Source organism: Condylura cristata, unplaced genomic scaffold (assembly GCF_000260355.1).
Source record: "Condylura cristata isolate star-nosed mole 26May11 unplaced genomic scaffold, ConCri1.0 scaffold00012, whole genome shotgun sequence".
NCBI lineage: Eukaryota > Metazoa > Chordata > Mammalia > Eulipotyphla > Talpidae > Condylura > Condylura cristata.
The window spans coordinates 30,178,018-30,250,106 of NW_004567113.1; the positions used below are offsets into that span (position 1 = coordinate 30,178,018).

Sequence of the window (72,089 nt, forward strand, 5' to 3'; positions counted from 1 at the left end):
ATTTATTCAGTAAAAATGTGAACTGAGTTGCAAACTAGTATCACTAAGCTGGAAGTTTACAAATCCTTCTTGTGAGTGAGGAGTGACTAATAACAACTCTCTAGGAAACAAAAGCTTATATATTTTTTGTTCTATGCATTTCTTTGAAAACTTGATAATCTTTTAAGAAGGGAGATGGTATTAATTCTCTGGAAAATGGTTACAATCTGTAAAGGCACAGACGTGAAGTTCAAGTCACACATTACTTGTATAGCACATGTACATCTTATAAGTTCTCTTTTTTCTTCATTACTCAAAATCAAAAACAAAACTCCAGACCCCACTGTTTAGTAAATTAAAAGCTCTTTCACTATGTGCCTGTGCTGGCATTATATAGTGCTATTTATACCAATAAGTTGCACTCTATAAAGATAATTGTGACAAATGACAAAGAGCCATATAATTCTGGGGGATGAATGGCCCATATTAGTTGGACCAGGATGCACTGAATTTCAGTATAGCCCTTGATAGATTTATTCACTGTATGACTATAATTTCAATGTGAATTTAAGAACCAACATGTGAAGTACATTTTAAATAGCCAATATGTAAATTTAACCCCCTGCTATCTTTGACAATAGCTCTATTTAATTAAACATAAGTCTATAAGTCTACAAATATATTGTAGTAAATAAATATCACTTGTTCATCATTACTTGCTATATTTAGCAACCACTCTGATCAACTCAACTATTTAGGTAAGATTTCACCTCTGCCTCTTCTGGGAGTGTCTCAATCGAAGAAGAAGACAGCTGAATAAAAACCTAAAACACACACACACACACCTCACCACCACCACCACCACTAACAAGAAAAATCAGACATATCACGTGGGAAGGACATTGGAGCTGGATATGGAAGGATGAATCAAAGGTCTCCAGATGACAGATGGGGAAAGATCCATGGCAGAAAAGAAATACCCTAGGTGCACAAATAAATCACTGTGTAGAGGAGCTACCAATGTGCTTTGCAGGGGAAGGTCAGTGATTCAGGAGTTAAATAGAGGGTGAAGGTCTAGCTTGGTTGGAATTCCTGGAAGGCAAGGAGAGATTTCATTGCCTGTCTTTCATTCTTCCTTGGCCACCTGTCCCACAGCAATTCTCCTGCGTCACCCTTGCTTTTATTTACTAAGGAAAGTGGAGGTGACCATCATGGAGAGGTTGACAGCCAATGGGGTCAATTCACTTGGACTCAGCATTTGAAAGAGACCAATCCTCCCAATCCTCAAGAAGAAACTGTATGTGCTGAGAGGGCGGTCTCTCTGGGTGTTTGGTACCTCTCTGTTTCTCAATATTGATTCCACCATGTATAGTTGCAAGACTTTGGAAACACTACTCAACCCTTCTAAATCTTCCCCCTCCCCCTTCTATGAGAATAACTGTAGCTTCTTCTCCGTTGAGTTACTGGGGACATGAAAATAAGATAATTTAAGGGAAATACCTGTCACCTAATAAGTACTATAAAGTACTTGCTGCTGTTTACATCATCTAATTCTTTCCAATATCTGCCTATGCTGTAACTCGGCAATGCCTGTGACAACCTTGCAAGATGCTGGCTTTCCAGCAGTCCATCTGTGCTCAGATCATGAGGCCTGAGAGATTGTTTTAAGTCTGCCTTAAAACAAAGGGCGTCTTGATCTTACATTTTTTTATTGGTGAGAAACTATAGACTAATTGTTTGCAAAAATAAAGCAACTTTTTGGCAAGAAATTTTGGAAGGCAGATCTACTTACATTTCTTGGCTTTATTCCTTTATTTCTTTTTTTCAGCCAAAAAATGCTAAAGGTGCTTGCTGCTCTCCTGAGGTGTTGTAGGATGAATGGAGGGGTAAAGGAGAATGTTCTGAGCAGTCCCTGCTCAGAGGATGTGCTCATGATGCTGGCTCCTTTCACTTTTTCACATCCCTCTTTAAATAATCTAGGTGGTTATTTCAATTTCCTGCATGCTCTCCCAATTCTAAATTGTTATATTTATCTGATGTGAGCTGTAACAAGAAACCATATGGGAGAGTTTGGGGAGGCACCTATGAGTACATATTTATAGTAACTCAGAGTTTTTGTTGTCAGGTAGCAAAAAGTACAGTTTTATTTCACAAAAAGATGATGCTGTTTGCTTTTTATTAATCAGAATGTAAGGTTTTATTCATCAATATCAAATGGCTAAAAACATCCTCTGCAAATCTGGTTTGGTGGTGACATAGCTGTTTCCCTGAACATCCCAATGTATTTTATTTTTTTTAAATTTTTTAAAATTTATTTTATTTATTTATTTTTAAATAATATCATACCAATGTATTTTAAGGTTGAGTTAAAGATACAAAAAATACACAGTTAAACAAACATGACGACATAAGGAAAGTGGGTAATGAGGGGTAAGGGTATACTCAGAATCTCTCAGGCCTCATGATCTGAGCACAGATGGACTGCTGGTGAAGCCAGCATCTTGCAAGGTTGTCACAGGCTTTGCCAAACTACAGTATAGGCAGATATTGGAAAGAATTAGATGATGTAAACACCAGCAAGTGTCATCCAAATATGTAACCAACAATATTGGAAAATGTAGCAGCCACCAGCAAAGAGAGGTGATGTTGATTTGTGTCTTTGATTTGTAAAAGAATACTTTGTCATTTTGACAAATGGTTAGGAAGATAGGAAGTAAAAAAGACACATTCCTACCCACCAGCCCAGTGCCCCAGTCACTTCCCAGAAGTAAGGTCAACTACCGGCCATGGAAAAGCCAGTCATATTGTGCTAGAATGAGCATCACTGGGACAATAGTTATTTAAAATAGAATTTTTTTTTAATCATGGAAAATTTTAAACATCCAAGAGTAGGAAGAATAATAAAATGAACCCTTGTATACTCACCAGCTTCCCAAATATGAACCTTTTGCTAGTCTTTATAATTACTTTTTAAGATAAGAAGTCCAAAGTACGGTTGGCTGTGGAACCAAAGGTGACATCAGGGAGTGTCACTGATGCAGCGTGCTTTGGCCAGGTGATAGAATGTATATTCTGTGTGCACAAAGCCTAGTGAAGAAGCTGGAAATACAAAGTAGTCTGTGATTGAGTTAACTGTGTCCCGGGGGGAGTTGTGGTGATGACTGCTCATTTATACTCCTATTACCTTTATCTTCCCCATTGCAACCCTTTTCTCTAGTACAATGCCTAGCACATAGCAGGTGCTTAAAAACTGTTGTTGAATAAACAAGCCTTCTTTATAGTTTAGATCTTGACTGCACAGAGACCTCACTTTGCAACATAACTAACCTTTGCATGATACTTTTTTTAAAGCATGACAGAATCACATTTGCATTCAGCCTCAATCTTACAACTAAGCTAAATAAATTTACAATAAATACATTTGAATAGAATCATAGTAACAGCATAAAAATACCTATCACTGTACCCTGACAATTTTAATTTTGTTGCAGTTAACTTATTTAATAAGGTAAGGAAACATTTTCATGCGCTCCTTGTAAGTTGAATAGCAAACAGGAAAAGACACCTAATCCGATATCTACTACTGAATCTCGTACACGGTGAGCTTTCCTGTATATATCAGTTCCATTTTAATGTGCCAAATTCATGTGGCAGAGAACATAACGAACACATGGAACCCTATTGAACTTGGCTCTGAAATTTCAGAGGTCCCTTTGAAACTTGGCCTCATGACTGTTAGAGGGATTATCAATATTTGAGCATGTGAGTCCCAATATTGTGCCTGCAGAATGCTTCCTAATGTGTAGCAGCTGCTTGTTCTGTGTGTGGAGTCAGAGGTTACCAGGTCCTAAATGCTTTTTTTGGGGGGGTGGGTGGGCGGGAGGGAGAGCACCAATGCAATCCCCTACTACCACAAATTATGCAGTCGAGTTTTCCACATTTGGGAAATCGCAGGGTTCAGCACATCTGGAGTACAATGGGAAAACCACCTTCGTGATCATGGTATCTCCCCTGCCAGGTAGGTATCTAAATTCTAATAGCCTTACATGCAGTAATTCATTTAATTCTTGAAAAAAAGCCTATGAAGTGATACCTTTTAGATTTCATAGCTATGTATGAGGTAGCTGATCATGGTTACTGGCACAGGAAGGGTTAGGTCTGAAGTCCAGCCCAGGCACTGTGCCCCCAGAGACCCCACAGGTAGCAGCGCTCTGCTACTTCCACCAAACCTGCTTGATTCTCACCTCTGGAACACTGCACTCATGTGGACACTGATAGGTGGTGGGCATCCCCAAAGTGCCAGATTAACTCACAAAATCACTCTTTTGCAGTGGTGCCAGATAACGGGAGGGCATTGTACATGGAACAGACTTCTTTCAAAGCAGACTTTGTCATTTTTCATGAACACAAGGCACTTCTAAGTGCTGTGTGGGAAGGAATGTGGTAGACTGATTTCATTGAGACCCTGCCAAATTCTGGTATTGTGGCTATCAAAGACATCATTTCCTCCAAGCTTTTGAGAAAGGGGGCTATTACCATGGGCCTGTAAGGTTCTGGTTTGTATTCTGAGGAGACACTATCTTCTCAAGTGAGATGGGGAAGAGGAAGTGTTGTGAATTGTAAATAACACTGGGTGAAAAGAATTGTTTGGAGATGGAGATGAAAAAAATTGCCTTCTCAGAACCAGGTTTCATCCTCCTCCCTTGAGCCCTCCCCCCAACTTTGCTAGAGCTCATCCTGTTTTATTTGCAAAATTTACTAGCAAGAAGAGAGGTGTTTCTTTAAGGTGACTGTTGTCCTTCCACCCAACAAATAAATACCTCCTGGATTAAATATTAGTAAATATACAGTGGAACACAATGCCACTGTAAAAAGAACAAGATGGAGTCTTAAAAGTTGGTGTAGAATGAGCTTCAAGTTATATTTTAAAGTGATAAAGACCTACACCTCAACAAGACTTCCCTTTATAGAAGAGAACAGTGATATACCTATGCCCATTGTGCATATGTTTGTTGGGAAAAAAAGGAAGAAAAAAAATGCATGCCTCATCAAAGGAAGGGCTTCCTATTCTAACCTTTTACATATTAAAAACGATTTAAAACGTGTTATATTTCATAAAGTATTTCAGTAGTCAATTTGGCAATGCAGGAGTAAATGGCAGGAGAAAAGCAATTTCAATTAGTTGTGTATTTCAGGAGGCGAGGTTTGGATTAAAGGCAGAAATTTTAATTCTACCTGTTCATCTCCCCGAAGGGTATTCATTTAAGTTGTCATGAAAAAAACAAAAAAACAAAAAACCCCTGGGGAGTAAGGATATCATTCAATGAAGTTGGCAGGCATTTGATGTCACTCCTCTGGTGTGGGGCGAAATGAAGAGAAAAGAAGAAGGAACAAATATGGTCGAGAAGGGAATTCGAATTCTCCAGGAAGCTCCACAAGGAGTCCACCTTGTGGAGAGAGGAATGACGTTGCACAGAGCGTGCTGGGTGCTCAGGGGCTGATCCCGAGAGCTAGTCCTGCCTTTTGCTGCTCTGAGCAGCCCCCTGCAGCGGGCCTGCTTCCCATTGGCCTGAGGGTATCTTAGCTAGAAGCTCTGCTCGGATGAGCGGCTAGTCAAAGACCCAAACTGTCCCGCTCGGAGATCCTTGTCCGGTAACAGGGTGCATAAAAACCCTTTCACAAGGAAACCCCACTCAAGGAACAGTGGCCAACGAGCCAGCCCTGGCTTCGCCACAGCCCTGCATACCACGCGCTCCCTGGTGCCCCCACCCGGGTAGATTTTGGCGGAAGCCAGGTAGTGGGTCTCAAAATTAAAAGCCTTTGGGGGCTGGGCAGGTAACTTAACAGCTGAAACGGCTAGGTGTGAGAGGAAGTAGTAAGAACTGTGGAGAATCAGGAAAGTGGGTACTCGGAATAAAGGCATCCACATTCAGATTTTTAAAACTACGACTCTGAGGGTCCTGCAAAACCACTGACTGGAGCCACTGTCAAATTGGCCATCCTGCTTTGGTCTCGGCAAAGTAACCGCCTCAATCTCGTCGCTTCAATCCGCTCCAGATCACCAGCCTGTCCCCTTCCAGGCAAGCGCGGCGCCTGAGACTTTCCCAAACTTTGGCACACCTGAAAATGGAGTTCATTTGCTGCGTGTCCAGTGATGCTCCCCGATATCTGGGGGTGACAGTGGGAGACGGTCCCCGGTTGGATCTCGGAGTAACCCGCGGCGGGCTACATTGCCTTTCCCTCCGATACACAGTCATTGAGCCTGTAACTTTCTCCGTGCGGCGACTCCGGGCTGGGCGCAGTCAGCAGCAAGTATGGAAATACTGTGGCCACCAACCCCAGGCTCCGCACCCAAGCCAGGGGTGGGCCGGCGGCGAAGGGGAGGCCCCGCCCCGGCCCGCCCGCGTGGCCCCGCCCCTGCACTCTAGACTTTCGGCCCCCACTCGCAGCGTGCACAGTCCCGGGACCCCGGGAGAGCCGGCAGTGCACGGTGTTTGCCTGCGCGGGGCGTCACTTGCGCACCACCGAAAGCCCAGAGGTCGTCGCGCAGCCGGGATATACTTTCCTTTCCGTCACCCACAGACGTCCCTGCTGCTGTGTGCAGACCCGGGGCATCTTTGCCCTGCGGGACTCGGATTCCAGCGCTGAGGCGCTACCTCCGCGCGTCCGCGGGGCGGGCGCCGGGAGAAAGAAGCGGCGCGCGAGCTCGGGGCGCAGGTTGCGGGATGGAAAGCAAGGCACTGCTGCTCACCGCTTTGTGGCTCTGCGTGGAGATCCGGGCTGACTCTCTAGGTAAGGAGCCCACTCCTGAGAAGGAAGGTGCAGAATTAAGGTGCGGGCGGGGACGGGAGGGCTGATGTGACTGGGAAATACAGAGTTGAAAGTGACTTGACACTTTTTGTTCTGAAATTCTCTGGATTACCTAGCGAGTTCGTGTTCTCCCAAGCTCTAGTTCAGTTCCTTTTGTATAGCTCAGATCTTCAACTAGGGCTCAGCTGAAGCTCGTCCCGCAGAGTCCAAACGCCCTGGGGCTCTCCGGAGGCGGAGGTAGGAAGGGGCCCGCGGCGGGCAGGCAGGAGGTGCCCGCAGGCGGTAAAAGGAGGTGAAACCTTGTCTGACAGGGCCAACACCCTAGTCCCCGCGCAGGAAAGCAAGCCTTGCGGGGTGCGCTAGCTATTTCCCGGGACCTTATGGTGCAGGGTGGAGCCCAACGGGTGTGCTTTGCCTCTTGGCTGAACCTCACCTACATACCCACTGTATGAGGTGGGGTCCACGGGTAGGGGAACTTCTTTTTCTTTTCTGAGTGCAGGACGCTGCTCTCCTCCAAGAGAGGGCGGGAGGGGGGGAAATCGGGGCTTGGGCCCAGAGTAAGTGACAACTTCCCGTAGTGTCTCCAAGTAACCTCACCTTCTCTGTGAAATAATTTACTCTCTCAACGTGTTTTGATTTTGGGATAAGCTTATGGTCAAAAGTTCTTGCTTCCAAAAACTTACTGAGGTTCCTCTTCCCGTCACCTACAAACTCAACCTCCTTCAAGGTTAAGAACACACTCCTGATGCCTCTGTCTGCCTCACTTTGCTCATCTTCAGATTTCCAATCTCTGCAGGGTCATACAGTGCAAAGGGCAGAGAAAGTGAAAAAACCTAACCATTCTGGGAAAATTTCTCCTCTATAAAAAAAAGTGAATCACATGTCTTAAAAAGGGACCCGCACTCATATACAGTAACACGGTCATCTGTCTATAGTTATTGGATTTTCTTAATAATGGCTTGGTTCATCAGGACTAGCTCTACCCTGGACACTCACTTGTCCCTGACAAAACCCTTTATGGGGAGAGAATAGGAGGTCTGGAACATGTGGTTGTTTTGTATCCCACAAAGAAGTGAGTTGCAGTTAAGCCTGGGGTGTTCCACAGTGCAGCAGTAGTAACCATACTTGGGTTGCCCTCAATATAATGATGGGGTTGCCCTTTTGGAGTGTGCGACTTGCTTAATTGGATTGAGCTGTAATTGGTGCCATCAAATTCTAGAGACAGAGGCATCGTTGTTTTTCCTGCCTATCTTTGAGCTGAAAGGGTAACAGTGCACAAATTAATTAATATTGGTTATGGGATTTGAACATAGAAGGGCTTTTTATTGAGTAGGAGCACATGTACTTCTTATAGTTATTTCTTTACAACTTTCTAGAGAGTACAATTCAGACTTGCCAATGAAAGCGAATGAAGCTTACTGGAACAGAGAAAATAGAGGGCTAGTGTATAGGTATGAATTTGCAGTTAATATTGATGGCCCAGATGAATACATTAGTTTTGTTAAACATATCTTTAGTATGGCATCATCTTGGCTTCCTGTGAGTGGGGAACATAGCTTAAATGTTATTTACTTATTTTTTTAAAGATTTATTTATTTATACAAGAACTGGGGTACAAGCTAAGGGTGTGGGGGTTGAGAGGATCACCAGAGACAGAGTAGGGAGCAGAAGAAGCAGATCTACTAGAATATACTGCTGAAGGGAGCAGTGGGCAAACCAGGAGAGGTCTGCTGTGCCATGTGGGTCACCTCCCTGGCGGTGGGTGAATCTAACTTTGGTGCTGCAGTGGATAGCTTCATAGTGCTGTGCTTTAACCTGGTGTGCCACCAGGGAGGCCTTAATGGGAAAGTGTGTCTGGAGTGTGAGATAAACTATGCCGATAATTTATGAGAGATCTTTTAAAGTTTCTTCTTTTGATGATAGGGAAGACATAGCTTACTCAGAGGCTAGTCTTAACTACATTTAAAAAAAATTACATGTGCCCAAATAATGGGTTTTTGCTTGGATCATTGTACCTGTTATATTAGGTCATTGGTTTGAACATGTTTCTTAGTTCAGTTTGATAGCTGTGCTCATCCAAATGAATTGTTTTCATTTCCCTGTTCTTAGACAAATCTCAATTATTGGAAATATTTTCATTGCTTTTAGACACTTTGCTTTATATTCCTACCATGAGGGCAGTTCTTTCTGTTGAAAACTACTGTGATAATTGACTGGACCTGACAACCAATAACAGTCTAAGAGTGGCCCCTAGATCATGTATGATGGGCACCTTCAATGCTCGTAAAAGTGTGGCTATATAAGCCTTCAAATATGTGGAGACATGCAGTACCTTACTAATTAGTTTCTGAGGTCTATTTGATATAAATTAATTTCTAAGTTTTTTCTTTTTCTTTGATGAGCAGATCATCAGTTATTTGGGTAACCTATTTTGTACATCCAGGCGAGTGTGTGAGAACATGCAAGATCAGTTGTTCATTTTGAACTGTTCACATTACACACTGAATTCACAAATTCAATGCATCGGGCATTTGCTCATGCTCTCTTATTTGCCCAGCAAGCTAAATGCCAGAGTCATTTGTTCTTAGCTGATGAGAGTTGGAAACCACATTGAAATTGGGCGCTTACATAACATCAGTCACTTTCAAAGTTGGTGTTTTAGAACTCTTCTCTAGTCACAGTCCTCACATGGTGGACATGCTTTTTCAGCACCTGGTAGCTTTGCACATTTAGTTGACAGAGAACTCAGGTTTCTTTCTGTGGAAAGAGTTGCATGCGATAAGAAATCTCTCCTGTGGTATTTTTGATAGAAAAATTTCATGTGTTCCAAGTGGTAGCATGCTGACCTTATTGCGTCAGTGAACAGTTGAGATTCCCTGTAATTCATGAACCTTGCTTTCTTAAATGTCCTTTTCTGAGAAGTATATTGATGTGCATAGTCTATGACATTGGACAATATTTTCCTCATTTTCTCTCCTCTAGTTTTCACGCTGTCTTTCAATCTTGGCTGTCCAATTTCCAGAGGAAGTGCCCTAGAACTTGATAAAGGAAAATTAGACAAGGTTCTGGATGCTCCTGTCCCCTTCAGGATACATAGATGAGCTACATAGAATCTCACTAAGTAGTATTCATTAATCAGCAATTTATTGAAAAGTGTGCATCCTATGTTTTATAAGAAATGTCAGTGGGTCCTTTCCCAAGGGAGTGAGATCATCAGATGAGGGTTCACTTGGTTTCAATGTTCCATATCCTTTTGTAAGACCTTGAAGTTGGCAATGCAGGAAAACAGGAACTCCACCCTCGCTCCACAAACTGCAGAACTGTTGTGCCGGTTTATGACCATCTGCCCATTCTTCCTGTTATTACACAGCTTGTGAACTTTTACTGGGAATGGTGAAAAGTCAATTCACTGTTTTACACCATAAATTGCTGAAGTGGCCTTTTAAAATATAGAGTGTGCACTGTTAGTGGGAAGTGTTTCCTATTGGGCTTATCTCAGTCACAGTGACATTCATTTCTTTAATTTGTTTCTAGGTTTGCCCAGTGTTTCTCTCGATCCACCCAGGCTCAGCATACAAAAAGACATACTTACAATTATGGCTAATACAACTCTTCAGATTACTTGCAGGTAAAGATTCATTTTAGATTCAGATTTCTTGTGCTAAGTAACTCATTGTTTATGGAGGGAAAGTTTAGATTTACGAACATCAGAATTAGAGTAGAGTTGCAATCATTGTTTATACATAGTGAGGTTTCTAAGAAATGATGTAACCATGAAAAAGTGAGAAAGCTCTTCTCTCCCAAGATTCTGTTCGATTGTGCTGGCACTATTTTCTCCTTCCCTCTGTCAACATCCCTCCTCCACCCCCAATAATCAGTATAACATCTGGTACATAGTTATGGTGGATACTCAGTAAGTGTGTAAGTGTTAAATGAATAAATGAAATTGAGGATGTACCCAAAGTTTTGGACCCTATTTCTCCTTGAGCCTGGCACCTTAGACCACTCGGCCATCCTGACACACTGGACCATATTTCTATATTGAACATCGGTTTGGCCCTTTTTAAGAACTTCATTTCATGATAAAATACTGGCTTTTGTAGCTTTAATACTCAGCCATTAAAACTCAGCGAGGAGCATACTCTGTGCAGGTAATGGATTTCATGCTCTGAATTGGTGTTCTGGGAGGTTCTTCTTCACATTTGCTATCAAGAAATCATGCTATTGATTTTTGTCAACTGGGGAAACAGTCCTCTTTGACAAAAAAAGGCCTTTTAATTTTTGCTTGTCAACCCTTCCCCAGGAGGAAAAGTAGAAGACCTTGGCGTTTAATATAGTGATTTGCATGGTAGACCTGGATGGCCTCAGGACAGTGTGCCCACGGTGGAGACCATGGGCAGAGACTGGCAAAAGCTATGTTGCCTCTGAGAAGAGAGCTGAGGGCATACAGATAACCGTGGACAGCTTCTGCTGGCCCTTCATGATGGGTGAATGCCAAGTGTTAAGCACAGAGACAGATCCATTTCAGGCTGTAGTTTGTTTGTAAGGTTTACACCGAGTCCCTTTATCAGGTATAGGTCACCAACATGGAACCCTTGGGAAATAGCATGAGCAGGCGCTGTGTCTGGTATTGCTATTTCCAGACACATTTCACACCCACCCTCAACAATGAAGGTTATTTAAACTCTCCAAACATACCATACTTCCTTTTTAAATGCTGCATAAACATTTCATATGTCCTGGAAAAGTCATAGACTGCGTTAAAAGTAACTTCATGAATGTTGTTAGAATTTTGTGGAAATTGCCAATTCTTTGAAAGAAGGGGCAGAGATGTTGCGTCTTTTGAGGTGAGCCACCTGCTTGGGGCAGTGTAGAGAAATATTTCAGTAAATGTAATCTCTCTATATATACATATATTTTAAAGATTTATTTATTTATTCATACGGAACTGGTATACCAGCCAGAGGTGCAGGGGTGGTGAGAGGCTTCACCAGAGACTGAGTGGGGAGCAGAACAGGCAGACTGAGGAAGTACACTAAGCAGTGGATGGCTCAGGAGAGGTCTGCTGTGCCGTGTGGGTCACCTCTGGGGCCGGGAATCGAACACGCACTGAGGCGGCTGCCGCCAGCGTGCTGCCTCCCAAGCCATTGCGCCACCAGGGATGGCCCATAATCTATGTAATAACTAGGTCTGTACAAGGTCCTGGGGGGCTCTTAGGCAGTAGTACTCCCTTCCTTCCTCACCTCACTTCTGTCCCCCTCCTGGCCCTTCACTCCAACTCCCATACCACTTCCTCCATGCTCCATATCTCCTGCCATCCAGGACCTTCCCACTTGCTGTTCCTCTGCCTAGAACACTATCCCTCCTGACAGACCTGTAGCCCACTTCATCCAACCTCTTCCACTTAGATTTCCCTCCCTTTTTGTTTTAATATTGTATTATTCCCTCATTGTAATTCTCATTACCTCTAGTACATTTTATTTAATTAAAAAAATCGCTTTTATTGAGGCTCACTTACTATATTATTGCTTGTGTCCACCAAGACTAAAGTTGCACAAAGGCATTGGTTTTTGTCTGATTTGTTCACTGCTCTGTCCCCCATGTTGGACACAGAGCTTACTTAAATATCTGTTGAGGGAATGAGAAAGTGGATTAATAGAAGGCTGAGAACACCCTGTAAGTGATCCTGAGGTGGAGTCTGTAGCTTTTTGTCTCTTGTTGATTCAACCCATTATTGTTGGTGGAAGGCTTTGAATCTGGGTGTCGAGGAATTTTCTAAGTCTGCGAACCAAATCTTTGTTTTCCTTGGAAACACCCACATAGTGTGGTGTTTCACATTAACACTTTGTGGGAATTGGTTTTCCAGTGGGCAGAGGGAGTTGGACTGGCTCTGGCCCAACAACCAGAGCGGTTCTGAGAAAAGGGTGGCAGTGACCGAGTGCAGTGACCACATCTTCTGTAAGACGCTTACAATTCCAAAAGTGATCGGAAATGATACTGGAGCCTACAAGTGCTTCTACCGGGACAGCGACAAGGCCTCAGTCATTTATGTCTACGTTCAAGGTAAGTGGTTAAATAGAATTCATTTCCCATGTTGATTTACCAGTTCCAAAACACAATAGGCACAGAGAAGAATCGAGTACAACAATGGCTCGCTCTAAGGCTAGGCTGTTTGCCAACAGGAATATACAAAATTCTTTTCTCCCAAGGCTTCCTGTCACAATCGGACTCATTGATTTGTTCTGGGGCTTGGATCTCATGATATTTCTTTTGCCCAATGACTTTGGTTCTGATCTTTGTTTCTAAGGGAAATCTCAGTTGGTCATGGAGACTTGTAAAGTCTTCTGATGTTTGAGAAAAAACTCTGAAATCTTGAAAAAAGATTCAGGGGGTGAATTATGGAAAGGTTTCTGTGGAGAGATAGGTTATCTACCGCCAGGCAGGAGATTTCCCCAAGAATGCACAGGGAATCAGCCCAGAGGCCTGGAGCTTCTTTGTTCACTGGAACTTCTCTTTTCTGTTTAATAGTTTATAAAAGACAGTTCACATGTTACCGTGCAAATAAAGACACTGCTTCAAAGGGCCTTTTGAGGACAATGTTTCTTTCCTTTGCTTGTGTGACCTGGGCTCATATCCCACCTGTTCCTAGAATTTGCAATTTGGGACTGACACCATGAAGGCTAACATAACATCCATGCAGTGTAAACACAATGTTACATGTATTTAGTATTTATATTATTAATTATTCTTTGAGTGTTTCAAAAATCTTCTACTACCTTGATTTTCCCACAGACAACCTAACCTCAGTAATGAGATACCTATAATATAATTTAGGGAATATGTGTTATGAATACTTTGTTGAGATATACTGTATATTTTTCCTTTCAGTAAAGACAAATTGTTGAGACATTTCTTACAAGTTTCTTTACCTCTTTACATCCCAGAAGGTTTGAGACGGCTGAAGATTGCTAAGACTTCCTTACCAGAAACATCTTTTACAGGACAGGGATTTCATCAGCTTTGGAATATACACTTGGGTATCTCCGTCCATTTACATTTCAGTAGTGCATATTACATTTCAACAGTGGAAAACCCATCAAAATAGAGCATGTTACATCTGGATTGTACACTATCTGAGAATTAATTTTTACCTCGGGCGAGTACAATCCAAGGTAGTATTCTGTGCTCTCCTTTTCCCCTCTACAGACTTTCAAAGAGACAATACTCAGATCTTTGAGAACTTCTGACGTCTTTTGATCTGGCAGTCTTGGGAGATCAGGCTTTCTCAGAGGATTGCAAGGATTTCCTGCTTTCAGACTGTCTGGAAATATTACAAGATGAACCTCTCCCTTAATATCTCATTATTATTTCCCTCTCCCAAAGTCAGGAAACTTTGAGACATGTGAAAATTCATTTCAGGAGTTACAGTAAATTTTTTATTTTGAGAGGATGGGAGGTTGTTTTGGTTTCTTTTGTTTATTTCCTTGTTTTCTTTCTTTAAGATACTGAAATAGAATTGATTTACTGAATAGCTTTAGTCTTGCATCAAGGGTTAATTTAACTTTTCAAGGTTTGTTCTGTAAGCAAGCCAAATACTATACCATAACATGTGGATGAAAGGTAGGTGATATGAAGAAGTAGCAATTTCTAGCACTATTTATTTGCACAATACCTGTCTTTGGGTATAACACCAAAATCTATTTCTTGTCTAAGCTTAAGTTTGTAGGAGTTGCACTGTTCAAGACCTTGTCATAACATTCAAAATGGGAAAGAAAACACTGAAGTGTTCCCTGTAGACAGCCCTTAAATGTTCCCTGTGGGCACTATCTTAGTTCCCAAGTTCTCTTAACCTGTTCCCTCCAACAAAGAGTGGACCCATGCAGTGGGTTCTGGCCACATAAAATAATGGCTCTGGTTATGGATATGGAGTGTAGAGGCTTGGATTGGCTGCTTTTTGGTGCTTTTCTAGCTGGGAAAGAGAATCAGACTTCTGCTGTTGCAAGGAAATCAGTTATCTTTTTCGCCTTGGCTTAATTAACTCTTCACATTGACCAATCATCTTGAAAAGCTCTGAAAATGTCTGATCAGGTGTGCTGGAATAGCAGCATGAGCTGTGATTATGTCTCTGAGAGCCCAAGCTTGACCTGACACCATATCATCTCTATTTCTGGGCCATAGAGTAGTTTCCCAGGAGCAGATTAACAGTGCATGAACAGCACTTGAATGACATTAAATCTGTTTTGTTTTCTTCTCATTCATTGGGATAGTGACTTTGCAAATTTTTGTCATGGAAGATATTCATAACTACTGAATCTTAGTATACTGTAATAACTACTAAAACATATTTCATAAAGAACATAGTGTATAATCTTCACAGTCTTTGCATGTCCACATAAAACTTTTCTTGTATAATTGAGCTAAAAATTGTTCATTATTTCCTGTTTATTTTAAAGATTCTTTGGGGCCCATTAATTTGTTTTTATAGCATTTACATTTATCTAACAGAGAGAAAACATGAAATTTTTAAAACATCAATAAAACATCCACAATACAGATTTAACTTTACATTTACATTAAAATTGATATATATAAAGCATATATGAAAGTGTATGTGAAAATAAAGAATTATGCTACTTCATTTTTAAAAAGTTGGAATTATATGCTCAATGCTCATCTATCTAAATTACTTAATATATTTATAGGTTAATATTTATTAATATATATTAGTGTATATTCAATAATATCTTACTATACAATAATTAATATAAATTAATATATATTAATTCTTCAATATAAAAATATATCCTACTGACTGATGATCCTTGTGTATGAATAAATCACACTTTGGGAGTTTCCTTTCAATTTCTCTCTCTCTCTGTCTCTGTCTCTGTCTCTCTCTCTCTCACACACACACACACACACACACACCTGTCCTGTAGCATGTATGGAGAATTATTTTTCTACCAGCAAACTGAACCTATGAATAACTTTTCTCAGAATGTTATTCCCAGTCATTCGACTGGTTAGAACCTGAGAGATGACCAACTTTCCTAGTAAATGTCACTAGCTAATGGAATTAAATTTTTTTCTAGACTATAGGTCTCCATTTATTGCTTCTGTTAGTGACCAACATGGCGTTGTGTACATCACTGAGAACAAAAACAAAACTGTGGTGATTCCATGTCTTGGGTCCACTTCAAACCTCAATGTGTCACTTTGCGCAGTAAGTTACAATTTCTTCAATCATCTTTTACATGTTCATCATTTTATTTTAATATAAGATGGTCAGCCTGTTTGCATATTATCAGCAGTGAATTGTAAAGCTCCTTCAGAAAGGGTCAAAATGACAATAAATAAAACTGCTTTGCATTCTTAAAATTAAAGATAAATTCTTTAATGATATTCTAACATGGTTTCATGTTTGGATTGCATTTGATTAAATATTTTCTTTTTCTTTTTTTTTTTTTTTTACTACCCAGAGGTATCCAGAAAAGAGGTTTTTTCCCGATGGTAACAGAATTTCCTGGGACAGCAAGAAAGGTTTTACTATCCCCAGCTACATGATCAGCTATGCTGGCATGGTCTTCTGTGAAGCAAAGATTAACGATGAAAGTTACCAGTCTATTATGTACATAGTTGTGGTTGTAGGTAAGAGGACAGTTTCTTTTCATATCTCTTATATCAGACAATAAATATTGGATTCCTATATGAAGATCTTGGAGATTAAATTATAGAATAAGGGACAGAGAATTTGAAAAATATATTAACTCAAGATACAGTGTTGGGCAATCCATTACTCTGTTCTATGCCGTATAACCTCTGTGCCATCAAGTTTTTCTTCTTTTCTGCCAATACAGGATGGAAAAGAATGCTATTACAGAAGTATGCTTAATGGAAAATTCAATGTTCAGAGCATTGCTTGGCATCCACTCTTTTAATTATAACTCATTTCATGCAAGTCCAGCAACTAAAGCTGGCTGCATGACTGTTGACTGCATGGCTACATTTTGAGATCCTTGCAGGTCTTTTTGTAAATCTCTACAGGCCTTTTATTTAAAAAAATTTCATTTTTATTTATGCACAAAGAACTGGGGAGTAGACCAGAGGGGCGGGAGGTGAGATGATTCACTGGAGACAGAGTGGGGAGCAGAGTCAGGAGGATCTACTGAAATACACTGCTGAGGGGAGCAGTGGGCAGTTCAGGAGACCCAGGAGAGGTCTGCAGCATCATGTGGGCCAGGCTGCTGACAACATGATAGGGCTGAGACTTTAACCCCTGCACTACCAAGGAGGCTCCTCTACAGGCCATATATTTTGGGGGGAGTGAGTTACTAAATGTTGATTAGGCCCATAGAAAAAAGTGATGTGTCACATATTAAAGATGCATTATTTTCAGAAAAAAATCTGCGCTGAGCTATGTAGAATTGTCTTTCCTCTCACATTCTGTTTTTTTTTTTTTTTCAATTTACTTGCTCCAGGATATAAAATTTATGATTTGGTTCTGAGTCCCCCTCATGGAGTTGAACTGTCTGTTGGAGAGAAACTCATCTTAAATTGCACAGCAAGGACTGAGCTGAATGTGGGGATTGACTTCCACTGGGAATACCCTTCTTTAAAGGTAACAATTTAAAGCCAGACCTCTACATATTTTGACAATAAAACCCAGTGGAGTTTGCTTGAGAGAGATAGTGGCCTTTCTGGCCAGATGATCCAGATGATCTGCAAGGGTCTTAACACACACATGCACGCGCACGCACACACACACACTTTGAAAGAATTTCAGATCACACAACATCCATAGAGAAAAAGATGCAACACCAAGATGTGTGTCCCACTCTGCTACAATCAGATTGCCAAATTACTTTTCTCTAAGTGATTGCATCTCCAGGTTGTATTATTTCTCTGTTCTCTAAAGCCCTTGATTGGCATTCCTTCTAAGAGAACTTCTCTTCAGGAGGTGGCCTGAGACACTATGGGCTTATTTACTTCTGTTTTGCAATTCATTGCTATCTCTTTATTCTCAGAGACTTTAAAAATCCTAATTTGGAAAAAAAAATCCTAATTTGGTTGCATTCACTTATTTCTTCTGAAACTTAATCTATTTGCTGCCCACATAGGTTAAATATTCTGACATTGTTATTAGCATTAAATAGTTCTCCAGTGAGCAAGACTTGCTTTGGTGGGTTTCTAGAAATTCCCGTTATGTTATGCAGGACTTTGGAAGTTTTGTAAACTCTTTTTTTCAGCATCAGCACAAGAAGTTTATAAACCGAGACCTAAAAATTCAGCCTGGAAATGACATGAAGACATTCTTGAGCTCCCTCACTATAGATGGTGTTACCCGCAGTGACCAAGGCTGGTACACTTGTGTGGCCTACAGTGGGCTGATGACCAAGAGGAACACCACCTTTGTCAGGGTCCATGGTAAGCTAAGGTCACTTCTGCACTTCCACGGTGCCTTGCAACGTGAGATCACTTAAATAAATGTAAGTCAGTTAGCGATCCCTACTTTGTCATCCAGAATACATCCTTGAGCTCTTGCTGGGCAAGACACATGAGCTAGAAGTCAAAGCATAGCTCTGGAGGCAGAGACTCACATCCCAATATTAACAATGAAATGAGCTAATATAATAATTCACTAATTATAACTTAAGATTGTTGGTGCTATTAGTATTTCAAAAACAGCATTATACTCTAAGATTTAAAATATTTTATTTTGTTGCAAGACGGAGAGGCTTTCTTGAATAAGTATAAACTTCACAACTGGGGGAAATTGGATTTGATCACTTCCTGAAAATTGGGTGGCTTAGAGCAAATCATTTTTCATTTATCCTTTTTCACTCAAATGAATGTTTCACTTTAGACATTTATGTTCTACTTACATGCCTTGGTAGGATTTTGGATGGTATAATGAGAATTCATGCAAGGATTTTGAGCAGAGAGAAACTAACTCTGGCTTAAAAAAAATAAGATTACTATGCTGGTTATGTGGAATACTTCATGTTATTAAATATAACTTGTAATTGTTGGTGCTATTACTATTACTTTAGGGTATTCCACAGTAAGGGCAGGAGTAGGGAGATAAGTTAAAAGATTGTTTACTGGGATCTGGGAGGAAGATGCTTGATGGCTTGGACAAGAGGCAGTAATAGTGGTAAGATGCTGGATGCGTATTTGAATATAGAACCAATGGAATCTTCTGAGTGGTTCAGTGGCTATGGGATACATCTGAAAAAGAATGAAAGATGACTTTTAAGTTTTTAGCATGAGCAAGCAAATGAGTTTAGGTGGTATTATTTACTGAGCTAGTGAAGATTGAGAAGGTAAGATTTGGGAAACCAGTATTGGTATGATCATTTCAAGATACCCTTAAACATCTAAGTGGTGATATTTCATATATAAATGTAGGACTCAGAGAAGTGATGGTGGGAAGTACAAACTTAGAAGTGACATTGATGATACTTTAAGCTTGAGACTAGAGGAGGGTGAGAGGAGATCAGAGGATTGCATCCTGGGACTCAGCAATTGGATAGGGTGCTGGTGCCAGAGGAGGAGAGCCCAAGCGTTCCTAAGGAACTTAGAGAGAGCTTTACAGAGGAACAGATGCTTAAACTGAGAGTTGAGCAGAAGGAAGGCTTGCAGATTACACTAGGGAGAGGGATAAGCACGTACAAAACCTAGAAATGTCACAGAAGGTGAAATGTGACCAATAGAAAGGGAATATGGGGAGCTCTGGGCTATAGCAACACAAACCCCAAAGTCTTTGTCTCTTCACTTGACATGAAAAATTAAACCAAATGACCATTAAGTTGACATTTAGAAGAATACTTGTTTCTGTGTTTTCTTTTCTTTCAGAAAAACCCTTTGTTGCTTTTGATAGTGGTATGGAATCTTTGGTGGAGGCCACAGTGGGAGACCGAGTCAGAATTCCTGTGAAATACCTTGGTTACCCTCCTCCTGAGATAAAATGGTAATTTTTGCACTAAATGTAGAGCAACTGTTTCACCGGTAAGTAGATCCTTACATTGTACTAATTATGGGGCTTTTCCCCCATAGGTATAAAAACGGAAGACCCATTGAGTCCAATCACACGATTCGAGTGGGGCACGTTCTGACTATCATGGAAGTGAGTGAGAAAGACACAGGCAATTACACAGTTGTCCTCATGAACCCCATTTCAAAGGAGAAACAGAGCCACGAGGTATCTTTGATTGTGACTGGTGAGTTCACATAGTTTTCTTTTTCTGGCCAAGATTTATTTGAAAGAGTTTCTTTATATTTTCCTAAACAGCCATCATTCATGGAATGGGAGTCTATGTATAAAAGATCCAGATCAGTGGAGTTGAAATGAGGCATCAAATAGTGTGCTCTGAATGTGTTTGCAATAGGGGCCATGTACATAGACTGTTTGGTGGTCAAACACAAGTTTAAAGTAGATGATACTCTTGAGGGCTAAATGTGGTGAAGTGAGAACGCCTGCAAGGACAGCTGTCACGCATGAGTGACAGTCTTTGCTCCTGTCTCGGGGCACTGCACACTTGACGTGCACATATATGACTCTTATTTGAATTTTGTGGGAAGCTTCTAGTATAATTTGGTAGTTGATGTATCAGTGATGCCTAGGCAGATTTCAATTCAGAAGGCTTTCACTGGTTGACACTGTAGACTTGATTGAAGATCATTTTTTTTTAAAAAAGATTTATTTATGCATACAGAACTGGGATACAGGCCAGAGGTGCAGGGGCAGTGAGAGGATTCACCAGAGACGGAGTGGGGAGCAGAACAGGCAGAACTGATAAAGTACACTGCTGAGAGGAGCAGCGGCCGGGTCAGGAGAGGGCTGCTGTGCCATGTGGGTCACCTCTGGGGCAGGAATACAAACTCATGCGGAAGTGGCTTTAGCTTCTTAGTGCTGTGCTTTAACCTGCTGCGCCATCAGGGAGGGTCCAGATCATTTATTTTTTTAAACTGGAGTTTAGGATCTGACTCTTGATGGTCACGAGAAGATAATAAATATTTGATTTAAGCATGGTTTGAACTTGTTTTCCCACATTGAAAAATATAAATAAGAGTGCCATGATCCAGTAAGTATGGGAAGTACTATTCTGATAAAACAAGTGTGTTTATTGGAGGGGCTTTAGGGACCTTTAAGATGCTGGTGTGATGCTGTCTGTTGGCCATTCTTCAGGGAGAGAGGGTTTAGTATTTTACAAATTTACTTGATCAGAATATTCCCACTCTTCCTCATCCCAGAAAATCCATGAATATAATTTCGCAAATATAGTTTGGAAACTGCTTCCTTCTTGTCATTCTTGGTTGTCCTTTCTGGTGTGACATGTTATAAAACTTCAGGACTGTCTCTTGTGACAGGAAGGTGCTTTCCTTGTGTCCTGTTACTACTGTGTATGTCTGCTGAGTTTGGCTTCATTTCTTTGCTGGGACATCAAGTTCAGGGATAACAGGTCACTGAGAAATCACTTAGGAGTAGGGTATGGAGAAGGAGAGAAGCTAGAAAGCTACTAATTAGGATGGGGAGATGGATATGAATAAGTAAAGCTGTAGAAAGGATTGTGGCTGGGCCAACTCAACTCACCGACCTTTGAAGTCATGAAGTACTTGTTTCCCCATCTTTTACTCTGTTGTGAAGTAAAGCTGAAGGTGAAGCCATGTTTGAAAGTATAATCTGAAACTTGGGTTTCACATTGACTTTGAAGACAAAAAAAGAAGAAAGATGACAAGAAGAAGGACTCAAGGAGGGGAGGAAGAGAAAGGAGAGTTGGCAGTTGCCCCTGGGCCATGACTTAACTTCTTCTATTGTTTTATTTCTCCCCTGTGTAACATGGAGAACAGGAATATGGGTTGTGAGGATTGAAGGGGTCCGTGGGTGTTAAGCACTTAAAATAATGCTCAGCACGGGGTAAATGAAATTATGATGTTATTTATAAGGACTTGCTCTCTTCCTTGCCTTTATCTTCTGAGTTTGGGAGAACAGGGAGAATTTTTCCTGTAACGTAGATCAGAAAACTGAGGCATGTGATGATGAGAATTGCAGTGTCCCCACACTTATTATTTGTTAGTATTAGCTCATCACCATTACTATGAATATCACTACAATGCTGATCTATCTCCAAAGCCAAACATCCTTCGAAAAAGCAAATGGGAGCAAAATCATGTGCTGGGAAAAGACAGGTTTTAGTTGTTAAAAACGTTTCACTTTTGCAGTCCTCAAATCTAATGGACAATTCAAAAGTCATTTTGTTCTCTCTCTAGTCCCACCTCAGATTGGTGAGAAATCTCTGATCTCTCCCGTGGACTCTTACCAGTATGGCACCACGCAAACGCTGACATGCACGGTCTATGCTGTTCCTCCCCCTCATCACATCCACTGGTATTGGCAGCTGGAGGAAGAGTGCACTTATGAGCCCACGTAAGCAGCGTCCCACCTACTCCCGCTGGCTCCCGCTGGCTCCCGCTGGCATCTTGCCTTCTCGTAGTCAAGCGATGATGAATATTGTAAGGCAACAGGCTCTCTCTAAGAAAGTTCACTCTGTAGAGGAACTCACCATCTCCTCCCGCTGTCTGAGTCTCAGGTTTTAGGGGCTAGCTCTCCTTGAGATCTCTTGCTTTGAGATCAGCCAACCCTCTCTCCAGGTTAACCCGCAGGTAGAATACTCTAAAAGCAGGCCTTTGGCTCAGTTTGCTAATTGCCAATCTTTGGTTTTTCTGCTTGTACTCATCAGCTGGTGAATACTACTTATCTGTGGGGAGTTTCATCTGAGAGGAAATGCTGATGGGTGCAAGGAGGAGATAGACCAAGCTGTCCCTTTTGGAGTCTCAGGCCCAGCTTATCAGGTTCTAACACAAGTCCAGACATCCTTAGGAAAAACAACAACAACAACCCACCCACCTCCAGTCTAAGCAGTGCACTTCCTGTTGTTGTTTTTGAAATGGTCACTACTAGTTTCTTCCTCAGATGCTGACCATTTCCTATACAAAGGCCACAGTCCCAGGGAGATTACTTTACAAATCCACTGGCTTCTTAGTTTCCTTGCCTTCCTTTGAACTAAATTAACTTGAATTGTCTTGTCGATCCAATTTATGAATGGAGATTTGTTCCCAAAATAGCTGCTTCCCTCCTGTATCCTGAGTGAATCTACCTAGAACTTTTTCCTTTATCAGCGAGGCCTATTTTTAATTGGCGCCGAGTCTTGTAACATGACAGGTCGAGTTGAACATTATTTCTAAGAACATGATCATCAAAGTCTTATTCCTTCCTGACTGTTGACTGGAATTAAAGAAAAATTTAATCATAATGTGATCTGTTATCTCTTCCTTATAGCCCAGCTGTTTTAATGACAAACCCATATACTTGCAAAGAATGGAGAAGTGTGGAGGACTTTCAGGGGGGAAACAAAATTGAAGTCAACAAAAATCAGTTTGCCTTACTTGAAGGAAAAAACAAGGTGAGTTTGAAATTCTTAAATCTGAAAATCTCTTTCTTGCTAGGAGGATACGTGGTTCAATACTATATGAATCACTGAAATTAATAATCAAATTAATTAGAAGAACAAATAATAGTGCAATAAGTTGGTTTGAAAACACTTCTGACTTTTAAAAATAACGTTGACTTAGTGAGAACTTATCAGAGAAAATGAAATACACATACCACTAAATTTACACATCTGTTGTCAAATGACTTGATTTTATAAATATGAAAGTAAGAAGATGCGTATACTGTCATGTTAAAAAACATTATTTATGGCCCTCCCTGGTGGCACAGCGGGTTAAAGCACAGCACTGAGAATCTAAAGCCGCTTCCTCATGAGTTCGATTCCCGCCTGCCCCGGAGGTGACCACATGGCGCGGCAGACCTCTCCTGACCCGCCCACTGCTCCCCTCAGCAGTGTACTTCGTTGATCTGCCTGTTCTGTTCCCCACTCTGTCTCTGGTGAATTCTCTCACCCTCCACATCTCTGGCCTGTATCCCAGTTCTGTATGCACAAATAAAATAAAACCTAAAAAAAAAAAAAAAACAAAACATTATTTATTGCATGGTTTCTAGAGCCCACACTGTCTAATGTGTGAAAGAAACCAGCATAAATATGCTTGCCGGCATTTGAGTGTGAACAGTGCAGTGGCATGTATATAGTAGGCGGGATGTATTGGTTGTGGACATTGCTGGACTTTAATCTGAACACACAAGCATAAATTCAGCCTCTGTTGTTCATGTTAGTTGTTTCTTTCTTTGCAGACTGTAAGCACCCTTGTTATCCAATCAGCAAATGTGTCTGCATTGTACAAATGTGAAGCGGTCAACAAAGCAGGAAGTGGAGAGAGGGTTATCTCTTTCCATGTGACCAGTAAGTACTGCTCTCCAGGGTGGCCCGAGGGAGGGCTGGGTCTCTTGCCAAAAGGGTGTTAAGCTGTCTGATGCTCTGTGAGGTGGGAGGTGTTGATAATTGGCCCTTTTGTTCACAGATTAAACTCCCTAGCAGCTCTTGCTTCACATGAAGTTAGTACACTGAATTCACTGCAAAGAGATTGGTTTCATGCATCCTTTTTAGCCACAATTCCTGTATCATATATGTGTCACTGTCATTCAAGTCTAGCACAGTGCCTGGCTTGAAGGGGTTTCCCCAGTAGTGACAGGCATGCTGGGCTGTGTTTTCTGGGGCATTTGTAATGACAGGAGGGTGCCCTCCCTGTACTGTTGATTTTGTTTCAGCCCAGTTTTATGGCAAAACCTTAACTGAGGACTGAATAAAAGATTTCAGTGTGGGTAAATGCATTGTTATAATACAGTATTAGTGTCATTGTGTGTTATGAGCAACTAATTAAAAAAGTCCTATGTCCTATAATAATTCACTATGCTTTTGAATTCTAGAAAATCTTAAAAAGTAGGTTTAGAGTTCAAAGTAGAAAAATAGCCATTACATTTCTAAATAACATACTTTGGAAACAGGACATACCTACATTATCTGGATTGATATCTGGGGTTGTGAAAGCTTCAGTTGTCCAGGTGCTTTTTGAAATCTGAAGGCAATAAGAAGATAATTAGTGTGCATCATCTCACCAAGAGTTTTACATTGCAGGGGGTCCCGAAATCACTTTGCAACCTGGCACCCCACCAACTGAGCAGGAGAGTGTGTCTCTGTGGTGCAGTGCAGACAGGGCTACGTTTGAGAACCTCCTGTGGTACAAGCTTGGTCCACAAGCTCTGCCGATCCATGAGGGAGAATTGCCCACGCCTGTTTGCAAGAACTTGGATGCTCTTTGGAAAATGGATGCCACCATGATCTCCAATAACACAAATGATGTTTTGATCATGGAGCTCCAGAACGTATCCTTGCAGGACCAAGGAAACTATGTCTGCTTTGCTCAGGACAGGAAGACCAAGAAAAGGCACTGCGTCGTCAGGCGGCTCACGGTTCTAGGTAGGGAGCAACTCTGGGTCATCCAGACACAGATGGGCAGGTGCCCTGTGGTGACTACAGTCCTCTAAGGGCTTATGAGTAGCTGGTAAATACTTATTCTCTGATAGCCCTTGAGGCAGAAAGAAGCGACTGATGCCGGAGTGAGGTATTAAAAAGAGAAAATAACACAGCTCTCTCCAACCTCAGTGAGGGGACAGTTCACTACTGCCTGAAGTTGATCAGCCTGAACCAGGGAACTTGCTGCCTTATTCTTGGACATTCATTTACTGTAGAACACACCTACTTGTAGCATGCGTCTTTGGAGGTAGGAGGATGCTAGAAGTTCACAGAACAGATATCCACCAGGCAATGGCAGCACAGTGAGTCCCTGTGTCCATCAAGACAGAAATTGTTTTCTGTCTTAGTTCTTGCTGAGCTGTAGTTTAGGACATGATGGCACATAATAGGGGCTCAATAAGTCATCTGTGGATTGAAGAGATGATGATGGGGCCCCTTAAGGCCATGAATGCTGATGAAAGCTTGCAGTCAATGCTTATATCTCTGGGTCATCCCATGTGGTCCAGCGTAGCGTATGGTCAGAGAGGTGACCACTTTCGACAGCAGCTAACCTTGTGACTCCCCTATGGAGCCACTCTCTTCACTTTGTCGCATCTTGTGTCTGCTACAAAAGCTACAAGGTCACAGCTCTGTCTCTGAGGAAATCAGGCAAATTTGGGGCATTTCTTCTTGTTTATCTCTCTCTATTTTCTCTTGTTCTAGTGCTTCTTCCTAGGTTTTAGAATATATGTGCTTTCTGATTTTTACTGTTAGGAAAGGAAATTGCCCAGAAAAACTCACTGATAGCAAAGTTTTAGAGGAGTGGTGTCTTCTTTAAAGACCTTGGTGTATTTCAAGAGGCATCTTCAGACAGACACAAGGAGAGAGTTTGCTAGTGTGACTCAGGTGGGAAAAGGAAAGTTGTTTTTTGAGTGAGGCATCATCCCCAGGGCTCTTCAAATTGTACCACATATATGAACCTGTTTTACTGTTCACTTGATGTATCGGCTGGTTTCAAGCTGACAGAAGAATTCAGAAAGAGATTTGGAGGATGCCGCCTAGCCCAGGAAATGTGTCACACTGAGTGGCTTTGCTTCCCTCAGAGTCCTAAGTTGCTCACCAAAAAATATTCTTAGAAATAGACTGGAATCCGGTTTATTTGTCTAAATGCCAGTGTGGTCCTCTGTAAACTGGAGTGGATTCTTAAAGCATGATTCACTTTGGGGTTCAATTGGTTTATACAAGGTGATGTCAAAGCATTCTGATGATATGTGGGAAAAGGATAAATCAAAAGTTGCACTGTATATTTAAACAACTGTCCATGGACTTTATTTTTTTCAAATCTTTGACTTTCCTTGGGGTATTGCCATTCAGGTAATGTTCTAGTGAAAATAACACTGGACTGGTCTTTTAGGCTCAACCAGTTTTTCCTCTTGGTTCAGCTTGTTTCGTTCAGGGACTTGGACAAATGGTTTAGCCCTTCTTCTAAAACTGCTGTATTTCATTGTAAAATAGAGCTTCTACTTCTGGCCTGTCAACCTCAAGGAGAGAATGAGTCGCAGAGATAGCACAAATGATTTTCGTAAACGTGCCAAATAAATATAAAACATTTCTTGGCCCTCCCTGGTGGCGCAGCGGGTTGAAGCACTGCACTGGGAAGTTGAAGCCACTTCTGCATGAGTTTGATTCCCGCCTGCCCCGGAGGTGCCCACATGGCGTGGCAGACCTCTCCTGGCCCGCCCGCAGCTTCCCTCAGCAGTATACTTCGTCGATCTGCCTGTTCTGCTCCCCACTCTGTCTCTGGTGAAGCCTTTCACCGCACCTGAGCCTCTGGCCTGTACCCCAGTTCTGTATGTACAAATAAGTAAATCTTTAAAAAAAAAATTTCTTGTTGAACTGTACTGAAAATTTTATACTTTTTGAAAGAAATATTTTCAAGTTCTAGAGTGTCACTGCCTAGAACTTTCGCAGAAAGAAAGCTGTGTATGACTGGAGGAGAAATCCATAAAGGTGGCAACCTTTATTTTCTGAATGATTTCCAATTTGAATCAGTTGTATGCATGTTCAAAAATTTCAAGTTCGGTAATCTAAGCTGCCCTGACTGACTTGCTTCATTTAACTTTATTCAATGACCAAAGGTATATTATTAAGCTGGTGTATTTTGGCTTAGTGGAGTTTACTAACACCGTCACAATTTCCTTGTTTACTGATACTACTGCAACTTCAAAAGTTGTAACTGAATGTGCCATGGCTTTCTTCTTGTGTGCACAGAGCTCCTGGCACCCGTGATCACAGGAAACTTAGAGAATCAGACAACAAGCATTGGCGAAACCATTGAGGTTTCATGCACCGCGTCGGGGAATCCCCCTCCACAGATTACGTGGTTTAAAGATAATGAGACACTTGTGGAAGATTCAGGTGAGTACAACATGTTTATCCTTCCTTGGCTGCAGAATTTTCCTGGAGATGTTATTTAAAACTCTTATTACTTCTTGGTTTGATTTTGGTAGAAAAAAAAAAAAAGCAATACTAGTGTTTCTCATCTGGCTCATTTCACAGACCCAGAGTTGGAGCTGTGTTGAGCCAGGAGTCAGATGAATCAGAGTTGATCCTCTCAGATTCTTTGAAGCTAGATAACAGTCCAAGATAAAGGCAGCACAAATATAAATATATGTATGTTTTTCTGGAACACACTACTGGACTGCATCATAAATAATGATCCTCTTTCTCTTCGCTTAGGCATAGTACTGAAAGACGGCAACCGGAACCTGACCATCCGCAGGGTGAGGAAGGAAGATGAGGGTCTCTATACCTGCCAGGCATGCAGCGTGCTTGGGTGTGCCAAAGTGGAGGCATTTTTCATAGTCGAAGGTCAGTGGGGTTTCACGGACCCATCAGGCAGTTAAAAAAATTACCCTGTGTTCATAGACCTTGGGTGGGTTATAGGTGGTTTTGATATTCATTGCACATCTTCTACTCTAAGTTGTATGTATTATTTTAACCAGAAAACATAATTAATGTTCTTTTGACTCTGCTTGTATCATATTTCCTATCCTGAATTGCTCGTTGTGGAATAATTCTTAGTTGAGAAGACTGAATATCTTTCCCTCATTCCTGGAGTGGTCAAATTAACTTTTATGGAAATAAGACCTTTGTATTGATTGAAAAAAATATTAGAATCAACGCTATCCAGAAAGTCAGAAAGGTTCAAAGTTTTCATTAGATTTAAGTAATATTTATTTGTGAACAATAGATTATTGCTTCTTTGACATGGAAAGTTTTGAGTTTTTACCTAAATGTGAAAGGAAACTTGCGTATGTCTGTAGGAATGATGGAAAATCTGGCATTTTCTCATATGGGAGGAGTAATTGTGGCAGAATATTTTATCCCCAGAAGCTTATTCCCTTCCCCCTTTTTTATAATAACTCATCAGAACAGTGAAACTGCAGTCTGGGTGATGGGATGGTATGAGGGGGAGAAAGAAGGATGGTGATGGAGGAATCGATGCCTTCCTGTGAACTCATCCTAACTTGTCTCTCAAAGTCTAGATAGCAATCTCTTTAATCTGTCAAGTTCATGTGCCAAGCATTGCATCTCAGTGCCCTGACATGCTTTCAAATCTTTAGCTATTACCATTTCATAACTGCACTTGCAAATAAAAATTTCAAGTGATGGCGATGGTTTTATTACCTCCAAAGCGCTTCGTGTTTTAGGGTAAATCGCAGGGAGACTTGCAATTCTTCCCCAGCTTGTGCTTCCCCTCTGTTAGTTGTCTGCAGCCGGTTACCCGTGCTGAACTTGGTGACGTTGGTACAGACGTTATATTTAATTCTGCCAGAAGAGAGTACAAAGAAAGAGAGAAATGGATATTAATTTTCCTACTAGGATCCCAAATGCTAATATGGGAATATGAAAGACAAACCTGTAGACAATCAAATTTTTTATTTTTTTTATTATGTAAATAGGCTTTTAAATTTCAATATATAAACGGAGTTAACTTCAGTAAGACCACCAGAGAAACAAAATCTACTTCCAAGTATACTTGGTGCTTGTCTCTCAACTTGGTGCTTAACTCTCATTTTGCTACTAATTAATTACTTGTCTTTGGACCTTCTAGAGGGCCTGCCTCGCAGCTTGTGACTGCTGCACTCAGTCGCTGGGAGACCCGAAGTGATAATTGCTTCCTTATCACCTCTTTGCTAGTCACTCTTAGTTAAAAGCCTCCTCTGGCATTTAATTCCTCCCACTCAGAACTGTCCACTGGAGCCCTGAGCTTCTGCAGCTTCCCTTGTCAACCTTCTAGCTTTCCCTTTTCTCTTTTCCTCTTATGAGTAGATTTTAATGTATAGTCTTTGGTCACGTAGGATGTTTTGTCTTGGTTTATTTGGATTCCTGTCACACGAGATCAGGGTAGTGGAAAGGTTACCTGGTGTTGGACAGACCTTATATAACTCTTAACCATTCTACCAATTTGCTGTGTGTTCTTGATGAAGTAGTTTAACATCTCTGAACTTGTTTCACCATCTGAAAACTGAGGGTTATTGACAAGATTAAGTGGGGGATGGTATTATTAACTGATGAGCTCCTCCTAGGTATCCAGAAGCTCCTTATTTCCATACATTCATTTCCCTATTTGGTTTCTGAAAATCTTTTCTCACACTCTGTACAAGCACATCAGTTATCAGTGTAAAATCAGACATTTCTTTTCTTCACATGGAATCCTTCTCTAGAGCATGATCTATTGTGTTCCTTGCATCAAAGACTGAACTTTTTCCAAACATTTTCTGCAGTTGTCATTTAAGGCACTGATAATTCTACCTCAAATTACTTTAGAATTTTATTGCTGGAAGTTTTCATGAGCAATATTTTGTAAACTTTGAATTATCCATTAAGAATTTTATAGACTCCATCCATGTAGAGGATGGTTGATAGCTTTCAAAGTTGATAGCTTGAGATCTAGCTTTAGTATTGAATGTTGTCATTTTTATAGCAAGTATAGCTGTTGATGATGATTCAATTTTATATTTCTAGGTGCTCAGGAAAAGACGAACTTGGAAGTCATTATTCTAGTGGGCACTGCAGTGATTGCCATGTTCTTCTGGCTACTCCTTGTCATTGTTCTTCGGACCGTTAAGCGGGTAAAAAGATAATTTCCCTTCTGCCCCATGCATGCTGATTCTCATGATTAATGAAAGCTGACTGGGGCTCTTTTGAGTTGTTTCTCCCATTGTTATTGGCTCACTGGGTGCAATTTTATTTTAATACAATAACATTCTTGACCATTTTCTTTTGGTTTTAATTGATAGAGGAGAAAAGTGCTTGAACTGCTTTGTGTCATTAAAATTTAAGAGCTTAATTCTGAACTCATTTGGAGAGGACACGGAAGCAGGAGTATAATAAAGCTGCTCTCAAACTCCGTGAGGTTTATTAGAAAATGAGACATCAGGAAAGGGGCTTCCATAAACAACAAAAATAAGCAAACAACAGCCACTTGGCAGGGAGTGTGTGACTGGAAGGATAATGCTTTCCAGGCCAACGAAGGAGAACTGAAGACAGGCTACTTGTCCATTGTCATGGATCCAGACGAGCTGCCCCTGGATGAACGCTGCGAGCGCCTGCCTTATGATGCCAGCAAGTGGGAGTTCCCCAGGGACCGACTGAAACTAGGTGTGTTTTCAAGTGCTGATAATTTGATGTTGGGTTCACAGGCATCTATTCTCCTATAGAATGACAAGAAATCTAGTCTATTCAAATCTGCTTTGGGTGTAGACATGGTCATTCCCTTCCCTTGAATTTGAGTAGTCATCCATTTAGTCAGTTAGAAGTGGGCTATCTGCACCGTCACCCCAAACAGAGCATTTGGAGAGTAAAGGGAGAGGCAGTAAGTAATCAAAACAGGACAAGGGAGTAAACTGGAGTGTCTCTGGAGAACTAGGATCGATGATGCCCCTTTCTAGCAAGAATCTCTGCAAGTCACTTTGGTGGTGTAATGTTCTGCGTTTGTTTCATTGTTATGGTCACTGTTGACTCTAGGTAAGCCGCTCGGCCGTGGTGCCTTTGGCCAAGTAATTGAAGCAGATGCCTTTGGAATTGACAAGACAGCAACTTGCAAGACCGTGGCCGTCAAAATGTTGAAAGGTAAAAGCAGAGTTATATGGTGATGGATCTCTGTTTCGTCTTTAAGTAAGTAAAGGCTCATGTCATGGCTCCCGGGTTAGGGTGCCCGCTGATCAGGGGTGCAACCAGCATAGAGGTGCCTTCATGCAGATGGGAACAAAACTCATCTTTTCAGGTTTGTTGTGTGGACAGCAAAGTTGAGGATGGATTTTAGCCTCTAACTTCCTCACCTTGAGTGGAGTTCTTAGAAAGGGCATAGCTTACATATACTCTGCGTTTGGTCTGGCAATAAGGAAGCAAAATATCTTGGTTATAACAAAATTGTTTCTTAATGTATCACTGTACATTAGTAAGCTAGTTAGAAGCCATCTAGAAATATGGAAAGAGATTTTATAGAACTAAAATTAGTAAAGTGCAAAAGCAACTTGTTCCCTAGAATTGGAATATGTAAATGATTTTCACTTAAGAATCTGCAAAATAAGAATGGGCCTATGAGGGAAAAAATATGAGTGAAAATTAAATGCTTAAGTGTTATAAATAAGTTGCTAATCCTAATAGTACTGCATTGCTGGTATTGCCATTTTAATTTGGCAAGATGATGTCTCTAAAGCTCTTTGCTCCAGTTGGAATGTGCTTTCGCCGATGGAGATAATGCTAGTGATTCTTTGCAAATAGGTCTTTGCACTTTGAAACCATCTCTCTCTCTTTGTCTGTCCTCCCTTATGGCTATTAACTTTGAGGATGCTCACTGGCGCCTGTGGTGTGGACCAAGTCTGGGAAGTATACCAGTCTATACCATATCAAACTCACAGTCTTAACCTCATCAATCTCCTGTGCCAAGTGGCCTTGCCAGCTGGCCCTTGTTAAGATTCCTACTAGGCACAGATTGACTAGAACTTCAGCATAGTCTCTAACACATGAGGATAGTTAATACATGGTGTTGCTTCCTTACAAGGAAGCACTGAAATAATCAGCCCCTAAGAAGCATAGTAAACCCAATGTGTGAAAATCAGATTTGGTAAAAGAAAATCCAGGCCTTATTCCATTTGCAGATGTATGTCCTACTTCGCAAAAGACTTCACAGTGGACTCAAATATCAAACCAAATTCTGTGTGCAACTAAAGTAAGAATTAGATGTTGAATTAGAAAATGTAATTTATACTTAACTTTTAGGGAAATGCACCTAGTCTATAAATTGGTTTCGTGTTTTATATATATATATATATAAAACCTGGGAAGTAAGTGGCCCAGATGTGTTCAATAAGCCACTGTCCTCCTAAGGCAGTGCCACCAAGTGTGACTTCCCTCTTTGTCCTGCATTTGTAGAAGGAGCAACACACAGCGAACACCGAGCCCTCATGTCTGAACTCAAGATCCTCATTCACATCGGCCACCATCTCAATGTGGTCAATCTTCTAGGTGCCTGTACCAAGCCTGGAGGTGAGTGACCACAGATGGCCATGATTGCCTGACTTGGGAACACATTTCTCTGATGGTGTTTAAAGGAAACCACTCTGCTCCCATGGCCTCCAGTTCCTTGACTTGGGGTGCTTTGCCGGAGTCTTAGCTCCAGATATATTTCATGGAGGTTAATGGGTGCTGTACATTATTAGGTGATTGTGTTGAAAAATATGTGGGGCCAATTTCCCCTTAAATTTTGACTGACCTTGTGGAATTGCCTTTTGGCAAAGAAATCATACACTGTCAGGGGATTAAGACCAGCAGATTTCGTTGTCTTTGTCCTCAATGAAATGTCACTTCTGTGACATTTTCTGTTTCATCAATATATTAAACACCGAGTGAGAAACATAAGTGAAAACACATTTTTCTTTCTTGACTTGCTGTGTAATCTGCAGGGCCACTTATGGTGATCGTGGAATTCTGCAAATTTGGAAACCTGTCAACTTACTTAAGGAGCAAAAGAAATGAATTTATCCCCTACAAGGTACGTCATTTTCTAACTTAACGTTACCCACATTGTAAAATGGAGGAAAACTCAAAATAGGTACAGGTTAAGATTTTAGTTGAAATTCTTGACTGTCATAGCCTTTTCTTGTACCATTTGAAAGGACATATTCTTCTCATATTTTATTTTTTGTGACTTTAATCGACTGACCCAGGAAAGGGTTGAAAAGGCGTGTGCGATTAAGGAAAAGGACAGCTGGAGGGAAGGACAGTTCTGGCTTATTTTTTCTCTCTCCTCTGGCCATATAGAGTATAAATGCCTCTATAAAGAGCACCCTAATGTTGAAAGTGTGCTTCAGTGAAACTTGAAACAAGGTATTGATCTCTTTAAGCTAAAGAAGGATCTAGGCTTTATGGAAAAAACACATTACATGGAACTTTTGTCCCAAATTTCAGCCCAGACTGTGATCCTATAAATGGAGCCCTTCTTGTCTGCTTTTTAAGAGTTACATTTGTTTCCATAGTTTACTACATTTCCCAGTCCCTCTTATATTAAAGTGTTGGTTCTTTTGCTTCTTTGTAGAGCAAAGGGGCCCGATTCCGACAAGGGAAAGAATATGTTGGAGAAATCACAATGGATCCTAAACGCCGCCTGGACAGCATCACCAGTAGCCAGAGCTCAGCTAGCTCTGGGTTTGTTGAGGAGAAATCCCTCAGTGATGTCGAAGAAGAGGAAGGTTTGTGTCATTGGTTTCAAGGCAGGGTGTTAGGAAGAATATTGTCTTGGGAAAAGTCCAGTACTAACATCCGAGAGGGACCTGAGTTTCTAGAGTACTTCCATTCAGTCTCCCCAAAAATGAAATGGGCAGAGTATAAGTTAGTAGAGGACTAGTCTGTGAGACAAAGCATGGCTTTACTTGAGAAATCTGAGTACCCTAGGAGGGCCGAGCAGTCAGCAACAAAGCAAGCTCAAGTACTGCTTGAAGAAGCCAACAACTGAAGTCATAGAAGAAACTCACTTCTCTTTCCGTTGATTTGAGGCCACAGATAGGATTTAATTAGAAGCCAAGTGAGCAGTGTCAGGCTGGGACTTAATCCCAAAGAGTGTGGGAAAGTTGCCTAAACCTCACATAATGTTCCCACCCTGGGTACCTCCTCTTTCTTTCACAAAATGGCGGCCAGTGGGTTGGAAACTCAAGGGTTTGAGACAGCAAGTTGGTATAGAAAGGGGCTCAGCCAGCAATTTTGCCTCCATTTCTTCATTTGGGAAATGAAGGGGGTTTCAGTAATTGTTCACTGAGAGTCCCTTATTCCTAAGCATAAGAAGTCATTGAGAAGAAGGCTCGTAGCCTTCTAAATGCAAGATGGCTATTAACAACTGCGTTTTCTCGGGTGTTTGTGTTCAGAAAAGAAGTCCTATCTTATCTTATCAGACCAATATTAGAGATCATTTTGAAACACCCATTAATGTCTTAGTGTTTACTTGTACCAGTTGTATGGAAGTAAATATCACCAATTGGCATAAATTCATTTTTCTCTCTATGTTCCTGTCATTTCTCATTCATATCTTTGAAGGAAAAAGCACCCTCACCGGTCAGTTTTAATATGCTTACAGTTCTTTCTCGACTTGAAAGTGAGAGAAGTAAATACATTCCTGGTATTTTTAGTTATCCGTTGTAGATTATAGTTTGACCTTTGGTCTTTGTCCCAGGACAGTGTGTAGAGAGAAAAAAGCCAATGACCCTGGATATTGTTATTTTATTTTTAGAGTTCTTGATATGAAACTATTGTTTATCCTTCTGGGTACAAACACGCATACACACACACACACACATACACCCTAGTTTAACAGTAAATTTGAAAAATGTCCTCTTCCTCTTACTGTTTGTGCCAATTTTACCTTCTGGATTTGATAGTTTGATTTAGTGAAAATGAAAAAGATATGTATGTGTGTGTGTGTATATATATATATATATATATATATATATACATATATATGTATATATATATATACGTATATATGTATATATATATGTATATATATATATATAGCCAAAGAGTATGATGAAGACTAAAAATACTGCAATTCAATAAATTTACAGAAGATAGAGTCATTTCCTCTCTGTTTTTACTTCTCAAAATTTAACTCTAAGTGTTAAAATGATCACTACTCTAACAAACTTAGAAACAAAGGGTTGGTGGGTAAAATACTGATCTCTGGCTTCCTACTTCTGACAGTTTCTGAAGACCTGTACAAGAACTTCCTGACCTTGGAACATCTCATATGTTATAGCTTCCAAGTGGCTAAGGGCATGGAATTTTTGGCCTCACGGAAGGTAAGAAGTAGATTATCTCTTCAGATCAGAGATTTGGAACTCCAGGTCCAGCACCTGCCACTGGGGCTCATTTTGAACTGTAATTCACTCGCCCTCCCACCCCAACTTGGGCTAGTAACAGCTCCCTATTAGGGGGCGCCATTTCTGCTAATACAGGGTATGTAAAAATTTCACATAATTAAGTCATCTGCTAAATAACCTCCTGAGCACCTAATATGTACAGCGGTCTTCTAAATATCAAGGCTACAACATGAACAGACAAAACTCTCCACTTTCATGGAGTTTGCATTCTAGTGGATGGAGCGAACAGTGAACAAACAAGTGAAACAATACAAACAAGTGAAATGTAGAGTGAGACCAGAGTCAGTGTTATGGGGAAAAATAAGCAAGAAATTGCCATAGTGTATCCAGGAGCACTGTGTTTGTGTGTGCATATCACTCTGTGTTTGTGAATATCCATTTTAAACAAAGGAGGCATGGAAGGCTTTGTAAGAATGCGACAGACATGGGAGCACTGACCTGGAAGAGGTGAGGGATTAAGACTTCATAAATCTTGGTGTAAGAAAGTCTATTTTGAATTTATTTTATATTCATTGCCATCCATCAAAAAGTATTTGTTAGGAGTATAAATAGAAACCAGGAAGGATAAGCTTCAGATGAGAGTGATTAAAAGAGCTAAAATTAGAAAAGTAGGCCAAACAAAGGCGGAGGCGGGGATGTGGCAAATTACAAATACTCCAGAGGTGGTAAACAGTGGCGGGAGTGAGGTTGGTTGCAGTCACTGCTCTGGAAAGGGGAAAGTGGATCCTTTCACATTAAGCAAGAAAAATTCCAATTGAGTTTCAGGAAAAACCATCAGTTGACAAAATGCATTTGTCCACAGCCTTCTGAGGGAAGACAGACTTAAATTTTCTGTTTTTTCTATAGTAGAGGGAGCTTCTTATCCCATTGCGCTTTGGAAGTTCAAAGCTTCCCACGACATCTGAGAGAGCCGTGGGGTTCAGATGTTTCTGCTTTAGAGCTCCTGTTTTCTCTCTCCCAAAGAGAAGGGAGAGAACCTGAGTCTTATAGGGCTTCCTCCCAAAGAAAATTATTATTGGAAACCAGAATCTGCTACTTACTTAGGGTTCCTGTTGCTGCCCGGCAGGTGAGTGGGGGACACTCCTACAATGTCTCTTGTATCTACCAGATGTTTTCTTGAATGTCACCTGGTTTGGGTGCTAAAAAAGGAAATGCTTTGGCTAAGGGGAAAATAGGAAGGGCTGTCTCCTGTTTGCAGTCTCCTCTTGTGCTCAGTCACACTAGATGGTGTGTTTCTGAATATGCCGCATTTAGCGGAAGTGCTCTCCAGATAGGGGATGGGGTGGTCAGCAATGCCAAGTTCACACCCCCTCACAAACCACTCCCCCCATACACTCTGACTTGACAGTTCTCATGGAGCCTTTCATTCATTTCTAAATATTTCTTATTTGCTCATAAATCTATCAAGTAGAGCTAAAGGTGCTTAATAATACAAAGTTAGATGGAATTAGAGAATATACTGAAAGAGAAACTGGGGAGCACAAAAAGAACAGAAGGAAAGACAATGAGAACTTGGTTTTTCTTTGTATGCACCAGAGAATCAGCCTGATCAATGAGAGACTGAAATTGCTTTGACAGACCTTCATGATAATCCAGTACATTGAAAGCAGGATGAGTCCCCTTGGGATGGTTTATCAGATCCAGTCCTGCTTCTGTTACGTATGGATTGGGGAAACCAGCAAAGGCCACCAACCCTCCCCCCCTCCGTTTCTGATTTATGTCTATTCATTCACAATAAATCCCATTCTGGGGCCTCTGAGAAAAATGTGTTTAACTGTGTATGGTGCCAGGTGAAAGGGATGTGTGGATGTGACCAGAAACACATTCTTAATTGTGTCCAAGAGGAATCTATTTATGACCTCATCATCATACTAAATCAGTAGCTCCAAAGTCTGGTACCCTTTATGGAATAAGCAGATGTGTGTCTCAAAAGATATTAACCCAGTCCTTATTAATCTGTTGGTTTTCTGATGTGGAATTTTTTTAAAGCATGAGGTCACAACAGATGTGGAAGAGATCAGCTGTGTCAAGACCTAATGCAAACATGATTCTTTTTGCAGTGTATCCACCGGGACCTGGCGGCACGAAATATCCTCTTGTCCGAGAAGAATGTGGTTAAAATCTGTGACTTTGGCTTGGCCCGGGATATTTACAAAGACCCAGATTATGTCAGAAAAGGAGATGTAAGTCTCAAAGATGAACCTGGTGACATTGAGTTGCAGAATTCAGGCTCCTCTTAGCAAGCTTCGGGGACCTGTGTTCAGGAACAAAGGAAGTTTTTTTCTTCAGATATCTGCTCAGCTGAGTTCTAATTCCTTGTCTGCTATCCTCTTAGGCTCGCCTGCCTTTAAAATGGATGGCCCCAGAAACCATTTTTGACAGAGTGTACACAATTCAGAGTGACGTGTGGTCTTTTGGTGTCTTGCTCTGGGAAATATTTTCCTTAGGTAAGTCATTTCTCCTTGTCTTCCCAACCAGAACCCAAATATGCCTTTCCTACTCATGTCGTCCACATTTCTTAGGTAAAACTTACTTGAAAAGTTTGGGCTGTAAAGTCCAAGAAAAAAGAGAGAGAGGTGATGAGGATGTCCAAGAATCAGATTCAGGGATTTCTAGAAAAGAAAAGAACTTTGTCCCTGCTTTATTCTAGGTGCATCTCCATATCCTGGAGTAAAGATTGATGAAGAATTTTGTAGGCGACTGAAAGAAGGAACTAGAATGAGAGCTCCTGACTATACCACACCAGAAATGTAAGACTAAACGTATCCATCTAATATCTGTCTTTGCTCACAAAAATTCTCCCCAGCCAGAAAATCTTCCATTATATCAATAGATGTCCAGTTTGTGTCTTCCGTCCCCCTTGATGTCTCCCTGGGTCACCTCACAGATTCAGTCACCTATGACAGATTAGCACAGGATCATTGCTTCTTGGAACAATAGTGCATTATATCCTAGTCTGACCAGTTAACTTTTTAAAATATGATTTGTTTATTTATATATAGCTTACATCATCGCTCATTTTTGTTCAGTGTTAGCTTTCTCCGTCCAGATGTAGTCCTCATAGAATCCCCACCACAAATTTACCTCTGCATCATTGCCATAGTTCTCTGTGCTCTTTCCTCCACTGTTCTATTCCCTCTCCCCTACAAAATGTATCTGATTTATAGTTTCCTGCCAATTTTTTTGTTATTATTTTTCCTCCTGATTCCTTATTTGGTTTCCCTGTATTTCTCCTATAAGTGAAGCTATCTGATATTTTTCTTTTTTTCTTCTAACTTATTTCACTGAGCAAAATCCCTTTTAGCTCCATCCATGTTGCTGTGAATGGCATGAGTTTATCTTTTTTGATGGCTGACTAGTATTCCATCATGCGTATATGTTACATCTTCTCGATCTGATCTAGTCATCTATTTTGGGGCATTTGAGTCGTTTCCATGCTTTACCTATTATAAATAGTGCTGCCATGAACATAGAGGTACAAGCATCTTTTTGAATTAACGTTTTTGTGTCCTTTGGGTAGATTCCGAGGAATGGAATTGCTGCAACCAGTTAGCTTTAGTCAGATGTTGATTTGGAAAGTTTTCCGTACACACTTGATCCTCCAAGTGTGGGTCCTCCATTGAATACATTTGCATTCCTCTTTTGTATCTTTGTTCCTCTTTCAGGAGCTTATTTTCAGCATCAGATCAGGAGGCCAGTTAATGATATCCGTGTTTGTGCTTCTCTAGGTACCAGACTATGCTTGACTGCTGGCATGGAGAGCCCAATCAGCGGCCCACATTTTCAGAGTTGGTGGAGCATTTGGGCAATCTGTTACAAGCTAATGCTCAGCAGGTTGGTAACCATTCATCCACAGAGTTTCTATGAAGTTCTTAGGTGATACAGGAATCGCCATTGCCTAGACCTCCTCCTGACGGCAGGCTCTCTCTACTCAGCCACTAAGAGAGAGCCATATGCTTCCAGATCTGAGCAGTCATGCTTTTCTAAGAGCTCAGCTATTGGCATCCTTTCCATACAGATGAGATCTTTCCATACAACTGGGAACAATCCTTATTGCTACCTATATTTTAGTAAGCCTTCTAATGCTCTTTTAAAATATATATAATCTAGTTAGTCCACAGAATATTAACCATGGACAATATTTCAAGGGATTTTTAATGTATTTTGCAGGCAAAAACACCTCCAAACCAGGCAAAATAGATGTTACTTTTCTGGCTACACCCTTAGGCCCCCATAACTTCCACTGGAGAATGTTAGCGTTGTAACCTTTACCCCTAGGAAGTTATTTAATCTCTAGTCAGTGCCTCTTACCACAGTGAATGGATGCCAATTTCCTCCTGCCTTTCTTCTGAACAGCTGGAGGACAATGGGTCAAATCTGTTTTTACCAATAAACCTTCCAAACATTTCAAGCTATCAAATTGCTCTTTATTTTTTTGTCTTGCTGAAATAATGTTAAATTGTGCAACCTTTTCTCAGAAGACCCATTTTCCCTGCACGTTTATTGCTTTCCTTTAGACTGTCATCGGTGTTTTCATTGCCTTGAAATGTAGAGGCTAAAATAGGATGCCATGCCCTTTAAAGGGCTTGGCTTGTGTCGACAGGGTTTTGCAAAGAAATGACTTCTCAGTTCTGCTACTACGTGGATGACGACAGGCTTTTCCTTCATTGCAGCCCGGTCCTCTGGGTCGTCCCCCCCCCACTCTCGAGTCTGGTCTTTGTTAGTGCCTTTAATATACTTTCATCCGTCTACCTCTTTCAAGACCCCTTTGTTTTTATGTTTAGTGTTGTCTTAAAGTTCCATGTTCAGATATGAAAGCAACATACCTCAGCCCCAAGCAGCTCCCCTGGTCTTTGTGAAGCCATAACAATAGCACTCTGTGTTTATTGATTCAGGATGGCAAAGACTACATTGTTCTCCCCATATCAGAGACTTTGAGCATGGAAGAGGATTCTGGACTCTCTCTGCCTACCTCACCTGTTTCCTGTATGGAGGAAGAGGAAGTGTGTGACCCCAAATTCCATTATGACAACACAGCAGGCATCAGGTAGTATATCAGGCCCCCAGCCCCTTGGGAGTGGTGCTTCAAGGTCATCTTGGGGAGGGTGGAAGGAAGACATTTTATAAAGCTCCTACATCTCGTTGTCACATAACCTTCACCCAAAGACTAATATGAAGGGAAGTGGCCAGAGGTCTGGGTAGGTGAGTTCCCGCCCGTCTGGGGTGCACATTGCTGCCATCATTCTTCCCTTTAGACTCCTGAGCCCTGCAGCTGCAGACGGCTGAAATGCCACAGTTTGTTATCGCCAGAAAAAGAAACCAATTTTACAAAGACATCTGTATTTAAATTGCCCCCATGTACTCTTTTATTAAGGTGAATGAGATGGCTTAGGAAAGATTCCGGAAGGGAGGGCTCTACGCATTTATGAAAAATCACTTACACCTCCCTGGCTGGGATACAGTGTGCCGTGGGGTATGTCCTGAATTGGACAGGACATTGCATCTTCAGAAGGTCCTCCCAAGCCTGCTTTGCAGCATTTGATTTGCATAATGGGACTTCTGGGCTTCTTTAAAAACACATGGTCCACAGTCCTTCCCCAAGCTTGAACAGGGCTTTCTTTTTTCTCTCTCCCAGCACCTGTGCATCAGGAAGGAGCTGATATTACTTTTTGCAGTATGATAGTAAAATTGCTTTGTATTGAGCCTGGGCCTCTTTCACTTTGTTTTGGTTCTCTACCTGCCTCTTTGGGTGTTTCCCTCCTGTAAAGAGGCCTCATGACAGTGGGGGCCCAGCCTGTCCTCTTGAGTGTACTGTGACTGTAGGGAGGGGCACTGAACTCTAGCACTTGGCCAGGTTGCCAGATGACAAGTAAGGAGGCAGCCTGGACAGTTGTCCGCAGGCATCACACAGGGCCAGCAGGGAGCCTGCACTGAGAGAGAAGAAAGCTCCGAGTGGCTAGAAGCCAGAGTTGAGCTGCACAGCCATTCACCTGCAGCTAATCTAAAGAGTTGAGTTTTTTTTTTTTTATATATTATCAGATTTGCCCACACGGTAACTCTCAGACTTAAGCAAGATAGGGGTTGTGATGCCTGAGGTAGCTGTTGAAACAAGGCTCAGCACCTTAGAGTTTTGGGCCACGTAGAAGTGCCCTGGACTCGCACTTCCGCCTCAGCTTGCTTATCCTGGAAATGAGGCAAGGTCAGTAGTGTTACTCAGAAGTGACTGTTTTGAGAATTATATGCTACAGCGTATCTCTAAGGGCCTGGCACTAGCAGCATCCAGGGAAGGATAGCTCTCAACTGCCCTGCTTCAAGACCAATCTCTCAGAAACATCCAGGTTCTTTGCTAGCTAACTCAGGGCTGTTTTCTCCTCTAACAAGGTGCAGGGGGCAGGGATCCTCAGAGAGAAGGAGTAATTGCATGAACGCCTACGTTCCCATGTTTAGAAATTCCTCGTTCAGACTCAGCTGGTGTTGGGATTGTTCCCACAACACTGCTGCCTTGTCTTTTATCGGGAATGAGCCATTTGATCATGAGCTATGTTCCTTGGGTTTTCTGTGACCAGGTGGGTTGGGGAGCTCAGCCAGTGCAGCCTCTTGGCTGCCTCGAACGCTGTGCAGGTGGTGCTGGGGGCTGACGAAGTCACGTTGGTGGTAATGGAAGTGCTAAATGTGATGCTGGATGGAAAACAGGGCTGCTAACACTTATCCCCAGAATCACGGACCAACGCAAAGCCACACTCCCAGCACAGGCCTGGCTCCCATTTTCTGGCTGTGCTTTTTTTGATTTGGCCTTTCTAGTCCAGTGTCTCTTTCATCCAGCCATAATTTAAACACTAAAATGGAAATTGGGGTCTTTTGTCTGCAACCCCTCCTCCCCCAGCTCCAGCTTTTCTCCTTTTATAAAAGTAAGACTGCACAGTCACCTTTGAGTTATCTGGGTGAGAAGAAAAGCAGCATGGAGGGCTTTGCAGGGGGCCCATCATTTTGACGCTCTCTTGTGGTTCTGCTCCCTGGGGAGAAGGAGATGAGGCTGGAGTTCCCCTCAGAGCTCTTAGTCCCCAGTCTTCACACGTCAAGTCAAGTAGAAAGCTAAGAGTGTTCTCACTTGCTTCTTCCTTTTAATCTTCAGTTCCATTGCGTTATAAATAGAGCTGGACAGAGATGTCAGGGTGGGAGCCAGCCTGCCTCCTGATTTTTGTCCCATTAAACTATTTTGAAAAATGTTTGCTCTGTTTATGCAGAGAAGAGACTGAGAGGTATGTGGGAGAAGGGTGGAGGGAGAAGGATCGTGAGTGTCTAGACTTAGCTTTGCTTCTAATCTCTCCTGTGAATCAATTCTGGCCTCAAGTTTGCATGCTTCCTGCAAGAAAACACAGATTAATTGGACTCATCTTTCTTTGAGGGTAGTTTGGGGACCATCTGTAGTTGCTCTAGCTTTTCCCCCGGGAGTTTCACCTCCCACTGCAAACAGCTTATCAAAGATTTCCTTTCAGTTCTTTCCCAGAGAAAGATTCTGGCACATACCATTTTCTTCATTCTGGTTAATTGCTAGTGATGATTAAATATGCCTTGTGGATTGATGCCTGGGATGGCCTGCTGGCTTAGATGCTCCTGAATTTGGCTCTCATGCTAGGCTGTGTGAAGCAGAACTGTCCTTTTTTCACCTTTTGTATATCTCATACCTCCACCCCGCACACACATACACATACACAGTCCATGCACACACTTGAAAGCATAGTATGTGCACACACTAGGTGCTTAATAGCGACTGATCATTTGCCCCACTTGCTCCTTCCTTTTCCTACCTTTAAGGGAATTGATGTGGAGGAGGATGTCAGAAAAATTTCAATTCCTTTTAAGGAACTGAAGGCGGATGTCAGAAAAATTCTGCTTAGGCATTAGTGTTAGAAGACCTAAATTAAACCCTAGTTGAGCCATCTATCCTGAGGTCATACCATACTCGTCTCCACGTGGGAAATATAATTAAAATAGAAACCCATTTTGCAGTTTTGGGAGGAGTGGATATAACAGTAGCTGTGAAAACAATTTGTCAACTTTCTGGAAAGGGTCACACAATTTTGGGAATTACTGAGCTCAGAAGTCAAGGAACTGCCCTTTCTAAGGTGACTGTATTACTGCCCACGACACCAACTTTTGCTGATTTGACACCCCAAGTATTCTGGCAACTGTTCACTTCCCCAAACCCTGTGGACATCATCTTCCTTTAGTCAGGCTACCCTACTTCTAGGTAAATGGTCTAGCCCCTTAAATAGTCTCTCCCCCTTTAGTCTTACTCTCAGAGTCGTCTTTCCAAAGGGTATGACTGACTTTGTTATTTTCATCTTAAAATGTGGGAAAATCATGAGTGGCTGCTCATTGCCTCAAATAATCCAGATATGCCAATTATGTGATTGTGGACAATTCCTTACCCTTTCTATGCCTCATCATCCTCATTTATAGTTGGCATAACAACACCCACCCCTGGGAGGGGTGGTTTCTGCACATTGTGAGACATGGTTGAGGTGCATGTAGCTTCTCCATCAAGGATTCCTGAGTGAATGGAAAATGAACAGCTGATGCTGGTACCAGTAGTTTCAGGCGGCTGCCACTTTGAGGGGCTGGACTTAGGAGAAAGTAGACTGTGCTCTCTTTGTCTATCATGTCCTCTTTCTTGTGCTGTTTCCTGGCTGAGGATGTCACTGTGAGCCTCATTCTCTCTTTTCTGTAAGCTGTGGGGTTGTGGGCAAGGGAGGGTGACTTGGTTTCTATTCTCTTCCTTTGGCCCAAGTGAGTCTCACTCCACCTGATGACAGAAAATATAAGGAATTTGTGAAGTTCCCAGAAGTTTGGAATTGGAAGTGAAGTTTATATTTCTTGGGCTGTTGGGCCCTGTTTCTGGAAGGTATTTCCCTTTTCTCCTCTTGGGCTGTCAATGATTTTAATAGCTCACTCAGATTCACCCAAAGCCACATAGCAGGAAGGGGGTTACCCATAGGGAGCAGGTGAGGTGTTGGCTAACAAGTCTTATTCTTTAGACTCCTCAGAAAACTGACACACTTAGGGATTCAAGGGAAAACAAGCTTTGGTTGGCTGATAGAGCATTACCCTTTGTAATGCCTCTCACCATCTACCATTTGCTACCTCATTCACCCTCCAAATGTCCTTGTGTGTCAGGGAGGGAAAACTCTTGATCATATATTTTAAAAATGGGGCAACAGAGGCACAGAAATATTCCTGACTTTCCCAGTTCATGCAGTCGGTGGTAGACTTTGAAACAGACAAAATATGCCATGTTCTTGAGCCACTGCCCTTCCCTAAGACCAGCAGCTTTGCAGGCTGAATGTGAGGCAGTGATGTCTGGCTCACCTTGCCCTCTACATCACGCCTCTATGCTATGGAGAAGGAGGAGTTTGTCTTCATATTCTCCTGGGTTCAATATCCAGTACTGAATCAGGCGAAATTCAGTGAGATCTGCAGGTGTTTTTCTGCCCATCTTTCATTGAATGATTGCTCTCAGCATTATCTAGAAAACCTTTCCAACCAAATGACCAGAAAGAGGTGAAACACTCAATAAAGTGTTGAGAGCTCAATGGAGGACTTACAAGTAATCAGAAGGCAGTGGATTAGCCTGGACCTCAGAAATACAATTCAGAGGAATACAGGGCCCCTCAGTTATGTCATATTTTTAAGTGACATTCACAGGAAATTAAGCCTTCAAAGTGTGTTATCAGAGAAGATTTTTTTGTTTTGTTTTTTTTGTTTTTTCCAAAGGATGTTTTGAAGGTCTCTATTAAGCTTGTGGTTGAAAGATAATGAACTTAGGTATCACTTATAGTATCTGCAGCCAAATATACCACCACTAAAATATAAATATTTGTTCTTTTATAGTCAGTATCTACAGAACAGTAAGCGAAAGAGCCGGCCTGTGAGTGTCAAAACATTTGAAGATATCCCAGTGGAGGAACCAGAAGTAAAAGTTATCCCAGATGTAAGTACATCTTTTAAAAATAGTCTTAGAAATAATATTAAGGATGAAACATTAGCTAGGTAAATATTAGTCTAAGTATTACAGTCTCGGAACCTCATTACAAGGCTGTCCTCGAGGGTATCTGTTTTGGGGTCATTACAGAGAGGAAACTTAGCAGGGTCCCTTGGTTTTTTTTATAAGTGCAGCCCCTGCTCTGAGCTTCAGGATGTCTAGCTTCATGCTCAGTTTCATTCATGCATACACAGTAGCATTGTGAAAACAGGCGTGGGAATGAGCTCTTTTTGTCCTAAATCCCGCTCTTCTTTCAGGCCTGGATTTCCTTCGAGGAAGCAGTTGCTTCCTCTTACAGCTCACACAGTTTTCTCCCTTTGATACCTTGACCTCCTTCTGCAGAACACTGGAACATATTATCTGATAGATGGGTTTAAGACATCAGTTGCATTAAATAGTTGGTCAATGTACATACAACGTGCCATCTCATTGTCTCTTAAAAAGGACAACCAGACGGACAGTGGTATGGTTCTTGCATCAGAAGAGCTGAAAACACTGGAAGACAGAACCAAATTAGCTCCATCTTTTAGGTAAGGCTCAGCGAATGGAAAAGATAAATTTTAATAGGAGAAGTCTGAGAAGGAACTTAGGGCTTTCCACATAGGTTCTCCCTTTTGTATGTCTTCATGGGTCAGACAAATTTGCATTAACATAACTAAGAACTGAAGCAGATCAAACAATTAAGTGGCCAATCTGAAATAAATTATAGAGGATTTGATCAGGTCTGATAATTTATGAATTAGGGAATTTCTGTGTGCATTTATTGTGGTCACTGACTAGAATGTAGTTACAAAGAGGGAATTATATGTGATCCCAAGACTACCTGCTGATTAAAATCTTTGCAGACTGTGTGGGATGGGTACATCTGTCCTTACTAAGTGTGATACACAAATAAGCCACTATCTGTTTGTTCAAGTTACTTAAGATTACTGGCTGAATTATTAAGTACTTAATTGGGGAAAAATACTAAATGTGACTTTGAATAGACTTCCCCTATAGGAATAGCAGTTGTTTTAAATAGGTGGACCTGTTTCTAACCTAAAATAAATAAAAATATGTCTTTATAAGAATGTACAGAGTAGATATGTATTTGCTAGAGGACTCACTCTAAGTAATGTTCATAAAGATTTTGATCTACTTATTATCCAACTATGATAGAAAATGGGGGCATCCATGTGTTCTTGAGTGATGCTTATATAAAAAAGAAAAGCCAAAAACAATAAAACATGCCATATGCATTTTTATTGTTTGCCATAGACCTCAGGTAAGAAATTGTGAAAGTCAGTCATACATTTCATTCACTGATTCAAAATATAGCTAATGAATAGTACCTTTTGTGTTGCGTGTCAGGCTGTTGACTGAGACGCTAATTTTATTTTGATGAGGTTGTCCTGTAAGAAAAATTGCATTTCTAATTATTGGAAATACACTTGAAGTCATGTATGAGTAGTTTTTAACTTGAGTGGTTTGCATAAAATATGGGCATACCTCTTAAGAGGTACGTGAGACAATGTAAATCAAGAAGTGTTAGATCAACACAGTCTGTGTTCCTCAGCTTTGACTTGATTACTGTCGGCAATGACTCCACGCCATTGCAAACATCCTGTAGCTGCTGCTGAGAGATCTGAGTCCTCTGTCCTAACAAAGAATGTGGTTTGGATGAGTAAAAAGCAGTTTTTGACATGTCTGGCTTGATTGCACACATGCTTCAAGTTATTAACATTAAAAATTGCTCAAGATCTTTATTAACACCACACACATGCCTTGTCATCCCCTATTGACAGTGCGGGGAAAACACAAGTGGACTTTCAGAATATCCCCATTTCCTTTAACATCATGAAAGAGTCCCGTTGGCTCCCATCATTGTATACAGTCATGTCACTCAGCAATGCCAGAAAAATGTTCCATTGGTTGGAGCCTTGACATATCTCAGGAAGGCTCCCTTTCATCTCAGCTCATGCTTGAAGGGCTTGGACCTGAATAAGAGGACTTACCTAAAACTAATCCTTCATGCTCATACCTGAAAATAGATGTGGTCTGAGTAAACCTCAGAGGTTGATTAACAAGTGGTTGCAAGAGGGACTCAGAGGTTGATTAACAAGTGGTTGCAAGAGGGACTGGTGTCTCCAGGGAGACTCGGGGTGGGGGTGGGCTGAGGGCAAGGAGCAGGAGAACCTCCAGGTCATGTGGTTGCCATTTCCTCCACAGTGGACTGATGCCCAGCAAAAGCAAGGAGTCTGTGGCATCTGAAGGCTCGAACCAGACAAGTGGCTACCAGTCCGGGTACCACTCTGATGACACAGACACCACCGTGTACTCCAGCGAGGAGGCGGAACTTTTAAAGCTGGTGGAGATGGGACCGAAAGCTGACAGTGCAGCCCAGATCCCCCAGCTCGACTCCGGGACCCCATTGAGCTCTCCTCCTCTTTAAAAGAAGCCACTCATGAACCCCACTCCTGGAAATCACAGGAGAGGTGCTGCTCAGATTTTCAAGTGTTGTTCTTTCCATCACCAGGAAGTAGCCACATTTGATTTTCATTTAAAAAACAAAACAAACAAGCAAACAAAAAACCCAGGACCTCAAACTGCAGGGAACCAATCCTCTAGGCATTTCCTGAGAAGATGCTGGTGACCCAAGAATGTGTTTGTCTCCTTCCTGTGCTGATCTGATTCTCTCTCTCATTCATTCAAAAGCATGCAAGGTGCCTCCCACTTTGAGTCTCCCCATGGGTTCAAGCAAAAGAAGTTCAAGGAACATACCCAGTCTCAGAGAAGTAACAGTACCTGGGAAGCGGATACTTCTGTAAAACTAGACGAGAAAACAGGCCTTGCAAGTGCTTTAGGTGTTGAAGACTGGAAGACCTCTGGGGCCCTGGGGGTGACTTGACCTTAGAAGCTTCGTATGGAATATGGGTCCGGAGCCGGCGGGATGTGGAGTTGGGCTGGATAGACAGGAAGGTATTGGCTTGCTTTGAGAGCACACTGGAGCCTGCAAGAACACTGTGTTGGCTGTGGTGGAGGTGGACATGGGGTCTGTTAGAAAATGTAAAAGCATCAGATGAGGTTACTCATTTTAGAAGTTCGCGTGCTTTTCCCAGTTGGGCTAAACGAGAGTTCCTTATGCTATTTCCGACTCCTAATGAGAGTTCCTTCCGGACTCTTATGTGTCTCCTGGCCAAGCCCCAGGAAGGAAATGATGCAGCTCTGGGTCCTTGTCTCCCAGGCCAGCCCTTTATTCAGACCACCACAAAGAAAAGACATTCAGACGGAGGCTCCCTGTCGTGTTGAAGCTTTCTGGCTGTATAAACCAGCTTCTGGTTTCTTCTGGATGAATACCCACATATCTGTCCTGATGTGATATGTCTGGGCCTCCGTATAGTAGGTTCCGTGTCAAGCTGTGGTGTCAAAGCGTCAGGAGAGATTTTGCTTTGTTCTTCCACCTTCTCCTCAGCCTTCCTCCTTCTACCCCCAGCCAGTCAGTATTTTAGTAATTTGGCCTCTACACCCTAGTAAAAGCTCATTTGGTGTGTGTACTCTCTGAATGATTATTAGCCAGGTTGCAAATTATTTTATAACCAAAGTTATAACAACATCTACTGTATTATTTAGATTTTTAACATGTAAAGCTGTTTCTACTGGTTTCTGCCCTTGTTCTTTCCTTTTTAAAAAAGAAAATGTATTTTCCCTTTGGTACCATAGTGTGAGAGGCTGGGAACCAATATTAAAACATACTATGGCCCATATATTTATAGTCTGTTTATGTAGAAACAAATGTAATATATTAAAACCTTATATATAATGAACTTTGTACTATTTACCTTTTGTATTAGTATTATGTAGCAAATACCAAAAGTCGTAAAGCTTTAGCAATTGATGCCATTTTAGTAAAAACATTGAAAATCTTGCAGGGATCCTTTTGGAAAGTCGCAGGACTCTTTGGTTTCTTTTTCTTCTAAAATGAAGGAGGGTGAATTAGATATCATTGGTTTTTGATTTTTACTGTACCCTTTATCTATAAAAGATATTTTATAAAAAGTTTAGAAAATGGGGCCCCTCCTGGTGGCGCAGCGGGTTAAAGCGCGCAGCACTGAGAAACTAAAGCCACTTCCGCATGAGTTTGATTCCCGCCTGCCCCGGAGGTGACCACATGGCGTGGCAGACCTCTCCTGACCCGCCCGCTGCTCCCCTCAGCAGTGTACTTCATCAGTCTGCCTGATCTGCTCCCCACTCTGTCTCTGGTGAAGCCTCTCGCCGCCCCTGAGCCTCTGGACTGTACCCCAGTTCTGTATGCACAAATAAATAATCTTTAAAAAAAAAAGTTTAGAAAATGATAAATGTAGTCTTAGGAAGCTAATACAATGTGTAGTATTATTCAACTGCTTTGAGGTAAATGCTTATGACGTAGTTGCTTCGCCCCCTCCTGCTCTCTCTCACACACGTGCACACGCAATAGTCTGAGCACTTTTGAACTGCTTAAAACGTGGAGTGAAAGATACAGGATGAATTCTCTAGCAGCTTTTGCGGGCCTCCACTGAAGCCCAGGCCTGATGGAATAGCCAGTCATGAAAATCAGAGGGTGAGAGACCTGTTGAGAAATGGCTGGCCGAGGCAGCACAGGGAACCTTGGCAATAATGTCTTCCTCTTTATTTGTAGTGTCAGAACATCAGAGCCATCCTTGTCACTGTGATCGATTATTTTTGCCTGAATTCACTAAGTGCAATTTTCTAATGAATCTTTGGCACCTTGGTGGCCCTACTTTTTGTAATATTTTTAATATAAGGTTTTTAAAATGCTTATATAGTCAAATATGCCTATAAATTTTTATGACTTCTAGGCATTTTAGTCTTATTGAGAAAGATCCTAGCCTCATTCTAGCCTCCAGATTTCCTATCTTTCTTCTTTCTTTTATCACATTTTTTTTTCATTTAGCATAATAAATCCATTTGGAATGTATTCTTGTATATGGAGTGAGGTAGGATCTAGTTTTGCTTTCTTCAAGCATTTGTCTATTACAGCAGGATCATTTATAAAATATACCTCCTCTGTATTTGAGGAAATACACTGTATAATAATCCAGTCCTATCATCTCCCTGAGACATTCTACATGCCTTTATGAGGGAGAAGAGGATTGCCATGGTGAGTGTAACTGACTCAAGGAATAGCATTCACAGACTGGTCACTGACTGGGATAAGAGGAGGGTCTTCTCTCACACATTGTTACCTCAAGGTCAGGTCTGGTCCTTGTCTGTTTCTCTTATAACAGTGTTGTCCAATGAATGAATAGAAGAAGAGCCTGGGGTTTTACTTCAGATAGAGAACTCATTGAAAAATTGAATTTTCTGTTGGAAGAGTTTTTATTCTCATAAGGAGCTCTTGACACTGTTTTCAATGCCAGGAGTTTGGATTCAGTCTCAACTTCACACTTTATAAAGAAATACTTTCAGCACCTCAGGTGAAATGATTAGGTGATGAGGTTTGGCCTCTCCTCTTTTCTGTCTTCCACAGCCCCTCGTTTGCTCCTGTTACAGAGAACTCCGTGGCTTTTTAAGGGCTTCCTGAATGGCCTTGTTTTCAAAGCCTAATTAGATGCCGTTAGCCTGTTTCTGGTGAGACCACCCTATCTCCCCATAGCTCTGGTCTCTCCCCTCTGCCTTTACTTTGTTCTTTTCCCTCCTCTCAAGCTCCTCTGTCTCTTCACCATCCATTTATCTCTTCCCACTAACCTTTTCCTCTGTAGCCTCCACCCCCACCCCAAGCAACTTTTCTCCTCAGCTGCATCACAGGAGAGATGAGCGCAGTGGAGAGGTTTAAATTTTTTACTCCTGGACTCAGTTTTCCTGTAGATGTACATTGGCGATTCCTCGTCAATGAGGGAAAAAACAAAGCAAAATCTCTAACCCACAACTCTGTAGTTAATTAATTTCCTCGCCTCCTAGCTTACCTTTCTACTTTTCACGCAGATTATTTATCAGTGACATGAGAAAATGTAGGCAAACCCAGAACACTAAGACCTTTGAGAGACTAGCTCTTCCTGCACGTCTTTCCACATCTGCCTGCATTTTCCCCGTAGAGGCCATGGGCACATTACATCTAGAGGGCTTTAATCTGTTTTCATAAGATTTAATCTGTTTCATAAGATTGTATTTTCAATGTGAGTCTCTTCCATGGAAGGGCTAAGACATAAATAAAAATTGGTGTAGTCTTTGTGAAAGCAATTTTAAGTCTAATTTTGGGGCGGAGGGAACATTTACAGCATGCTCCATGATAAAGCTTGATAAAGAGATTCAAAAAGTAAAATAAAATCATTTGCTTTGGTTTTAATCAGAATGGAGAGAAGTAGAGGAATCTGGGAAGAATAAGCCAGAAAGATATTAACATCCAAGTTGGCCTGAAGTTCTGGAGCTAATGTAATAGAACATACCAGCCTCGGCTGAGTTCTGACTCAGAGATAAGGGCTTTGAGCTAGAAAAAAGTATTCTAATGAAGACTACTGATAAGACAAGGATGATAGTAAACTGATTGATTTCAAGTGAATGTTAGTGAGAAGACATCAAATTGTACCTTAGATTTTATTTTCTTTACAACCTAAGACCTTTGTGTAACTTCCTGACACCTGAAAACACCATTAAATTCAGTAGCTCAATTTTTTTTCTTTTAAAATAAAAGAATAAAGGAAAATTACATGGCTTAGTTAATTATTTTAGCCTCACCTGGTGTTTATTCCAAGTGCTTCTGTGATCAGCGTCCTTTACCAGGAACTGGTGGCAGCCTACCCTCATTACCTTGATTCCTGGAAACGCACAGCTCTTAGGTATGGTGTTCTAGAAGGGCAGTGGAGAAGAACACCTGACTTTGCTCTGGCTTTCTCTACTCTTTGCTCTGCTTGGCTTCTTCCTTTTACAGGAAGTGACATTTGGGGGGAGTGAATTGAGGAGAGTGGGTTGAGTTCTTCATTGTGGAAGGTACTGTTACTATGTGACTCAGGCCTCGGCAGGTCGGAGGACTCTGGGTGTGGGATGACTCATCATCTAGAAACTGCTCTGCAGGAGAGGCCAGTAAGAGTCTGCTGCTGGTTGGGGGGGGGGGGGGAGGGGAGGTCCTTTAAGCTGGAACGGCTTATCTTTAAGAGGATTGAAAACCATTCACTGCTGCTAGAAACACAAGTGGAAACGAAAATGGCCCAAAGCAGAGAATTCAAGCTACATGGATGGATAGCAGACAACCCACAGACATCGCCCAGATTAACCGGATATCTAGCAAGACTGTCCACAAAAATCAAGTACCAAAATTCAACCCTTAATGCAGCATTGTATGGACTTTTATTGTATTACTTGTTTATACTGGCTTTATATTTTACAAGACTGACAAATGCTTTTACAAAGTTCATCAATATTAACTTATTTAACTAACAGGAGCCCTGAAGGGAAATGTGGGCATCACAGCACAGAGTAGGAGGCAGGCCAGGGGAGGACACAGAAAGGGAGCCTCACTCATGATTTCCGTTAGTGTGCGATTGGCATTTTGTGTTGTCAGGAACCTTAACAGCAGTGGCTGATGCTATTTTCTTTTTTACGTTGATTAAAGGTTATCAACAGAGCCATACAAAGGAGAAACTCCAACCCCAATTTAGAGTTCGCCATATATCTTTATATATACTTACTATATATATAAATTGTTGTGCCTTAATGAATGAAGCATAGTTCTCATTCTTAGTACACTCTTTATTCAGTCCTTTCTGAATAAAGATCTGAGTTCTAGAACGCTTTTCAGCACTTAGCACATAGACTTAACCACAGGGAGACTTACCCCGACTTCAGAGTTTGCACGCTCATTGGAACACCAGGTAAAAAGCTATTTGCAGATGGCCAAGGAAGGCGGGCAGGTTTGCCTTGTGTGACAAAATTTGAGCTTCACTTCTAAGCACCCCGCTAGTGCTCCCGAAGAATTCTGGTGGCACCCGCTATGTGTCAACACAGTAGGAATCTTTGACTTTATCCTAAGTAACATTGCGTTGACCTTTGTATTATTCTTCAGCATTTTAATCTTTCGGGATGAAAATCCAAAGTATAGCAAGAATAAATTCCATCACTGGCATTCATTTTACTAAAAAGCCTGCTGCAGGGATTGTTTTTTACATAACGATTCCCTCCTGGCCATTTCCAAGTATTGCCATGCAAAATTTCATTAGGACATCTGCTTCCCAAATCAGAGTGTACTCTTATATAAAACCACCTTGAGAATCTTTGAAGCAGCCAAGACTTGAGTTTCTTTTAGTTCAGTCATCAGGATAGATCCTGATCTAGTGCTCTGTCCCCTTTTAATATGATTGGCAAATTGCCGTGAGGACCTGTTGTGAAGAGAGAAAAGAAAATCCTTATTATCCTCTTATCGTCGTATTCATCAATGTATGTCTGTGTTCTGCCTGCCTAGCTTTGGTTCCCGTGATCTCACTGGAAGAGCTAACTGCTTCTGTTTGACTGCAGAGCAAGATAAGAGGCTGTCATGTTAGAATATATTTCTCAGTCAAATCTTAATAGAATCAGTTATTAAGGCTCACTTGAAAAAATGTGTTAATTTTAAATGGCATATATTAAAACCAGTTTAATCATAACCGGATAGAATTTGTAGGTAAATATACACTATGGAATTAACTTTCATTATGTTTCGGGACTTATGGTGATCGACCTTCCGTGTAGCTCTGCGGTCACTCAGACCTGAACAGTGTGAAAAGCAGAGACCTAAACTGTCTGCTAGCTGCCCAACACTGAGTTGTGCCTACCTCGTAGGTTATCTCATTAAATCCTTGCCATGGTCCCTTCTAAAAGGTGCTACCACAATATTACAATGGAAAATTGGTGGTTAAAAGATTGAAAGCCCCAGTCCCACAATCATGTTAGTATTGAATTCAGTCTAACCTCCTTAGGGACACATTCATATTTGAGACAGGACTCAGGAAGGGATCTTTGGCCCTGATAGAAGGCAGTCAGTGGACTCATCATCTAATAATTCACCATTCTAAGTGAAAAATACGTGTAAGGTGGTCTGGTCTTTTTGCCTTTGTGAATGTGTTGATGTTAATATTCAGATCTCTCAAAAAGCCATAGCTATAAGGTAAGTATCTGTTAGATACTTACAACTAAATTTAGCATGTCCGTAAACATCTCTGTGTTACTGTCTGTATGGCCAAGGTCGAATTTCTTAATCCCTCTGAGTATTCTTTCATCTGATGGAGGAGAAAATGAAATGTGTGTGAAGCATGTAACACACTTCTGGTAGATAGAGGGTATATAACAAAGGCTAGCTATTATTATATTTGTATAGTTATGCTTCTGGTAGTAAAGTTTTTTATAATTGTTGAGTAACTGTTCTCAAAGGTTGTTAGCTAACTTAGCATCAGCAGAGTGAATGGAGAGCTCCAATGTAGCATACTGTTCTCTCTGGTCTGTTAGGTTTACCTAAGGGCTCTTAGAGGGTGGGGAAGGCATTTCTGGATGATATGTGCCTAGGATGACTGAGTGTGATAGAGGTAGGATTCACAAAGAGGTCACTGGCCAGATTTTGAAAGGTTGCATCAAATACATGAATTTGATTTTTCTGCGGAAATACTGGGATGGGGCATCCTGGCTTAGCAACAGCTTTAAATTGGTTAATGAACATCAGTTTGCAAAAAACTCAGTTAGCCAATAACCAATTTGCTAAAAGTCAATTTGTCAAATGTTCAGCCCTTCAATTATATTTATCAATAAGCCAAATCTATTAAGAGTTAGTTATAATGTTTAAAACAATTTATATTGAGATTTCAGAGAAGTTCTGATAGACTGGATTTTACTCTGTCTTCATAGCAGAAATTTGGGGAATGTTCAACTTTTCAAAAGTTGAGGCACAAAGGCTTAAATTCTTATGAGCAGATTTAATCATATCAAATGGCTAATTAAAATTCCTCAATGTCAGTGCAAGATTTATTATATATTTACTATTAATATAAAAATCCTGTACACAGATTCAAACTAATCACATCAATATGAAATGCTTCTTACCAGTTGCTAGAAACACAAAATTAAGTCTCCAGTGCCAATTTAGGCCTTGTTCAAAGAATGGAAAAAATGTCCAAATATGGAAAAAATTTAATGGCGTTCAAAAATAATGAACTCAAAAATGAATATAAAAACTCCACTTTTCAGATGGAATTCCACTATAACACATATAAGAATACTTGCTCCATGAAGACAGGGCTCTGTCTGTTTTGCTCACTGCTTTATTTCCAGTGCCTAGAACAACCATGACAATTGTAAGCACGCAATATCTGTGGAGTACAACGACAAAAAATTGCACTGTCTTGGTAGTGAGAAAGTTTGGTAGTTTGGCATTTTAGCCAGTTCTCAGCACCAGCAAGAGCAAAAAACCCCCAAACCAAACCTGACCAAACCAACCAAAATGGGGTTTTTGTAACACTGTCATAGGTTATGTTGTTTTTTCCAAAGAAGTGAGGAGATTTTTAAGACGTGTAGTTTGATCAAAATATGGAGAACAAGAAGGCGATTGTCCATTGTCTCCAAGCTGGTCAGGTTTGGCTGGATTCTGACACTTTTGGTGCCCACAGTTAAGAGGTCACTCGATGAGCACACTTTGAGGGAGACAACCAGGGTATCTTCCAGAAAGATGGGAAACCAAGTATAGACTGGAGAAGATTGAAGACATATATAAGGATTTCCATGGAGGATACTCGGGCTTCCTTGTGTCTTCCCAGAGAGCAAAGTTAGACCAACGGGTAAAAGAACGTGGGCGTGACAGGTGCTGGACCAGCTGATTCTCAATCAACTGCTCTTTCGTTTGTACCTTGTGGCCTGCCTCTCCCTGTAGTCGTGGACATTGCCTGGTGGGACTGTCAGTGAGGAGTTCAGGAGTTGTAACGAATATGGGCTCATAACAGCAACTGGACCGGGAGGTTCCCTTTTACCTTGGCAAAAATCAAAGAACTGGGTTCTTCACAAGGGACTATGGTAACAGTTCAAGGGTGATGTGGTGGGAGAATTATTAAAACTAGACCTGAGGGGAGAAATCAAATATTATATAAAAATGAACAATGATACAAAAAAAAAATTTTTTAAAACCCTGTCAACCAAACCAAACCAACCAAACAACAACAAAAAATCTAGAAAGATCAAAGAATTGGGCTCCCAAGTGAGAAAGCTCCTGTTTGGATACATTTCTTAGCTGCGTGTGATCAAGCACAAGTTACTGCTCCTCTTTGAACCTCAGTTTCCTCATTCATAAAACGGAGACAATAACAGTGTATACCTCATGAGACTGTTGTCAGGATTAACTAAAGTTCTGGATGGAAAGCACTCACTACTACAGTGCCTGGCACATAAAAAGCACCCACCAAATGCCTTACCTGCTACTATGAATTAATAAAAAGGGATGTGCTGTGTCTATCCTTTATCCAAGAAGTGGCAGCCAAGGTTTGAATCTCAAATCATGCAAGTAGGCTATTCTAAGGGCTCACTAGGTTCTCCAGAGGGCAGAGAGTTATTTATTTATAAATAAATAACTTTCAAAATAGCTGCTTCCACAAAGACGCCCAGATATATACACAACACTTCAGTTTTTCAGTGGAGTCCAGACTTCTGCTTTGTTCAGGGGTCTGGGTGGAATGGAGACAGGAAGAGGCTCTGAGACACAGTGGCCAAGGGGCTGGAGTGGGGGCTGGCCCTGTGAGTCATGGCTGGAAAGCTCCTGGCTCCTGGGCTTCTCATTCTGGGAGACATTTCCTGCTCTTTGCACTCAGAGGTCCCCTCCCCCAAGACTTCTGAAGACAAGGTCTGTAACTGAATTGCTTTAACCCAAGAGAAGGAGCGATCTTAGTGCCTGCCCAGGCTGGGACCCTCCCAAGCTTTGAGAAACCGTGTGTGAGGCAGGCTCCTTCTCCTCTGGGACTAACTGGTCATGGCGGCAGGAGAAAGTAGCATTGACTTGTTTCCAGGGAGCTTAGCTAGTTTGTGAGTTAAAAAGTCAAATGTTACTACCAAAATTTTCCTACTACAGCTCTCCAAAAAGGACAAAGACTTAACTGTGACTTGGGATAATCTCTCATATTTGCACACTTGTGTGAAGGTCAACCTTGGTGGTGCTGTTTAGCAGGGGAGAGGAGCTGAGGTGGTCATCTCATCCCAGACCTAGACCTTTGATAGGCTTATGGATGATGGAAAATAGGAAAGAATCTCCTCCCTTGGCTGCGGCCCCCCAGGTTGGTTCAGGTTGGGACCCTGTTCAGGCCCCTTCTCAGGCCTGCAGGCTGATCAGGCCCCAGCCTTTCCTGGGGTCATTTGGAAACTATACAGGCCCTCTAACATATGGCTCTGATAAGGATCTCTCTCTCAGAGATAAGGAGCTGTTTAAGGGAATCTGAGGAAGCCAGAGGTTTGTTTCCATGAAGCTGGACAATGTAAAGTATAATCCCTACACAGATGTAATTAGCTGTTAAGCATATGAAGTCATGAGGAAGGGGTGCCCTGCTGGGTCATAAATTACTGCGAGTCCCCCCCAGGGAGCCCAGGGCAGGTATCTTTTCCTGCCAGATTGTTAGAGTAAAGACTGATGATGGATCAAGGGGTTGGCTTAATGGTGATTTCAGCAACTACTGGGCTCCAAAGGAAGAAGGATCTGGGGGAGCCACTGCCCCCACTGACCAAGACCCTTGGTCCTATTGTTTCACTAGGACAGGGAGGGTGAAAAGAGTGGTCTCAGGAGGAGTTGTGTCAGGCCTCAATGTGTATCCACAGTGTTTTCTCTGGACTTCAAGGTTTGGCACTGTGGTGTTTGGCACTGGTCAGGTGATTTTGGTGAAAGCTCAGTGTCCTTCCAGAACTGCTGGGAGGATGCATGACGAGACCTGACAGTTCGTCAAAGGCTGGAGACTCTAAGCTCATTTTGGGGTAGGTGGCTACTCACTGCCCCTTCTCTCAATGGCGCGTCCATAGTACATGCACTGATTCAAGAGAATTATTAAAACGACGACAGTAATAATTGATAATTATTAAGAGCTAACTTACTTGTTATCTAATGTTCTTAACAGCCCTATGAACTAGGTACCAGTATCTACACCAATTTACTGGTGAGAAAATTGCAGTTCATAGGCAGATTAACTTATTTGGACAAGGCTATACAACTGATAAAATCCCAGATCCAGATTTATCCCAGAAATTGAATTCAAGAGCATACTCATCACAAATACTTAAGGGTTCATTCGTAACATCTGTTTGCAAGGCCTGTGGAGAAATGTGTCACTCTTCAGACTCCATCAGTATCAAGATTAACCAAAAGTAAAACATACTAGAAAAATATGTCAGTAGGTTATAAGAGTGTGCCCTTTGTAGCTTTTCCTGTCTGCCTGATTTTCAGAAATTCCTCTGTGACTTTGTTTTAGTTGACTTTGTGTTGTCTTAGGACCTTTGGAGAAGGTAACAAAACAAAGCCTTCTGTGCAAAACACTTGCAATAGCTTGGGTTGTCATCCAATGTTACGGGCACAGGACTTTTCAAGCAAATTATTAGCTGTTGGAGTTGGATTCTGGGGACATCTCAAGTGACATTAGGCCCTCCATGGTGGTGTAGTGGGTTAGGACACAGCACTGCAAAGCTAGCCACAGCTGCTTCAGTGCAAGTTCAATCCCCAGCCCCGGAGGTGATCCACATGGCGTGGCAGATCTCTCCTGACCTGCCCGCTGCTCCCCTCAGCAGTGTACTTAATCGATCTGCCTGTTCTTCTCCCCACTCTGTCTCTAGCGAGTCCTCTCACCACCCCTGAGCCTTGGCTTGTACCCCAGTTCTGTATGAATAAATAAATAAAATCTAAAAAGAAAAAAATTGCGATGTGAAGTTAAATCATGAGAAAGCCTCTTTGTTTGCCCTGAGCAGCTAACTCTCCAATGGTCAGGCTCTTGGGAGAGTTTGTGTGGCAGGACAGACGAGGTGCTGGAGGATGGAGGGTGGGTGGCTGGTACATGACCAGGGGTGAGTTGGCGGGCACTTTCTCCTCTGGTCTTCCCTGTGCATCTTCTGATTAAAAAAAAAAAAATCTGAATGATAACTATTTGAATATTCAAATTTTTTAATATCTGAAAACACCTGATCTGAGGATCCAATTTTCACCTACCACAAATTGTGACTTATGTGCTTAGTGTTATAGCTAGAGTCTTTAAGGCGTTGGTTGAATCTTCCATTCACTGACTTGTGGTGGGAAAGTTCCAGACACTAAATCACTCTAAGTAGAAGCGTTAATGATTTAAGTAACTATAGAGTCTCCCACCAGGCACCTAATTCAGTCATCTCAGGCTACTCCTGGCCAACCTACTGTGGTTCAAGTCCACAGTCTTCCTCAGAGGCCGGGACTGTGAAATGCCGAGCCCAAACAAGCGGACAGTGGGATAGCCTCCAGCACTTAGGGTACCAGATGATGGGGCAGTTTGTGCCACAGGCTTAGGATAGCAAGAAAGTAAGTGACTTTATGGTCAGCAAGGATCAGGTGGGTCTGGAGTAAAAAGTGACCAGGTCAGCCAGGCTATGCTGAAAGGAAAAAACAGCTCACTCCGTATCTTATCAATTGCCATTTTATGTGATGTAAGACAGCCCAGTATTAATTTTTTTTTTTTAAGTGTGTGTGTGTTGGGGGTTGGAGGTGGTGGAGTGGGCAGGCAGGGACGGAAATCTAAATGCAGCGAGCACATTTCCCCAGCCTTTGGGAAGATAAGGTCCCGCCAGGCCAGGACTGTGTGGGGGCACTTAAGTTAGCTTTGCCCCAAAGCGAAATAATCAACACAAAGAGATCTTTACATTTTCTGATAAAGGTCTCCCTTTTACCTACTGGCAGACATGGATGAACATTACATTTGAGTTAAGTGTTAAAGCCACAGGGAGCGTTGAGATAAACCACTGCAATTATTAACTTATTGGCTGTTTAATGGCACGAAAGCCATCAGTAGCGTGGCTGGCCCAACGGGGTTACCTAAGTGACCCTGCCATGTTGGGAGCCTGACTTATTCGTGTACAGCTGATGTAAGTTGTGTGTCATCCCTATGAAAGGCTAAGCCCTGAAGTTCGGGTTGTCTATCTTGAGACCAGTTTGCATTTTAGTGCCTGGTTAGAGTGGTGGGCCACTTTGAGAGTTGTTATTCATATTTGTGGCTCTGATTTCCCCCTATTATTTATGTAAAGAGATACCTATGTCACTTGCACCCCCATTTCTCTGACACTGCTACCACGAAAGGCCCAGACATGAAGCTTTCTGATGGGTGCTCTGCAGCTTGAGACTTGCTGTGTTGCAGATTTGTTTTCCAAGGGCTTGTTAAACTCCTCTTTTAAGCAGGTACTATTTAAAATTAAAACCACCCCTCACTAAGAGTGATTTTATGAAAGCCTTTGCACGAAAAGGCTTTTTTGAAGTGTTGTGGCAATGTGCAGAAATAGAATGTATGAAGACTGTGGAACCCTGTCCCTTCCAAGAAAAAACATACGCTATTTAGGCACTGAACACTTGTACCTAAACTCCAAAATTTACTAAATTACAATGAAACTGTGTTGTATTAAAGTTTATTGTGCAATGACAAACTTAAACTATTTTTTAAAATTAGAAAATAAGTCTTTACAGAATGCTTTGTGAAAAACATTTTTTTAAAAAAGTGAGTGAACAGTGTCATCTACACCCTTGATTCTTAATGTACAGAGTTAGATGGTGACTAACAAATAGATTTTTGGGGGCTCTTGTTAGGTCCCCAACAAACAGAAGGCAGTGATGGTGCATTGAGAAAGCCCTCAAATACAGGAGGGATCTATGAGGGAGACCCCCAAAGCAAATCCCAGCCTTGAAGATTTTAGGAAAACAAACTTAGCAAGGAAATGTTCCCAAAGGTGTCTTTATCAGTGAAAATGCTCTCTGGTTTAACTAAGAAAATGCGGTCTGTCCCTGAAGACTCTGACTTAACTTTAGAATGACCTGGGGATCAGTAGTTTAAAAATACACCCTAGAGATTCTGATACTCACAGAAAGGTAAGAACCATTGGTTTAAAAATAAGAAAATGTATTATGTCACATAACAAGGATAGAGGGCTCTGGAAACTCTGTGCCACCACCAAGATGCAGGTTATTTCCAGGTTATCTCTACGCTTCCATCTCCCTTTGCATTACACAGAAAGCAAGATGGCAGCCGCTGGCGCAGAGATGATAATGCAAGAAAGAAAGCAACAACAAACACTTTATCTTGGGACTCTCTCTCAGAGGCAAATGATGCTCCTGTGCCCCTCCTCTCCCCCAGACCTCACCTGTATTCCCAGTGTCCATCCCTGACAACTCACTGGTCAGAGTTCACCCATGTCTGAGTTGCTCACTGCGTGGAGGCTGGGATTATCCTTAGACCAATCAGGAAACACCCGATGGTATCACATGTGGAATAGAGAAAGACGAAAGGGTCAGACAAAGACAAACTTTAAGACAGACCTCAGAAGCTGACCTTAGGCCTGAGGCATCCAGGAAGGGTGGGATGGGGTGAGAAGGTAGAGACAAGAGAGCACAATGAACTATGGTGGAAGACTATGGACGCTTCCGTGGTGGGAATAGTGAGGGGGGCGGAGGACTCTGCTGGCAACACTAGCAAGGATATACAATAATGGCATTTGAATAGCAACTAAAAAAAAGGAAATTGGGGTTGGGATGACAACAATTTATGACTTTGCCATGAAGCATTTGACTGTGAGTCTGAATAAACTGGGGTTCATTATGAAGGAAAATGAAGTATGATAACTCACCAGAGTTATCATTCACTGTGAGTGATGAAGAAACCAAAGTGACATCTTTGGTATTATTTTTTTTCTCCTGTTATTTATTTATCTTATTAGGTTGCAAAGGCATTATATGTTCTTTGTGCAAGTTTTTGAAAATTCAGGAAATAAAAATAATGTGACTTTCTACCTAATAACATTTATCAGTATTTGGTTTCTATCCATGCATGTATTCTAAATATAAATAAGTAATATGATATATACATGTAAATAACATATATTTAGAATCTATTTGTATATACATCTAGATACTGTGTATATATTCTTATATACACATTTTATGCTGTATATACAAATGCTATATAAAATACATATATATTTAGAATATGTATATAGTAAGATAAATATATCATCACAATCAAATATTAATCAGATACAAATATTTATGTAATTACATGTGTATATTATAATTATATATATGGGTACATGTTACAGCTGAAATAAGATTATAACATTATAAAATGGTGCATTGTAAATACGCTTTATAACTAAAAACATATTCTAAACATCTCCTCATTTCATTACATTTCTTCTTATTTCTGACTTTTGATTGTCTCAGTTACTTGGTTATTAAATGTACTGTAAAAACCAGTGCCCGTTGTTTGACATTTGCTTCCTTTCCATGTTTTCCTCTTTATAAATAGTAATCTGATAACATCACTGTGTCATTTATTTTTCTTTTAGAGATCTATTCCTAGAGAAGGAGTAGTAGACTTAAAGTTTAATTTACAAACTTTTAATAACTATTTAAAAATTTAATTTAAAAACCTTTAATAACCATTGCTAATTTGTCCACGGATATAAATAGCTTAGGAAAGCAGTTTAGAGATGGCATTTGATCAGTGGTATCAAAAGCCTTAAAAAATATTTGTACCTATAAATCCTGATCCTGGGAATTTATACTGAAGAGTTAATCTCCTATAAGCAAAAAAGTAGGACAAGGCTATTTGCACAGGATGTGACTGTCTGCATGCTGTGTAACTGTAAAGTTTGGGGTACAATCTAAACATTTCACCGGGGATCAGCAAACTCCTGTTTTTCACTTGTGGAAAACTAACATCTAGAAATTTAAAGTGAGTTTGCTAGGATCACTCAGAAGATCGAGGGATTCTCACTCCTGTAGCAGCAGACTTCTAATGTTCTACGTCTCAACAGGTCCACCCATTTCATAATGAATATTGAAACCACAATTACCCCAGATCTTCTTTTGGGGACAAAGAGAGTGCTTTCAAAGTCTAATCTAAATATTTTTGCACTAGTATAAGGCATGCAAAATATTAAAGTGTTGAAACTTTATTGTACCATGACAAAATTAACTATTATTTTTTAAATTAGAAAACGTACAAATGCTTCCTATATAAAACAGATATTTGAAGACAATGCTCTGTAAGAAAATCTATTCTGAACAATATCAAGCATCATTTCTAACCTCCTCTCCATAACATAGAAATCAAAATGCATTAACTTTAAATTCTCTATCTCCATCTCACATGTTAACTAGAATTTGAAATCTCTACAATTGTTTTTCAATTGATCTACTTAGATTCAATGACATACTTACCATTTTTTGGCTCACCATGACTTCATACATTCATTTCTTATTTCATTTTCTGTTTGCATACATTCTTTTCCATGAGGATTTAGGCATTAAAAACTTCTTCAATCTATGTGAATCTAAAGATGACTTTATTTCACTCTCACTCTTCAAGGATAGTTCAGCTTAGTATGAATTCTTTCTTAACTTTTAAAATTAATATTACCCCATTATCTATGGAACTTATTGTTGCTGATGAGTTTGCTAACTGCCATTTCTTTGGAGATGATGGTTTTTCCCTTTTACAGCTTTAAGAATTTTTTTTAAATTTAATGTTCATAGTTCAACGACAGTGAGACTCTGTGTAGATTTGTTTTTAATCTGCACTACCTGAGTAGTGGGTAGTATAAACTGAAGTCTCATTTATTCCTTCATTGACAGAAAATTCTCAGTTATAATCTTTTTGAATATTTTCTTTTTCCTATTCACTCCAGTTTTCTATTACATGGATTAGAGATTGAAGATTTTCATTCTGTAGCTACTAGTTTTCCTTGTTTGGTTTTTGCATTTATCATTTGTGTCTTGTGTGTTAAATAGTTCTCAAAGGCAATGGGTTTGTGGAAGAGCACAAGGCAATAGGAAGCCTCAAACACTGTCTCCAGTGATCTGCAGGGAGTGAAGGAAAAATGATGTGAGAGCCATCTGACTGTGAGACCTGTCACCCCATTGATTCCTAGAGTGGGCTGGCTAGTGGGTGTCCCCTTCCTCGCTCATGGCCCCATGTGCGGCCCTCTGAGGCTGTGCACACCATTAAAGAGATCAGCCTCCCCCCAGCTACCCCAGATATCCTGGCTGTTCCTCCTTCCAGGCTATCTGAGTAGCTGTGCTCTCCTGCTAGAACCTCCAAATAAGCTCAAAGAGTGAAGGAAGGAAAAGAAAGGAAGAAGATAGAGAAAATAGAAGAAGGAAAAAGAGAAGAAAGAGAATGAAATGACTATCTCCTACATTTTCTTTGTAAATGAAGACATTCCTGCAAGTCCATTGTGCAACAAAAATATCAAGAGAGAATGTAGCAATGAAGCGTGTCCATGCTTCCTCCAAGCCCATGCTTGAAGATTGACCCAGAAGGAAGATGAAACCTGCAGCACATATTCAGATGTATAAACAGAATCCACAAAGGTGAGCAATTACAAAAGAGGGCAAAGTCAATGCTTTAAAACTATTTGAGCAACAAGGATGTATCCTATAGATAGTGTTGAGAGAGAGCTACAAATGACATAAGGTAGCTATGGTTAGGATCCTTATGAAGTCCTCTTACATAAATATAAACACAGCAAGTCCTTGCTTGTCTGTTTTGTATGATGGTCTGGTTAGCTCAGCTGTTTAGAGCATGGTGCTAATAATAAAATTGGGCGAGTTCATAATTATTCATCTATATGTGTATACTTACATATGTGTATTTGTGTATGTATATATAATGCACTACATCTATATCTACATAGTAGATAACAACCAGGAATTTCTTTTTATCATTAATGATTGGATAGTGATTACCTCGATGAAGAAGCAGGGAAGGGGCTCCCTGGTGGTCTAGGGATTAAGTCTCAGTACTATAAACACTACAGCCTGAGTTCGATCCCTGACTGGGGAGCTAACCCACATAGGACACAGCAGACCTCTACTCTCTCACCTGCTGCTCCCCTCAGCAGTGCATTTCAGTAATTTCTTGTTTTGCTCTCCACTCTGTCGCTGGTGAATCCTCTTACCCATCCCTCCCCCTGTCTGTACATCTGGTCTATACCCCAGCTTCTCTCCACAAAAAAAGGAAGCAAGGGAATGTGATTGGGAAAGTTACATAGGGGCTTTTGAAACAGTGGCTATATTCAGTTTCTTAAATTAGTTAATCTTGTAGATAAATCTCTTGTGGAATTTGGATATTAACTTTATAATTATTATTTTGCCTATACTTATAAGTCTTGTATGCACTATTCCAGATTGTAACATATTTTATATAAAGAAGAAAACACAGCATTTTATTTTTTGCTCAATTTTCACATTTAATACTATGGCATGTCTTTTCAGGAATGTAAAATATTCAGGATTTATATTGAATCTGTGTGAAATGAAAAGTATTGTAACAGCTTGTCATTGGGCTGTATTCTAGAAGTCATTTGTCCCAACTCAAACCTATAATTAAGTAGGTATTCATTTCTCAACAAAGGTTTTTCAACCTCCCTATCCAGCTAGAAGAGAGAATGATGAGGGATGGAGGGATAGTGATGAGGAGTGGTGGGCTATACTGAAGACACTTTAGATACCTCTTGATTGTCTGCAGGACGAGCTTCTGCCCTGGGTTTATGCTCCTCATGTCCCTGGATGGGTGTTTTTCTCTTAATATTGTTTACAGAGGCTTGTGACCAAAACAGGAACACTTAAACATACCCAGTATTGAAACACATCTCCAGTGGGGAGTGGGACAGGTTTCTGGAGTGTCCATTAAAGACATGGAGAAACAACAAAGTGCGGTCTTCTTACAAAAACATACTTAAAAAAAAAAAAAGCTATGTTGGGTGGAGAATAATAATGTTGGGCAAATACTTCTATTAGAGGTAGGAAGAGCTCTCTGGTTTGGACAGGCTTGTATTTACTAGAGGGGGAGGAAGGGAGAGGCAAAAGGCCAGGGAGGATGTGCTTCCTTCCTCCTTTTAATTGTTTAGGCAGCTTCTACACACACTTCGTGGTCTGTAGTAGGTGTTTGCAAGAGTACATTCTCCATATATGCACATGGGGAAAAGCAACCTAGCTAGCTTCTAACTTTTCTACATTTAGTTATGTGTCACATTGTATAGTGCCTTATACTGTGCTAAGTGTTGTAAATAAGCTTTGGAGTCAGGCAGCTTGTATTTGAATGCTTTGGTCTTACTCAAGTACATCCTTTGGTAAATTGTTTATCCTAGTTAGTTTTCTCATCTCTTTCTTACCTTTCAGGATCAGTGCAAGTATTACAAAATAAGTTACTTAACATAACCCTTAGATGCTTAGCACTTGCTAAATAGATGATAGCATTAGTAGTGGATAGTACTAGTAGAATTTTTTTTTTCATTTACTGGGAAAACATATTAACTATTTATAAAATTCTATATTTAATTCCAGAAGTTGCTTCTTTCGTGGTGAGTAGAAGGTACAGATACAATGTATAGGTCATTTGTTTTGTAAGTTACCCCAAGATTTCTGACAGAATGGATCATCATTCATTTATGTGCTTGTTCAACAAATGTGCACCAGGGATTTACCTAGCACTAGATCAACTGTTAAGTGCTGGGGATAAAACTGTGATTTATTTCTGCCTTCAACGGAGTGATAATACAAAGGATTTCCCCTTTTTCCTTTTTTTTTTTTTTTTGGAAATTATCTAGGGCATGTTCTTGGACGATAGTAGATACTCATTTGTTAAAAGCTCTGATAGAGCTTTTAGTCTGAGTGATTTGGGAAGTAAATGCTTACTGTATTTGGGGATCCCTAACTCACTCCCAAACAGATCACCAGCCATGAACAGGCCATGGCAAAATCATGCAAGGAAATCTCCTCCATCTTCAGGAACCTGGACATTTCCGACCTATTCTGGAAGGATTTGAAAATACTTAATATAGATATCCTGCAAAAATCTATTCTACTGGATCTTTGTTTAGTTAGTATTTACAGGAGAATTTATTCTACCTCTAAAGCAAAGAGTTACAGCAAAGAAGAGGGGATCTCTTACGTACCACACCCTGCCTGTACCCCCTCTCAAGAAATTTTTGGCTACTTTAAAAATAAAAATTGTAGCATTTTATATGAAAATTTTCAGGCTACAGCATACTGGAGAGAATTTTACAGTGAGCACCTCTGAACTATCTAGCATTTGCCATTAATCAATAATTGCAGTTATTAACATTGGGAACTAGTTTAACTCTATTTGCTTTCTCATGTATCCATCCATCTTTTTGTCCCTCTTTCCAAATACTAGTTCCTCTCTTTTTATTGTATTTCAGAGAAAATAGCAGACATAAGTTTGTATAATATGAGTAGAGGAAAGGACTTTCTGGCAGCCTTTTCTTTTTATGCAAAATATACAAATGAATTAAATCTTAAGTATTTGCTGATTTTGACAATTTATAAACTTGCATACCTCAAACTGCTTGCAGGATACAGGACACTACCATCAGGGAGTTTGTATTATGCCCAGAAAGTCATTTTATGCCCTTCTTTTTTATTTTTTTTTAAAGATTTATTTATTTATTCATATGGAACTGGGGTACAGGCTAGAGATGCGGAGGGTGAGGATTCACCAGAGACAGAGCAGAGAGCAGAACAAACAGATCAACAAAGTCCACTGCTGAGGGGAGCAGCGGGCGGGTCAGGAGAGGTCTGCCAGGCCATGTGGTCAGGCGGGGATCAAACTCATGCGGAAGTGGCTTAAGCTTCTTAGTGCAATGCTTTAACCCACTGCACCACCAGGGAGGGCCTTTATGCCCTTCTTAATCAAGTTCTGGCAACTCCCACCCCTACTAAAATTAATTATAGCTCTGAGTTTTTTCTGTACCATAAATTAGTTTTCCCTCTTTCTAGGATTTTGCATAAATGGAGTCATATGCTATATACTTTTTCTTTCCCTCCTTCAGTATGATATTTTTAAGATTCGTAAAGATTATTTATATATCAGTAGTTCATTCTTTTATATTACTGAGTATTATTCCATTTTATTAGTATGTCACTGTTTATCCATTTTCCTATTGGGCACAAGGATTATGTTCAGTTTTGGCTATATAAATGAAAAATACTCTGAATATTTTTGTAGAAGTCTTTTATGAACATGTTTTTAATTTTTCCTAAGTAAATACTTAGGAGGAGAATTCCTTGGTCAAAGATAGGCATATGTTTAACTTCAAAAGATATTGCCAAATTATTTCCAAAGTGCGTGTATCAGTGAACACTCCCTCAATAAATGAATGACAATTGCAGTTGATTAACATTGGGAACTAGTACATATTTTTCTGTTAGAGGCCAGAGAGTAAATATTTTAGACTTTGCAAACCATGGTTTCTGTTTCAACCACTCAACTCTCCTTTTATAGTTTAACAGCAGCAATAGGCCATTTATAAACATGAGTGATTTGTGTTCCAATAGATACAAAAACACGAGGGTGAACTGACATTGGCCTGCTTTTAACAGTTTGCCAATCCACCTCTATTTCCGCATCAGAATTCGGTGTCATTTTTTTCCCTTTCTTCCAGAGACTGTGATATTTCTTTTCTTCTTGCGGTCCCAATTTTTTTTTTTTTACCTCTATTCATTTATTTAGCAACTGATAACCAATTTATCAAAATAGTTGACTTAAGCATCTGCAGTGGTGACCTCAACCTCAACAGTGATGGAAGCAATCTGCTTAGTTGCTGAAGGATTATTTGGGGATTTTAATCTGGAAAAGATTCGAACTCTTAAGATGTTCACCATAAAATTTTTTCTTGTAATGATTCTTGGAAACTTGGTAGACATTCCAAATGGTCCCTTAACTTTGAGATTCTTTTGCTTTGCACCTCTAAACTAGACAGCATTTTATGTTTTCACTCCTTAGGATAATTTTAATTTGGTTCCACCAGTGTCTTTTCAGTAATGTAAGAAGTTACGTGATTGTGCCACTTTCTGACCCATGTATTCTTCAGTGAGAAGGGACAGTGATCTTGGATGGTACTTGATGGGCCCCTTGCACCCATGCCTTCATGTGAAATTTGTTAAGTTTCAGATATTATTGCTTTGGGCATTTTTTCTATCTGACACTTTCCTCCATTTCTGGAATTTAAGTAAATATATGTTAGAAGTGATTTATACTTTGTTAATAGTAATCTATTAATTTTTCTACCATGATTCAGTTGAATCATCTCTGCAAATCTTTTTTTCCCATCTGCTGATCCTTTCTTCTGCAGTATCCATTGCTACTCAAAAGTCCTCCCCGGGGCCTTCCTTGGTGGTGCAGCAGACTAAAGTACAGCACTAAGAAGCTAAAGCCACTCCCTCATGAGTTCGATCCTCAGCTCAGGAGGTGACCACATGGTGTGGCAGACCTCTCCTGACCCGCCTGCTGCTCCCCTCAGCAGTGTACTTCATCGATCTGCCTGTTCTGCTCCCCGCTTTGTCTCCGGTGAAGCCTCTCACTGCCCCTGCACCTCTGGCCTGCACCCCAGTTCTGTATGATTAAATAAACAAATCTTTAAAAAAAGTCCCCCAAATGTCTTAGGTATTATATTTTTCAGTTTTATTTTTTCCACTTTATTTTTTAGTGTTTGAATTAGTCTCCTGCGTGCGCGCGCGCACACACACACACACACACACACATAGTTGTCTTAATCCCTTAACCTGGTAATTCTGATAGCTAGGCCATACTTGCATCTTCTTCTACTGCCTACTTCTACATACTAATCTGAAATATAAATCTTTCACATGCTAGTTCTCTCAAGTTGCACCTTTTTCATTTGTGTTGAAAAAAAAAATGCTCAATATGACCTGAAATGTTAATCAAGTCTCTTTTCTGACTCAGAACTTACCGAGGTAGTAGATGAAGGCAGAATCACAATGGAGTAGATTCCAAGAAGATGAAGTATGTGGTTGGCTCCAGATCTGAATAATCCTGACTTTTAAATGTGGGAGATTTTTCTGGGCTCAGTTCTAGACATATTATTTTCTCAATCTATGTGCTTTTACAGGATGTTCCTTTACATTATTATGATTCTGATTATCACTGATATATTGATGAATTTCAAATCTATACATATAGTTGAAACCTTTCTCCTGAATTCCAGACCTACGTATTCAGTCATTCATATTTCCTCTTGAAATTCATAGAGGAATGTGTTAAAAACTTAATATACATGAACAATCTCTCTTTCACTATCCTTTTAGATTTTAGGATTTTAAAATAAGAATGTACAAAATATTTTATGTAAAATTTTACATACAAATTTTTGTATAATAATTAAAAATATTTGAGTGCCAACATTAGACTCCTAAGATACTGTTTCTAGTTGAAGTGTGCAGAGTAAAAAATTAAACTAACCTGCAATACTTATATATTTTTCCATTATTTAAGCTTTGAATATCTAATATTTATATGATACACATTTAAAGAGCCCATTAAATGATGTTATTTCCCAGGCAGAAAGAAAGTTAAAAGATAAAACAAATGACTGTTTCCAATGAATGTAAAAGAATACTGTGTAGAAATCAGTGCACTATTTCTTTGCCATTTTATCCAAAATATAAAATAACTTGACTAATTTGATTTTTCCTGAATTGATAAACTCTGTGAATGTAAGTATAAGCATGAATATTATCTATGTTCCTGAAACCTGAAAATGACAAGATTCTTTGTTGTGGGTACCCAGCAAAAAAATACATTCTTAAAAGTCCTATCAAGGCTTTGTTTCTGAGTCCTATACTTTGCTCCTATTTTACAGCTTAATGATCATGCCAATGAAAGCTTAGTGTCACTCTCAATCCCACCCTTAGGAAATTCCAAGATCTATGCTCAAGAAGTCTCTGAATTGGATTCACAACTGGGCTTTGTTTTTCCATGACCAATAAATTAGTAGAAAGAGTAGAATGAACACAGAATCTGTCATAGAGACCTGTACTCAAAAACCAGCACAAAAAGCCATACTTGGATAACCTTAGATAATACTTATCTTTTCTTCTCTGAGAAAAATTAAAATAATGGTATGGTCTTTACATGGTTGCCATAGTGATGAAGTAAGACATGCTAGTACCTGATTTTCAGTTTTGCTCCAAAACTACTAATTTTCTTCCTTTCAGCATCTGGGTAAGCGTGGGAAAGAGTGGTGAAAGTCACCAGCTAGAGCCACAAAGACATTAGTAAAAAAGTAAGATCTGTAGAAATGGAAAGTGTGCATTTTTGCATTTTATTCCCATTTATTTTTTGTTAATCCTAT

General features: G+C 40.8%; 1 protein-coding gene across 2 annotated transcripts; it reads left to right on the plus strand.

Annotated features, from left to right (window-relative positions):
- The first annotated feature begins 6,689 nt into the window (after positions 1 to 6,689).
- Positions 6,690 to 49,702, plus strand: KDR (kinase insert domain receptor). Of its 2 annotated transcripts, XM_004681287.2 has the most exons (30): positions 6,690 to 6,771; positions 10,324 to 10,417; positions 12,656 to 12,852; positions 15,882 to 16,012; positions 16,269 to 16,437; positions 17,268 to 17,407; positions 18,036 to 18,213; positions 19,645 to 19,759; positions 19,846 to 20,009; positions 22,060 to 22,216; positions 23,129 to 23,252; positions 24,041 to 24,149; positions 24,882 to 25,223; positions 27,531 to 27,677; positions 27,999 to 28,130; positions 30,291 to 30,397; positions 30,791 to 30,926; positions 31,293 to 31,397; positions 32,703 to 32,816; positions 33,233 to 33,321; positions 33,865 to 34,018; positions 35,520 to 35,617; positions 37,759 to 37,881; positions 38,034 to 38,145; positions 38,349 to 38,448; positions 39,427 to 39,532; positions 40,594 to 40,745; positions 45,590 to 45,689; positions 46,185 to 46,270; positions 47,949 to 49,702. In XM_004681287.2, exons 1-30 carry the CDS (start codon positions 6,705 to 6,707, stop codon positions 48,169 to 48,171), a joined length of 4,071 nt encoding a protein of 1,356 aa, XP_004681344.1. In that variant the 5' UTR covers positions 6,690 to 6,704; the 3' UTR covers positions 48,172 to 49,702. The 2 variants fall into 2 exon arrangements, with proteins under 2 accessions (XP_004681344.1, XP_012579719.1); XM_012724265.1 differs by lacking the exon at positions 46,185 to 46,270 and having other exon boundaries at positions 6,705 to 6,771; positions 47,949 to 48,057.
- Positions 49,703 to 72,089: the final 22,387 nt, after the last annotated feature.

Excerpts from the sequence above, each read along its gene's own strand:
- KDR (XM_004681287.2), top strand. The coding sequence starts at position 6,705 with ATGGAAAGCAAGGCACTGCTGCTCACCGCTTTGTGGCTCTGCGTGGAG. Across the intron at positions 17,408-18,035 it reads GGGAATACCCTTCTTTAAAG|CATCAGCACAAGAAGTTTAT; the intron begins GTAACAATTTAA and ends TCTTTTTTTCAG. Across the intron at positions 38,146-38,348 it reads CTGGGAAATATTTTCCTTAG|GTGCATCTCCATATCCTGGA; the intron begins GTAAGTCATTTC and ends GCTTTATTCTAG.